We start from the raw sequence: 72,089 nt of genomic DNA on the forward strand, positions 1-72,089 counted from the left end.
TCTCCAAAGAAGCTTCATTAACAGGACTTTATTATTGTCCTTAGCTTGCCTTATACCAAGACCCCCCCTGCTCTTAGGCTGGCAGGCTTCCTTCCAAGGGACCAGGTGAATCTTCCTCCCATCCCCAGACTCTCCCCACAGAAAACGCCGATTAATTTTATCAAGGTCGTTGAGGACCGGCTCAGGGAGCTTACAGGCTTGCATGATGTGATTTGGAGCAGCGCAGTTGATAGACTGGATTAAAGTAAGGCGACCTGCAAGGGAAAGAGAATTAGCTTTCCAGCTAGCACACAAACCGTTAGATTTGTCCAAAATGTCTTTAAAAGAGGCTTTGGACACCCTGTCACTATGAAGAGGGACCCCAAGGTATTTCCCAAACGATTGAGTCAGGGGAATGCCAGACATCTCACTCAGTCTTCTACACAAGCTATTATCCATATTCTTGGAACAAAGCATACGGGATTTATGGATGTTAATCTTCTGGCCAGAAGCCTCACAAAAGCAGTCGAGGATATCCATCACAGCCTTAATTTGTTCCTCATTACCCTCCACAAAAAGCATGACATCATCAGCAAAGAGTAAATGGGTAACAGGGGGCAATGTCTGTTGATGGAAACAGGGTGGAGAGTCCCTTTGCTCACCGCCTCTTGGATCAGGTGAGACAATCTTTCCATGGCAATAACAAAAAAGGAAGGGGCTCATAGGATCCCCTTGACGAATACCCCTGGATGGAGAGAACTCATCCGATATATCCCCATTGATCATAACCTGGAAAACAGGAGAGGAGATACACTTTCCAATCAAATTCCTCCAGTTCTCCGGGATACCAGCTTTGGCTAAACTATCCAGAAGAAAGCTCCAGTTCAACCTATCATAGGCTTTCTCCAGATCCAGCTTGAGAGCCACGATCCCTTTCTTGCCTTTCTTAATCTTCATAGAATGGACAACCTCCTGGGCAATAACAACATTATCCATCAATTGTCTTTCAGGAACAAAGCTCCCTTGATTTTGGCTGATAATATCCGGAAGGATCTTCCGGATTCTACTAGCCACAATCTTAGTAATAGCTTTATACAAGACATTACAAAGACTGATGGGTCTCATCTGGAGAAAGGAAGAAGGCTTGGCAACCTTAGGAATCAAGACAAGGAGGGTTTTATTAACCAAACTGATATCGTTCGAACCACCAAAGACACCTAACACAAAGCTGTATATACCCTCTTTAACAGTGTCCCAGTGTTTATGATAGAAACTAGCGGGGATACCATCAATACCAGGAGCCTTAGTGGAACCGATGCTGGAGAAGGCCAGATCAATCTCTTTAAGCTCAATGGGATGGAAAGCATTATTAATAGCATCCTCCCCCAAACGAGGAAAGGAAATGCCAGAGTGGGCACTCTCTAGGTCCACAGCTTCCTCTCTGAACAGGTCCTTGTAGAAATCAAGGGCAAGGCGTCGAATGTCCTCCTCCTCAAAAATCCACTCACCACTGGCGTCTTTAATAGCCTCGATCCTATTTCGCTGTCTCCTAATGATCGTTGAGAGGTGGAAAAACCTGGTATTCCGGTCCCCGTCTTGAATCCAAGCCTTCCTAGATTTCTGGAACCACAGAAGCTCTTCCTGTCTAAGCACAGCTTCCAACTCGTTCTGAAGAGCTCTTAGGTGACCATTCAGGCTATGATCAAAACGAACCTCCAAGCAACACTGAACACCTTCCATTCTCCTCAAGAGTTTGTTCTTCCTCCTGATAATATGACCAAAAGTATTTTTATTCCAAACAGCCACATTCCTCCTGAATTCCTCAGTAGCGAGGAGAACATCAGAGTGGGGATGCCAATTGCTTTTAACGAAATCCTTAAACTCGGGGTGAGACTCCCAAGCCACCAGATACCTAAAAGGTCTATTACCTTTCAGCCGATTTCCTTTGACCAAATTAATGAGGATAGGGCAATGGTCTGAGTGACGGAAAGGGAGATTAAGTACCTTGACCTCAAGAAACCTATAAATCGCTGCAACATTAGCGTACACCTTATCCAACCTAACAAACACACTATTCCTTTTCCAGGTAAATTTGTGGCCAGCAGCACCCAGGTCCGAAAGCCCGCACATATCCATACTTTGCTTATGATTAAGACACCAGTTCACATAATGATTACCCCCTCCTCTCTGATCACTCAAGAGGGCAATGTCATTAAAATCCCCAGCAACCAACCACGCCTCCACCATGTTAGAGCTAAAAGAATGAAGGATCTCCCACAGCCTTCTTCGGTTAGTCGAAACAGGATCAGCATAGACGAAGGTAATAAAGAAGGATTTATTACCCGGGTAACACACCTTACTATGGATGAATTGACTATCCATAGTAACAATATCAATATTGACTTGACCTGGCTTCCAAAAGAGCCAAATCCCCCCTGCCCGGCCAGTAGCCTCCGACCTGACGCAATTGTGATTTAATTTGTTGTGATTATGATAAGTAAAGGTTCAATTGAGTGAAAAAAAGGGAAATAAACCACAAAAAAGAGACTTCAATTTGATTATTTAAACTAAAGAGTTTTTTAGAGATTCTTAATGTAAATAAAAAGGTTTTTCGTCGTTTTAAATCGCTTTCTAAAAATATCACGTTTTAAAACCTTAATTCGTTCCAATGACGGATTAAGCGAACCTTGTAATTAAAATCGTTTTCATTATAAATAATGAAGTTTTGAATCGTTTTCCTAACTAAACAGTTTTATACAAAATGAATGAACTTGTATGCTTAATCACGTTTTTGGTTAAAACTTCTTGTTCAAACGTTTTCAAACGCTCGAGTCGTTCCAACGGCGATTCGAGTCGATGTCATGTAAATTAACGGGGTTTTGAAACGTACCTAAATCGTTCCAACGGCGATTAAGGTACGAACCATGTAAATAAACTCGTTTTTTCGGGGAGTGAGACTAGCTTAGAGTTAGTTTATAGTCTAAAGCATAAAATCACACTGTGAATAAATCAATTCTCTCTTCTCCCCCCCCCCCCTCTCTCCTGTATACTTTAAATTTATGCAAAATGGGTGATTCTTTACTAAAATGGCTTCAATAACATGCTCAAAACGGTTTTCAAAGCGAGAAAGAAAAGGTTTCAAATGAATTTTAAACTTAAAGAAATATGCGATTAGTCCGTTATCGCCTAACACGCTGAGTAGGAGGCCGGTGGTTCATAACCGGGCGATGTCGGGGTGCCTAGTAGCCTTTCTCCGGAAAGGAGCTAGCCTTCTCGGCTCGTACCTAAGTTTTCCGAACCCTCACCGGTCTCCCGCAAGGGATCGGTGTTCATTTTCCCATTCGTGGGTGGCGACTCTTCCATACTCTGAGCTCCGGTCCTGCCGAGCAGCTTGATTCCACGATTGGTTGCTTTCGGCGCCAATCACCGCTTACGTTGCCATGAAGTGTCCACCCCCCGGTCCGCCCGGGCGAGGCCGTTCGGCACCTTGTCTAACAAGTGGCGACTCTGCTAGGGAAGCGAGAAATTTGATTCCGGAAGGCGTGTATTAAGCCTTAACGGGGACGGATCGTATTATTTCTTTTCGTATGCATTCATAAGCATTATTGCAAACCTTTTGGGTAATTTCCGCAAAACCTCTAGCGAGAGTCCATTCGTCGCTCGAAAGAGGCTAGCGTAAGTTTCCCCTTAGAGTAAGGCGCCAAAGGGTCCCCATCCATTCGTTAGGGGCGAATTTGTGCGGTCCTGTGAGGTCCCGTGATCAGCCGTGTCTGCATATAGTAGCCTTAGAAGTTGCCATAGGATTACCCGTTACCATTTTTGATGTGATAAATGAATCAGTTCGTGTTTTCAAATTGCCATGATACGTGTCTTATCCTAAAATATGTAAAGAAAATGAAACGATACGTTAATATATACTCTTAAACCGATATATAAACTACCCCAAAACATCGAAACAATTCGAACTAAAGACGACTTAGTCATCTCGTATGAATGAACTTGTGCGACCCGCCTGGTCCCTTTCCGTGTCCCGAAGAAGGCACATGTTCAGGAAATGCGCTATGACGTAAGCACGTATTAGTATGAATTGGTTTGGTATTAAGGATAGTTATATCTCGATTCAAAAGACTATATTAACAGTAGCCGTTATTCACATTCTTTAAATAGGTTGGGATAAAACGAGATTATGACGAAACGAAAATGAAGAACATTTCTGTTTTGAACGACCCCGTTGTAACGTAAAGAGTTTTGCAAACATGGCCCATCCCTTCCGAATAAAAGATGAGCTCTTACGTTATGCCTTGCGTTGTTCTAAAGATAAATGGACGTATCCGCAAAAAGTGACTAAGAAAATAAAATAAAAGAAAATAAACAAACGACCAAAGTCATTCTGTATCTACGATGTATATCCATCCCGAGGGTAGTTAAGGAAAATGAACCAATGCCGTTAAATACGTGCCTCAAGCCGGTATATACGCCGTTTAAAATCATAAAGCCGAACTAAGCTAAACTGCATAATTGCGCCATATGGACGAGACTGTGGGTTTGACTAATGGCTCGATCATTTCAACCGTTACCAAAACCATAAGAAATATGGCCCGATTGGCGTGTTTGCTCAATTCGTGTCTAAATGAGGAGAGCGGTAATATCCCTGCTTCGAATAAGCATGCGATTCAACGAAACGTTGATTTTCTATAACCACGCTAGGATAGTATATCCCGTAAATTGGAAGAAATAAAGAGTTGTTAATAGCCGAAGGATTATCGTGCGCTCGAATAAGACTCGCCGTCTTTTTCACGTAGCCAAAACGAGCGAGCGGATCCTTGACGCTAAAAACAAACGCGTTACGCGATGAGTCCGTTCCCTAAGGAAAAAATCCGAAAAGTGATTTTATCACTAAATAAACACGTGGTAGCGTCTCTCGATAGATCCAAAAGATCCCGTCGTAATCCAAAAATCGAGACACGAACCCACGCGAATAAAAGGGAACGAGTCATTGTCAATAATGAATGATTGAACCAGAAGAATAACTTGTACCACGTCTAAAATCCGAGATGCGCTCAAAGGGAGTCAAAACCCAAACTAATGCGTCTCGCAAAATGACAAAAGACGAGTTATTCCGAAAGGACAATCCAACTTGGTCGATATTTTAGTCACTAAACGTTGATATGTCAAAACGAGCTGTATTGTCTGATGAATGATTTACTTTTCCACAATAATCGACGGCATCACGCGTCCCCTGGATCGCAATGTGGGCCCCAAACCAAAGTCCTAAGAAAGAGACTTGGACCAACGAGTGTGTGGAGGAATAAGGGTGGAAGAGAGATGTTGTGATACGTGTAATTAGACTAACGTTTGTTGTTCTTATCTTATATATCCGTAAATAATAAACGCACACACCACGAATCATGCATACATACTAATGGATACCGTTCGCGCAGACTTCATGATTAAGCGGTTGTGGTTTCGCGAGAGTAACCGGCTAGTCAGGCAGTTTGATCAGCTACAAATTGACAATTCCGAATCGGAAGTTGTGGCTTCTGAATCATCTTCGTCCGAGTATACTCAGTCTTCTGCCAGTATGTCTGCGACCGACGAAAAGGTGGCCGAATTGGAAAACTCTGTGAATAACATTAATGATCAGTTGGCCGCAATTTTGGCCCAGCTCGCTGAGCTAGCATTGAAGGATAACAAAAGTGGTAGCAAACGCGCTGAGAATGAAGTGAACACCGGTCCCCGCTTCGGGAACGAGGATGACTATCAGGATTATATCCAGAAACAGCTTGAGAAAGAGAAGACTAAGGAAGAGGAGTGGAAGCAGCACATCACTCAGGAAGTGCGGGATCTGCATGGGGGAAGTTCCGGGAGTTAAGACTTTTATAATTTGAAGAACTGCTTGTCGGTAATGGCTTTGCCCTTGAAATTCCGGCTCCCGGACATGAAGAAGTTCGATGGAACCGGGGATCCCACGGCTCACATGAATCAGTATGTCGCAGTAATGAAGCACACGATCCTAACTGAGGATAAAGTCCTGGGACTATTCAATACCTATCTGGAGGGAGCGGCCCTCGTATGGTTTCATGCGTTGCCGCTGGTGACGAAGAGAGATTGGAAGGAGTTGGCAAAGTCATTCATCGCCCAATATAGTTTCAACACTATGCTTGAGGTTACTCTGAAGGAGCTGGAGAGTACTAAGCAACAAACTGGTGAGTCTTTTTTCGATTTTGTGAGGAGGTGGAGAGCCAAGGCGGCAATCATGAAGCAGAAGCCGCTTGAGCAGGATCAGATCCGAATGGTAGTTGGTAACACGTTGCCGTATATTAAGAATGAGCTGTGGTATATGCCTTTTACCGATTTCAATCAGATGTATAGTTGTGCCTTGACAGTAAAGGGGGATGGAGAGCCGAAGAAAGCTTACACTAAGTGGACGAAGTCTGGATATAGTGCCGAAGGGCCAAGTGCGAGTACAGAATCAGCCGCAGTGAAAGTGCTTGAACTTAACGCTATCGAGAAGAGGCAGTTCGCCAAGTTTGATCAAAGCTACGCAAAAGTTTTCGAACGATTGCAGAAAAGGGGATTGTTGAAAGCTCTCACTCCTAATGGCAAAGCACCGTCTACTCTTCAGATGCAAGCTAGGGGGTACTGTGAGTTCCATAGCAACTACGGGCACACTATTGAGAACTGTGAGAGGTTGAAGCATGAGATTCAAAATTTGATTAAGGAGAAAAAGATAGCTGATCCATTATCAGCAAACCCTTCCACTAGGCGCAATCCATTTCCTAATCATAGGGTAAGTATGATCGAATCCGGGCTCGAGGAGAGTACGGTGGTAGAATCCTTTGAGGAGGATGAAGAGGAGCTGTTGGACTCCGATGAGAAAATGACGATAGGAAGCGGATTGTATGTGTCTTTTCTGGGAGAGGAAACAGCGGGCGAGATGATAGATGAGGAATTAGGCGATGGAGCGCCATATGACGAAGATGACACCGAAGAGACCGGGCAGGGGTCATCTCGGAGAATTATTCTTGAGTTAAAGATATTCAGTGGGGTGGAGGACCCTGAGGTCCACTTGTATGAGTATATGTGTGCTATGTTTGTTGAACCGTTTGGGATTAATGAGATCGCTCAGTGGTTCCACCCTTCGTTGATAGGCGAGCCTTTGGAGTGGTTCCGATCCTTGCCTGATTCCATCAAGGGTGATTGGTCACAATTGGCAAGTTTATTCTTGGAAAAGTATAAGAAGGCTAAAGAGAGAGCGGTAGAAAGTAGCGCAAACAAAGACCCTATGGAGCATTTGCACTTCTACTTGTCAGTGATGGGGCCGTTGGGCTTCAAAGGGGAGGAAATCACGAGTTTGTTTTGCAACTCGTTGGCAGGAGAATCGCTGGTGTGGTATATGTCTCTTCCGATGAATGTTAAGGTGAACTGGGCTGAAATGACTAAGAGATTCATCAAGAAATGCACCGCATGGGGACATCCAGAGGAAATGCCTGAGTCACTCGATGAGGAGACACCTGAGGCAGTATTAACCATGGCTAAGTACAAGGGAGATGAGAACCCCATCGATCATGTAAACCGTTTCCGTGCCTACATGTTTGACGCGGGACTCTATCGAAGTGAGTTGGTTCAGCATTTTCCAAAGACACTCATAGGAGAAGCTTTGATGTGGCACCGAATGCTCTCGGCAAAGACAAAAGGGGACTGGGGGTCCCTCATGGAGGCCTTTGTGCAAAGGTATGAGATGTACATTCCGTGGATGGGGTCGTTGGAAGATTTAGAAAGGATCAAGCAATTTCCCGAAGAAACATTTGTGGATTACGCAAGAAGGTGGAGGTTCAAGTATGCTTCACGTCAGGTCACCTTGAGCGATCAGGAGCAACTCATGTGCATCCGAAAGGGTGCTATTCCACTTGTGGAAAAGAGGTTGAGTAGGGTGTTCTTGAAGGATTATGATGAGGTTATAGGATGGGCTCGGTATGGATCATCGGACCCTTCCTACGTAAATCCGAACGTCCCTCACGTGATGGATCTGATTATTGTGGATATCTGGGGAAGTTCCTCGGAAGAGGAAGGTATCAATCAGAAAGCTCCAATCCATATCTGGGATGAGTCTGATGACAATTGCCATAATGGTAGAGTCGGGCCAAGGCACCGAGGGAAAGAATCTGCCCGGATTTAAGATCTTCAACGATGTTACTGACTGGGGCAAAGGAAAGGCAAGCTGCTTCATAGAGGGGATCATGATGCTTGACCTGAATGTTGAGGAGCAGGTGATCACTATTGAGGCCACTGTGGGAGCGGTGGATGAGCCCAGTACCTCTAAGACTTATGAGAAACTCGAGAACCCTGTTGATGATAACTAGATTACCGCTTTGTTTGAATCTGATGATGTACTCACCAATACTATCAATGAAATGAATTCTGATTTTGCTTACTTGCTTGATGTTGATTCTGATCATTCCATGCATTCTCATTCATATAACATGCCTACATTTGAAATCAATACAATAGAAATGTCAACTTTCAATCTTGGCACGGATGAAAATCCTAAACTTATACAAATTGCTCAAGAATTAACTGAATTTGAGAGAATAATTAAAAAAAATACGAAATAGTGTTTGCTTGGACATACGAAGACATGCCTGAAACCGATAAATCCATCGTAGCTCACCGTATTCCAAAATACCCCGATGCTAAACCCGTAAAGCAAAAGCTCCGACGCATGAGGCCGGAATGGGCGGATAAGATCAGAGAGGAAGTGAAGAAACAGTTAGAAGCAGGGTTCATCGAAGTAATCGACTATCCCCCTTGGGTGGAAAATGTAGTGCCAGTCGCAAAGAAGGACGGTAAGGTGCGCATGTGCGTCGACTATAGAGATCTCAACAAGGCTTGAAGATGAATTCGCATTGCCTCACATCGATGTATTGATCGACAGTGCAGCATCAAGCGTCTTGCACACGAATGTGGATGGCTTCATGGCTACATGCAGGTTCAGATGGCCGAGAAGCACAAAGCAAAGACCTCGTTCACTACTTAGTGGGGGACATGTTGCTATAAGGTAGTGCCATTTGGTAAAAAAAACGCCGGGGCAACTTATCAGCAAATGGCTACGGCACTGTTCCACAACATGATACATAAAGAGGTGGAAGTCTATGTGGATGACATGATGGTCAATTCGGATACAAGAGAAGGGCACTTCGTAGCACTTGAGAAGTTTTGGGCCCGAATCACAGAATTCAAGCTAAGGTTGAACCCGAAGAAGTGCTTCTTTGACGTTTCGTCGGGGAAAATCCTAGGCTACGTAATCAGTAACAAGGGGATTGAGGTGGATCCCGTTAAAGTGAAAGCCATACAGGAAATGCCGGCACCGAAGAATGAGAAAGAAGTGAGAGGATTCCTGGGGTAGGTTCAGTATATCAGTCGATTCATAACATGACTCACCACAATCTGCGAACCAATCTTTAAGCTGCTACGGAAATATCAACCCACGGTTTGGAACGATAAGTGCCAGCAAGCGTTGGAAAGTGTCCGGACCTATTTGACTAATCCACCGATTTTGAGGCTGCCTAAACTCGGAAAACCACTTCTCCTCTTTGTAGCGATCAAGGAGCGATCCATTGGAGCAATGTTGGCCCAGGAAGGGGACACTGGTGTGGAGCATGCGGTGTATTATCTGAGTAAGAAGTTCCTGGAATACGAGCTTAAGTATAATATGATCGAAAAGACATGCGTGGCAGTAGTATGCCTAACGAAGAAGCTGCGACACTATTTTCAGTCTTACAAAGTGATCATTATTTCCCGGATGGATCCTGTGAAGTATCTGTACCGAACTCCGTCTCTAACAGGGAAGCTAGCCCGATGGTTGTTGCTCTTGTCCGAATTTGACATCGAATATGTAACGAAAAAGGTTATTAAGAGGAGAGCCGTAGCAGAATTTCTGGCCAATCAGCCTCTAAATGCGGAAGAGGAAGAGATAAACTATGATTTCCCCGATGAGCACTTGAACGCAATCGAAGTGATACCGTGGAAAATGTTCTTTGATGGAGCGGTTAACTTAAATGGAGCCGGGGTAGGAGTGCTATTATCTCACCAGAAGGAGAAAGGGTCCCAATGGCAAAGAAGTTATCCTTCCCTCTCACCAATAATATGGCCGAGTATGAAGCGTGCATCTACGGGTTAGAGTCGTTAGCAGCACTGGGAGCATCATATGTTGAAATCTGGGGCGACTCAAAACTGATTATCGAACAAGCACAGGGAAACTGGGAAGTAAGGGAAGAAAGGTTGCGTCCATACCTAGACCAATTGGAGGGACTGGCGCAGAGATTCAGCGAGTGTCGTTTTTATCACATTCCTCGAGCACAGAATCAGGCAGCGGATGCTTTGGCCACTTTGGTATGGGATAATCCCCGGAACCTTGCCTCAAAGCCTTTGGTATTGAGGAGGTTTCACAAACCATGCTACGAAGATGTAATGCTGTTAGGGGCAGATGAAAGGCCTTGGTATTTCGATATCGTAAACTTCATGAAAAGTGGAACATACCCGGCAGAATCAGAACTTAGGGATCAGGCTGTGATCAGAAGGTTAGCTCAATAATTTGTCATCCATAATGACTTGCTTTACAAAAGACACGCCGATGATTTACAATTGAGGTGCTTGGACGAGGGAGAAGCCCGTGAAGCGATGGAGTCAGTGCACTCAAGAATTTGTGGAGCCCACATGGGAGGAGCAGTGCTAGCAAAGAAAATCGTAAGGCAAGGTTTCTATTGGCTCACCATGGAAAGAGATGGCAATGAATGTGTGAAGAAATGCCACGATTGTCAAATCCACGGCGATTATAATCACCTGCCAGCTATGGAACTGCACGTGTTGGCACCCATTTGGCCGTTTGCAGCTTGGGGCATTGATATCATCGTTAAGGTGAGGCCTAATGCATCAAATAGACACAAGTTCATCACAGTTGCCATTGATTACTTCACCAAGTGGGTAGAGGCAGAATCATTTAGTAAGCTGGGATCGAAGCAGATGAGGAAGTTTATTGAAAAGCATCTAATCACCAGGTTTGGGGTGCCTCACCATATGATCACAGATAATGGGATCCAGTTTCAAGGGGAAGTGAAAAGTCTCTTCCAAGAGTACGGTATTGAGCATCATAGATCGTCTCCATATCGCCCACAAGCTAACGGGGCAGTAGAAGCAGCCAATAAGAACCTTAAGAGGATTCTCGTAAAGACAGTAGCATCGCATCGGAATTGGCACGAGCAGCTTCCGCTCACTTTATGGGCTTATCGCACGATGGTTAGAACGTCAACTGGGGCAACGCCGTTCTCCTTAGTGTATGGGGCAGAAGCAGTTCTGCCCGTTGAGATTGAGAAGCGATCACTGAGAATCGCGGTAGAAGTAGATATTCCCGAGATAGAATGGGTGAAGAACCGATATGAACGGTTGGCGTTGGTGGACGAGAAAAGGATGGAGGCTCTTTACCATGTGCAGTTATATCAAAGAAGGATGGCCCGGGCCTTCAACAAAAAGGTCAAGGCCAGCCCTATCAAAGAAGGGGATATGGTGCTGAAACAGATCCGAATGACGCACACTAACCCTAGGGGCAAGTTTAGGCCAAACTGGGAAGGACCGTTCTTTGTGAAGAAGATCCTGAGCAAGGGGGCGGTGAAGCTTGCTACTATGGACGACATGGAGTTCTCCGAACCTACCAATCTGGATAGGCTCAAGAAATACTTTTCGTAAAAAAAAAAAAAAAAAAGAAATAAAAATTCCCGATAGGTTGAAAACCCGCAAAGGGCGATCTATGCAACAATAAGGGACATCCCAATCAGTGAAAACCCAAGAGGGCGCTCATTTGAAAATTCCGGGATAATAAAAGGAGAGTTGAAAAATCGCTGGGACCTGAAAACCGAAAAAAGGCGGGTCCTGGTAACAGTAGTTATATCTTGAGCAATTATGGAAATAATGTGTAAGTGGCTAAGTATTTCTGTTGCGTGTAAATAAATAAAGGCATGAATATATTCGAAGAGAATGTTTGAAATGATTATGATCGACTGAATGCATGGTATTACAAGTCATGAGTTATACATTTCTTTTCCCCACCACCAAATAAAAAGCCTACACAAACATCTTTTTCACATATACCCACTATACATCACAGTAGTACTAATAAAGTCGTAAACCAAAACAACGACGGGACTATCAAGGAGGAGGAACCCCAAAGTCCCAAAAGCCCTCAAGTGAATCAAAGCCTCTGAGGTAAGGTGCCCACTCCTCGGCTAAGGCCTCCTCGGCAACCCGATGACCCTTTATCGCAATCCGCAAACTCTCCTCAGCAGCTCGTTGGACCTCTATATCCACACGGCTCCTCTCCTCGGTTGCCCGGCCTCGCTCCTCCTAGCTGGAGCACTCATCCTCCATCTCTCGATAACGATGTACGATCTGAGCGTCATCATTCCATAGTGACTCTCCTCGCCCGGCCGCCACGCCCTCCTGTACTCTTCGGTCCATAGAATGGAGGCCTCCCTGTAAAGAAAAATAGGAGGGAAGCAATGTAAAAAAGGAGAAAGAAGAAAAAAAAAGAGAAAATATACATACATTCATTCATAATCATGTGCATACATATCACTACACTAGGTTATACGATACTCACCAGATGATGGGCGTGACTTAAGTCAAGCCGCGCGCAGAAATACTTGGATAGCTCCACGAAATTTGTGCAAGTCTAGGCAGGCTTCGATAGGCAAATTAGGATTCGATCTATGGGCACAGGCCCCGCTACAGACTGCGGTCTATGGCATTATCAATGGGCACAAACCCCGCTATGGACTCCAGTCTACGGCATGAAGTGACTACGGTCAAAAACTCTCGGACGAGTGATAAAGCCCAAATATCAAAGCTACTGCGGTCACAAACTCTCGGACGGGTGATAAAGCCCAAATATCAAAGCGACTGCGGTCAAAACCTCTTGGACGATGTCTCAATTCCAACTCTCGGACGAGTGATAAAGCCCAGCTATCATCAACGAAGAAAACGCCTGCGATCAATGTAGAGATTAAGGTCGAACGGTTGATTTGGAGATATGCGAAACAAGAAAACGCCTTCGATCGATGTATAGATTAGGGTCAGATGTTCGATTTGGAGATCTGCAATACAAGGAAACACCTGCGATTGATGTAGAGATTAGGGTCGAACGATGGATTTGGAGATATGCAAACGAAAGGACGCCTGCGATCGATGTATAGATTAGGGTCGGATGTTCGATTTGGAGGTCTGCAATACATGAAAACGCCTGCGATCGATGTAGAGATTAGGGTCGAACGATGGATGTGGAGATACACAAACGAAAGGACGCCTGCGATCGAGGTGGAGATTAGGGTTGAATGATTAATTTCAAGACGAAAGAGTATATGCGATCGAGATAAAGACTAGGGTCGCTAGAAAAAGCAACTTTACCTGCGGTCGAAATAAAGACTAGGGTCGCTAAAAAGCAACTTTACCTGCGGTCGAGATAAAGACTAGGGTCGTTAAAAAAGAAACTTTACCTGCGATCGAGATAAAGACTAGGGTCGCTAGAAAAAGCAACTTTACCTGTGGTTGAGATAAAGACTAGGGTCGCTAGAAAAAGCAACTTTACCTACGGTCGAGATAAAGACTAGGGTCGCTAGAAAAAGCAACTTTACCTGTGGTCGAGATAAAGACTAGGGTCGCTAGAAAAAGCAACTTTACCTGCGGTCGAGATAAAGACTAGGGTCGCTAGAAAAAGCAACTTTACCTACGGTCGAGATAAAGACTAGGGTCGCTAGAAAAAGCAACTTTACCTGCGGTCGAGATAAAGACTAGGGTCGCTAGAAAAAGCAACTTTACCTGCGGTCGATGTGAAGACTAGGGTCGCTAGAAAAAGCCATTTACCTGCGGTCGATTTAGACTAGGGTCGCTAGAAAAAGTTATTTACCTGCGGTCGATTTAGACTAGGGTCGCTAGAAAAAGCCATTTACATGCGGTCGATTTAGACTAGGGTTGCTAGAAAGAGCCATTTTACCTGTGATCGATTTAGAGACTAGGGGCCCCAGAAGGAGCGTTCGCCGGCAACCGATTCAGAGGCAAGGATGGGACAGCCAAAGTGAAGATTGAAGACAAGATAGGAACTTGCGACATGGAGATCAGGTATTTCTCCTCCCACTCTATAGGTGTCTTTTACTTTAATATATTTCGCATTGCATGTGTTGAATTTACGAAAATGGTTTTCGAAAAAGCACACACGTCACTGTCAAAAATAGAAAAGTAGGGGCAACTGTAGACACCGGAGTCGGAGGATCGATGAAGAAAAATTATAAAAAGGGATCCAAATCAGTCGATTGAAATAAATGATGATTCAATAAAAATAATAATGAAAAAAACGTTGTTCGAAGGAACCGTGGAGACCAGTTTGATCGAATTCGGAAATCGAATCGAGATGACGGGCGAATCGGTTCCGCGAGTGAAATCTTAAATCATCTCACCGAGTTCGGGGTATTTCACACCCTTTTCTTACTAATTTTATTATTAATAAAATCTCGGGATGATAGAGGGTTTTATTTTGGTATTCGAGCAATCCAAAGAATATATATATATATATATATATGGTTTTGTAAAAGGATCAATTTTATAAAAGCTAATAAAATCGGTTTTGACGAAAATCAATCGTTATTGATTTTGGTTGTTTTTAGATGTATTTTATTTAGTTAAACTTATTTATTTTTTTTAGTATATATAAACGCGGCCCCGTCGGGGCCGGTATTTACGTCACGGGCCGTTGGACGGCCCGTGACGAGGGCTGGGCCGCCCAGGCCCAGCCCTCCCTGCACTTGGCATTCGGCCAAGTGCAGCAAATGCACTTGGCCGAATGCCAAGTGCATTTGTTAGCTTTTATTTAAAAAATAAATAAATAAATAAATAACAAATGAAATAACAAATAATAATTATAATGATAATAATAATAATAATCATAACAATAAAGCCATCTAGCTTACCTTTGGCTCCAAGTTGGCTTGGAGCCAAAAATAAATTATGTTTGGGGCTCCATATGCCTATAAATAGGATGGAGTCCCAAGGCATTAGGGGAAAAAGAAAAAACCCGAACCCCTGGAGAAATTCGACGAGATCCGAATTCGCCCAAAAATCCAAAAAACCGACTCAAAACACTAGCAATCGACTTGATTTGGCATCTCCATTACCGATTGAGAGGTAATAATCCGAGGAACTAGACCCGTTTACTCTTTCATTTCATTCTTTATTACGTTTTTATTGTTTAGATCTACTCCTTTACTCTTTTATTTGCACTTTTATTGCTTAAACTTGTCAAATTAATTTTCTTCTTTCATTCTACAAACACTTGAGTTTGGATCTAAAATAAAAACCTCGTTTTATGTCCCAATACGAACCGTGACCCCATTTAGGGGTAGTTCGGGACTAAAACGTTGTAGATCTAGATTTAGAAAATGTTTTAATTAACGTTTTAAAATAAAACATCGTTTTGGGAGTATCTGTTATAGACTATGACCCGATTCGGGTAGTTCGGAGGCCAAAAATGATAGAATAGATTAGATCTAAAGCTTTTGAATAAATCTGGAAACTGTTAAGAGCTGTTTCTGTAATTTCACTTTTTCTGTCTGTAAAGGCGGTTTACTGACGGATTTTCCGTCGGTAAAGCTGCTGGAATTCGGAAAAAATGCCTTTTTAACCCTTTTTTCTTAACTTTTTGATATTTGGTCCCTAATATATGTATATATAATTATGTAATTATTTTATTAAAATCATTTTGGGGTATATAACTAATAATTATCTATTATATATTTACTCATTTTGTGTTTGGGTATTATTTATATTAATCTAACTTTGTAAAAATATATATATGTATATATAGGTTTTCTTTAAGCCCATTTAAGCTATATCTAATTATTATTTTTGTGGATCATTTGCTTGGCCCATTTGGGATGATTTATAAATGCTTTTGGGTTATTAGATATTATTTTGGGTATTGATATTGGGATGTACTTTTAGGTGGGTTAATTTCCATATAGCTATTGTGTAAAAACTAATTTGTGGTTAAATGTTATTTTCTCATTCATGAACTTTACTCATTATTTTTACATATTTTGAATTAGAATAAAAAGTATACTATACTTAGTGTTATTTTCCTTTTTATTAGCATATATCAATAACTATAGTACATATTATGTTTTTACCTTATTTTTAATCTATAATCTATAGGTGTAATCACCATCTTTTACTAAAAAGGTATATATATGTATATATTCCTTTTTTATTCTTTAGACATTTATATGTATATTTTAAATGGGTTTTGTTTGGTAATTGTGATTTAATTTGTTGTGATTATGATAAGTAAAGGTTCAATTGAGTGAAAAAAAGGGAAATAAACCACAAAAAAGAGACTTTAATTTGATTATTTAAACTAAAGAGTTTTTTAGAGATTCTTAATGTAAATAAAAAGGTTTTTCGTCGTTTTAAATCGCTTTCTAAAAATATCACGTTTTAAAACCTTAATTCGTTCCAATGACGGATGCGAACCTTGTAATTAAAATCGTTTTCATTGTAAATAATGAAGTTTTGAATCGTTTTCCTAACTAAACAGTTTTATACAAAATGAATGAACTTGTATGCTTAATCACGTTTTTGGTTAAAACTTCTTGTTCAAACGTTTTCAAACGCTCGAGTCGTTCCAACGGCGATTCGAGTCGATGTCATGTAAATTAACGGGGTTTTGAAATGTACCTAAATCGTTCCAACGGCGATTAAGGTACGAACCATGTAAATAAACTCGTTTTTTCGGGGAGTGAGATTAGCTTAGAGTTAGTGTATAGTCTAAAGCATAAAATCACACTGTGAATAAATCAATTCTCTCTTCTCCCCCTCTCTCTCCTGTATACTTTAAATTTATGCAAAATGGGTGATTCTTTACTAAAATGGCTTCAATAACATGCTCAAAACGGTTTTCAAAGCGAGAAAGAAATGGTTTCAAATGAATTTTAAACTTAAAGAAATATGCGATTAGTCCGTTATCGCCTAACACGCTGAGTAGGAGGCCGGTGGTTCATAACCGGGCGATGTCGGGGTGCCTAGTAGCCTTTCTCCGGAAAGGAGCTAGCCTTCTTGGCTCGTACCTAAGTTTCCCGAACCCTCACCGGTCTCCCGCAAGGGATCGGTGTTCATTTTCCCATTCGTGGGTGGCGACTCTTCCATACTCCGAGCTCCGGTCCTGCCGAGCAGCTTGATTCCACGATTGGTTGCTTTCGGCGCCAATCGCCGCTTACGTCGCCATGAGGTGTCCACCCCCCGGTTCGCCCGGGCGAGGCCGTTCGGCACCTTGTCTAACACCTGTGGTTTTTTTTTTGCAAACAGGTCCTCGTGGTTGACACCGTTACCAAAATCGCGGAAACGGTAAAATTTTCGTCAAGGGTGATGACGTGGCCGAGGGTACTTTTGTCATTAAAAAAAATTGAAAATATAAAAAGACACTGATCGATTTTAAAACTCCCAAATCCAGGAAATCCCCAAAATCCATTCGAAACCTAATTCCCAAATCCAGGAAATCCCCAAAATTCTTAAACCTAAATCGCCAATCGCAGCTATAATTCTTCGTTTTCGTTCGCAAGAAGAAAAAGTGACCCTCAAAAGTTCAGGAAAACAAGGTAATTCTTCATCGCCATGAGCTCATCATCTTCTTCGTCGAGCTTAAACGCACCAAACACGCACTGGAATGGAGTTCACTGTTTTTGCGGGCATAGAGCTCGGGCAAGAACGGCTTTGTCTTCGATTAACATGGGTCGGAGGTACATAGGTTGTTCTAGATACCCCAGTAAACATGCGTGTCATTTTTTCGACTGGATTGATCCACCTGTATGTGCTAGAGGAAGAGACGTTGTGAAAGAGATGAAACTGACAATCAACAAATACGAAGATGAAATCGAGAAATGCCATGGTCGTGAGGTTGAACTGCAATACGAAATTAGAAAATTATCATAGAAGAATAGGGAGTTGGAGGAGCTTAATGCTTGCAAAAATGCAGAAATGGTCTACCTGTAAGGCATTTTGGACCAGTACAAGAACTCAAAATACCATTTCACAAAGGGTTGGGTAGTAGTTGTGATATTGTGTTTTGTTGCTTTGTTGTGGTTTAGTTGACAAATGTTAGGGAAAAGGATGAGCTAGCCAAAATTGGCTTGATGCCTTGATGTAATTGTTGATTGAATGAATGAAAATGGGGTTTTTTTGTGTTCATCGTGTGTTAATTGTCACTTGATTTTGATCATTTTGGGTTTTAATTCTTGTGTAATTGTTGTTTCAATGTGATAAAGTCACGTGTAATTGTTTTGTGTTCATTAACAGATGGTCATTTTGTGTTCATTAGCAGATGGTCATTTTGTGTTCATTACCAGATGGTCATTTTGTGGTAATTGTGAAGCAGTTTGTGCATTGTAATTGCCACAGATGTAATCATAAAAAACTGCCACAGATGTGATCCTATCAAAAGTCAATAATATGTGTAAACCATTTTGTCATTCATGTACCTGATAAATACACAAAGATCTTATCCAAAATACACAAAAACATGTCCAACATTGAAGGACACAAAAACCTAGTAGCCATATACATGTCCAAAGTTTGAAGGACACAAAAACCTATTAGCCATATACATGACACAAAAACATGTCCAACTTTGATAATCACAAAAACCATGTCCAAAGTTGACAATAACAAAAACATGACCAAACACAAACCCTAATATTTGTCAAACATTTACATGACACAAAGAACATGTCACTTGTCATTAACTGGTGCCCCCGCACCCAATCTTGTTGCCATTCCTTCTAGGCATGATGTCCTCTTAGAGTGCATAATCCTGATTGTCCCTGCCTGTTCAAAATCATTACTTCGTGGTGGTCTAAATTGATATGTAGGCACTGATGTGGTACCAACTTGGACATGGTTTGGCCTTCCTCTACCACGATCCCTACTTGTACCTCATCCTCTGCCCCTGCCTCTACTTGATGTCGGTTGACTTTGTGCAGTTCTTGCTCCTGCATTTGAATCCACCTGCTGATGTGGGGTTGGTTGACTAGCACTTCCACTATGTGCCATCCTCAGTCTGCCACTCCTATCTGGACTCAACTGTAACAACCAATGCATATAAGTAAACAAAATTAATTGGGAAACATAAGAAATCAGAATACAACAATTACCTGTGCTCCAGTTCTTCTAGCATTCTCTCTTTGCATCCTCCTCTACCATGGACTCTCACCAGTTACACCCGCTTTACAACCTCTAGCATTATGCCCAACTTGGTTACATTTACCACACTTAACAACACATCCAGCTCTAGACACCTTAAATGGATTTCTTGGCTCATTAACCCCTCTAATTCTTCTCTTTCTAGGCCTGCCAGGGGGTTTTTGCACTATCCATGGATGGATATCAGGGTAATTGGTCCTAACCCATTCTTTGTTTGATGGAACTGGCCTGAATGGATGATTGTACACTGCTATATATGTTGACTTCAAGAAATATTTGTCAACATATTTTTCCGGTTGCTCCCTGTGCATGTAAATGGCAACAATAGCATGCTGACATGGAATACCAGACAATTCCCATCTTCTACAAGTTCATGTACGAAGATTCAGATCAACAGCAACTGTCCTATCAAAAGCGGTCACCTCATACAGTTCATCCCCATCAGCAGTGCAGAAGCAATTCCTACTTGCAACTTTCAGTTTCTCCAAATGCTCTTGATATCTTGGACAAATGTCCCCTTTATATTTCAGCATTCCACACAATTTGATGTAATGTTTCTTCATACATGCTTTCCTAATGGTTTCCAAACATGAGACTATTGGCAAACACCTAGCTCCTTTGATAAATGCATTGAATGATTCAGCCATGTTGTTTTGAAGGATATCAGACTTGGTTCTTGTGCTGAAATGGCATCTAGCCCACGTTTTCGGATCATGTCCCATCACCCAGTTATACGCATTCTCATCAAAGTCCTTCAGCTTCTTCATGTGATATTCCCACAGCTTAACTGGGCCAGCCCCAGCAGCCTCCCATAGCATATCTTTGTACTCTACCCCTTTGAAGCGCAATGTCATGTTTTCATGCATATGTTTGAGGCAGAACCTATGCTCCACATTTGGCATAAGCTCTTTGAATGCTTCAACAAGTCCCTATAAATGAATTAACCACAAAACCAAAATCACAAAAACATTAACCATAAACCAAAATCACAAAAACATTAACCACAAACACAAATGTATATTAAATAACAGAATAAAGTAAACTAACCTTTTGCTGATCAGACATAAACACCCATCCAGTTTCTGTCACACTCCCAAAATCATCTTGTAATGCTTGTAAAAACCATGACCATGATTCCTTGCATTCTGAGTCAACCACAGCAATTGCAAGAGGGAACATGTTTTCATTTTTATCCCTTGCAATTGCAGATAGTATGTGGCCTCACATACAACTCTTTAAGTGGCAACCATCCAAGCAAATTAATGGTCTAAGGCCTGCGAAGTACCCTTGCTTTTGTGCAGTCAGCCTGTAGTATATGTACTTGAACACCACTAGCTCTCTAGGCGTGCTTCTGATATCATATGAGTCTGTATTCTCATCTTGAACTAGTGTCAAGTTTGTCCTCAGTACCACCTTGCTGTCTGGGTTGGATGTTTTGATTGTCTGTGCATAATCGTATAGACGACGATATTGTTCTTTGACCTCACCCTGGATAATATCACTTGCAATCTTCTTTGCTCTGTAACACTTGGCCATAGTCACATTGAAACCCAAGTCTCTTTTAATCTTCCTCTGAACAACCTGAACTTTCCATTCTTCATCATCCCTAAAATCTTCTAGGTACTTCTCAGCAATGAATTTGCTTATGATCAAGTGGTTATCATACTCCCTCGGACAACTATGAATTGGTTTAAATGCTTTTATCCTAAAGGTAAGGCTATCACCAACCTTAGATGCCCTTATGTGAAATTCACAAGCTGGGAACTTGCATCCAACTACCACAAAATCCTTGCCATTCTTCTTGAAGTAATATGAATACCCTTTAATAACAGCCCATGATCTTAAAGCTTTCCTAAACTGGTCAGCAGAAACTATCTCATACCAAGACTTAACTCAACATTCCTGTTCTCCCTGTATTGAGCATTTGGCTCAGGCCTCTGATTGTCTGAGCCATGGAGACTTTCCAATTCATCGTCCAAATCAAGAGCTGATTCATTAAATTCTCTTAGAAGCTCTTCGTCCAGCTCTTCTCCTGCTGTAGATTGTGGCTCAATCGTTGGTCCAGATTGTGGCTCACTTGTTGGTGCATTTGCAGGTTGTGGCTCAGTCATTGATGCAGGTGGAGGTTGTGGCTCATTTGTAGGTGGATTTTGTGGCTCATTTGCAGGTTGTGGCTCACTCATTGGTGCAGATTGTGGCTCATCAGTTTGATGCACATATTGTGGCTCATCAACAAACAACGAGCAATCCTCAAAGTCAAGTGACACATCATCACCTAGACTAACAACATCATTCTCTGAACCCTCCATATAATCAATGTCATCGTCATCCTCAACATCTTCTCCAAAATCCATTGTTGTCCCCATATACATATCACCACTAACGAATTCATCTTGATCAGCATCACTAACAGAACCATTGTCCTGCATCATATCAGCCCCTACATTACCCTGCATCATCTCAGCCCATTCCTCATCATCCCCTTCACCAGCCCCTTCCTCACCAGCCCCTTCCACAACTTGTGGTGCCGCATCAGTCATATCCACATTAAGTGGTGGGCTAAGGGCTTCAAAATATATATCCCATTCTGGATAATCCTTGTTTTCTATACACATGAAGGATACGTTCTTATCATCCACAATCTCTTCATATGAGACCTCACCAGTTAACCCAATAACATGATACCATATACGACATCCATGTCTAAACCCCAAGTCACTGTAATACCATAAAAGCTGAAAAAACGACAACAAATCTTTATCCACATCAACCTCTGCCACATCCCCTCCAACATACTCCATAGAATCATCATACGATGACCATTTCCCCCCGTAATGAAGTACCAGGGTTATAAAATCCGTCATAGTCTGATACAAATAACATGTACACACATTCAGTAATCATACTAATAATGTACACACAAAAATCACAACATGCATAAATGACATGCAAACAACTAAAAGGGAGGAAAAAAACAGAAGGCTGCTCAACAAATCAACAAATACGATAACTTTATCCAACACAAACGAAAACCCTAAATCGAACAATAAAAGCAAGAACGATAAGTTGTAGATGGAAGAATTTTCATACCTTGTCTGACACGTCAACCCAAGTAAGCCCGCTTAACTTCCCTACTTGCGATGCATATACGAAGTAAGAACCATGCCCTTTAACACGAAATTACGGTGTAAATCCTTCGACTTGATGCTTTATTACTCGTTCATAGTATTTTAATTGAAAAACGAGTTGTGATTCATGTCTGTACTAGGGCTTAAGTTAGTAATGTTTACTGGTTTTGTGGAGAAGATGAAGAGGAGTTAGAATATCAAAGGTCTGGGTTTTAAATCAATCAGTGTCTTTTTATATTTTCGATTTTTTTAATGACAAAAGTACCCTCGGCCACGTCATCACCCTTGACGGAAATTCTACCGTTGCCGCGATTTTGGTAACGATGTCAACCACGAGGACCTGTTTGCAAAAAAAAAAAAAAAATCACAGGTACCACATCGCAAATCGGCGAAACCGCAAGGTAGTTATTTGTAATTAACCCTTAATTAATCAACAATGCAATAAATATCATCCAAAATTTAAAGTGTTTTAATATTAGATAAGTTAATTGAGTACGAATCTATCTCTAATGGGTGAAATAGTTTGGCACGCATCTACTATATCGATTTTTCCGGTTTATTAGATCCGGATGTGGCGACTCTAGACTTTTCAACTATCATATTTTTCATAATCACATTTTCAGCATCATGAAATCTCGCTACATTATTTCAAAAAAAAAAAAAAAAGTCTCGCTGCGACGATGCATTTCTTTTTTGACCCGTTAATATTAATGATTAACATCCATAGTAGATTATATTGATAGGCTTAATGCACAATTTTACCTTTCAATTTGTCAATTTCTAATGTTTTGACATCCTAAATTTTTGGTTAAACCTATCACACAACTTGTATGTCTTATAACTTCCACACACCACTTTGCCGAGTTGGCAATCTTAAAAACTGATATGTATTAGAATCCAACTTTCAAGAAATTCATTACATAAAAAACTAAATCAAGGAACTGTCCTGTTTGTGTACTCTTTATTTGTTCATTCTTTATATTTCTGAATTTTTTTAAATTTCGTTTAAAAAAGTTTTTAACATTAAAAATCTGCAGTTTTTATTGCATAGACTCTTCTTGATTTTGATGCTAAGATCTTTGATATAATTGAGACGTAAACATACGATTTCACCAAATATCTGTTCAATTTCATCAATAAATACGATGATATATACAAATTACAACAAAACAAACAGTAAAGCAACCTTAATTCCTAAGTTCGCAACTTTCTTTGATTTGCTTTGAGAGTGTCTTGCTACAGTTTATCACCAAAGAAATTACTAATCTATTTGATAAAAGAAAAGGAATAATTGTACTCAAAGGGAGGAGCAATTACACATCACAGTTGATTAGGTAAGAATTAATGGACTTTCTTTCTATTGAACAGTTGGTACTTTAAACTTCTTTTACATGATATGACAAAACTGAACCTAATCTTTAGCTCTTTACTTTCCAAAAATACATGACAAGAGGTGCAGCAAAAAAAGCAACTTCCCTACTAAACCAAACCAATAAAAAAAATGAAAAAACAAGCAAACAACAAGATGAGAGCTCAATGATACATTGGTGGCACTACCTCTATACTTCCTCACTCACCCTTGACAAATCTTAGTGAGTACAAAATTGAGATGTATCCAAGAGAAAAGAAAATAAATTGTCTAAGGACACTATGACACCGGCTAGTAGATAGTTAGCTAGCTCATTTCTCTTTTCTGGCTAAGGACTCTCCCTTTGACTCACTACCAGCACTTACCACATAACCTGCTCCAACCTGAAACGAACCATAAGACAATGATCAATAATCAATCAAATGAACTTCTGCCCGTCTGCAGCTTTTAGGGGTAGACAATACAGAGAGAGATTACCTGACAATCTTTCAATACAACTCGTTCTTGGAGCTGTACATTGCTGCAAATCACAGAACCTTGGATTGAACACCCATCTCCAACCGTAACATGGTTCATGATAACTGAATTAACAACCTGATACAATAGGCATATAAATAACAACGCTGAAACATGTCGAATTGCCTTGCCTTTCTGGGCTCACCAAAGATAGGCCAGTAAAAAATAAAAGTCATACCTTCACATTGGAACCTATCCGGCAGTGACGACCTATAACAGATCGTTTCACACTACACTTGTCACCCATTTGTGAACCTTCTCCCAGCATACAATGAGGTCCCACCTACAACAATCAAACTGCTTGAGCTATATTTCTTTTGTTCCAATTTACACACTTTTTTTTCAACAACAGACAAACTTGTTGCAGTGAATTCTATTCCCAGGTCACTGTAACACAATCTTCTCCAATATCTTCTGCATGAGTGAAGAATATTATATGAGATGGTAGACTTACAGTTGTTTTTGATCCATACTGTGCTGAAGGATGGATAATATTGTTATGAGCCGAGAATGAATAGCCAGACAGATGATTTGCTTCACCTATGACCTGATTCAGAAAAAAAAATTAAATAAATAAATAAATGCTCAATCTTTTTAATATAAGAAACCAAGAAGAGCCTCAGCCATTTAAACTTACATCTCGATTTATATCACAGAATGCTTGAATTGAATCTAGGCGTGCACAATATTTGCTGCTGCTTGCAATATAAGCACAACATTTATGATTTTTTCGAACAGAAGCAGAATCATTATGACCAGCTGCACAAAGTTTATGGAAGCTTGGTGTAGATGCATTGGCCAGTATTTCAGATACCACTTCTTGGTTGTTCGGCGAACTGATCTTGTCATTTCCGTTTTCTTCTGATTGAGGTGTACCATTCAACAAAACCTCAGACATCTGATACCCAGTAAATAATTTAATAACTTTCAGTTTTATATAAAAAAAAAAAAGGGCGGCCCGGTCGCATTACGCGTCCCCGCTGAGCGAGGGTCCGGGGAGGGGTCCCACCACAAGGGTGTATTGGGGGCAAGCCTTCCCTTGCCAATTTAATTGGCAAGAGGCCGCTCCTAAGACTCGAACCCGTGACCTCTGGTCACACGGCAACAACGTTTTATATAAATGATATAATTACCCAAAAGAAGAAAAAGAAAAGAGTAAAACAGAAGCTAGACTAACAAGCTGGCTGCGGACAAGGTAAGGCAGTAAATCCTGTTTTAAGCTTTGGAATCTATCCTTCTCATCTAAAACTTCTTGTAGAACAGACCTGAAGAACATAAACACGGAGGCATGATCTTAACAGACGCCTCAGGAAACGAACTTTCTGAAACCCAAGAAATGTTAAAAACACAAACCTCTTGAATGCATACATATGAGCATCCATAAGATCAGAACGTATTTCCATCTATTTACAAGGTAAAAGCAAATATCAGATAACCAAGCGAAATTTCTTAATCTAATCGCATCTAGTTTGGCATTGAAATTTCTGCATATATTAGCGCACTACCTTTGGAAAAAGATAACTGCTGAAAAAGGGAAAGGAAAGAAGTATCTTAGACCCGGATCTTTTAATTTTACACATAAAGCCCCAGATATTCGATTTGACACATTGAGGCCCTAATCAATTATAATCATTGTACATGTTGAGCCTTAGATGTGAATATTAAACTTGATTAAAAGTGCATAACCCATTTCATTTGCATTTGACATGTCATATTTTACAGTAAGAAAGCAAATTTTTATATATTTGAAGGGAGAGACAATGGATCTCTCTTCTAATGGTAGGATGATCTGTCAACAATGCAATATCAAATGCAAATGAAATGAGTCACACTCTTTTATTTGAGTTTCTTTTTGGTCGTGTTAATTAGGAGCTCAATGTGTGTGCTTATAAGTGATGGAGAGCTAAGTGTGTCAAATTGAAAGATTAGGAGCTTAGTGCATAAAATTAAAAAACGATCAGGATCTATAGCAATGCTAGGGTGAGGAGTCATAAACCATACATGGCAATGGAAAGCAAAGGCCACTTGGAGAAGAGAAACAATGGCAATGCAATTAACATTACATGAATCAACTATATTCCCATTAGTTGCCAAATAGTGGAAAAGGTTTGTTGGACATAATGAGACAGATGACCTTCTATTACCTGTCCAACTGCACGAAGGATACTCTTGTGAATTCGAATATCTTTCTCAACTTCAGCCCCTGCAAGAAAAATCAAGTTAAGGAAATAAACAATAAACAAATATATCTAAAACTGCAAACATTATACACTCTAAATATCCTACCTGTTGCTATATGTAATAGAAACTGTTTTGTGGGGTCCAGCCCAATGATATTGTATCGTCTTGGTTTCTTTACTTTTTCTTTTCCAGCAGTGGACCCTAAATCAGCAGATCCACCAACAGGAACAGAGCAAAGCATTGTAGTTACAACAGCATCATGTCGTCTGTGTGCAGCGGCAACAGCACCAGGAGGAACATCAGAAACAAGATCACCACTCACAACCTGAAGAAAAGAAATATAAACCGCAAACGTCAGCTATCAAACAATTGTTGATACCAGATACACGAACACCAAAAAGAATTAAATGCTAACCAGAATATCCTTTGCAGTCAAGTGGTGAGCAATGGCCTGAATAGCACCTGCAGTTCCAACATCCTCCGGAACAGCAGCAACCTGAAGTGTTGTTATTTAGCATTTCTAGTTTCTAGTTTCTTTCAATAGAATACTAATTAATATAAGAGCAGTATAATGAAGCTGCATGATTCAAAATTATCATTGCATACTGCCTTATCCTGCTAACAAAATGCATTAAATCAGCAGAAGACAAAAAAGAACAGTTTCTATACTTCAAGTTGCACAAAAAAAAAATGAAGCGTGTTCTTGATAATAACAGTTATAGGCTTTACAAGAAACACTGTTGCTGATCAATAGTAATAAGACGGCCCAGCTCATCATTCAAATAAATAAATAAATAAAAGCAAATTGGCTGAATCTTTCTATCACTAACAAAATATCCATGTGTGCTTAGATGAAAATGAAAAACGTTTATAGTATGGCATAGCTTGGGTCAGAAAATAGATATAAATTTGTCAAACTTGACATTGGGTAGATAGTTGACCAAATACAATGAACAACCAGGACCCAGAAGAAACACTTTCCAAAGAACTACATAACCCTGGCACCAACAGTTACTAATAGGGTTATAGATTAAGACTTGCAAAGTCAGATTGCAATTTAGAATCTTTATTGAAAAACTCATGATATAAGAGCTCCTATCAAAACAGTGTTTAGGCAAGTGTCAAAAGTCAACAGTTAATATTTGTTCTTCCAAATACCAACTTATAGAACTTGGAGAGTTATTTGAAATCCAGCAGTTGGCTGATCAGAACTGTAATCAAATAATAAGCTGACATTTGTTGCTATTAGCAGTTAGACTTGTAGCCACTAAGTCAAGCCATTTCTAACATCTAACCTGTAACTCCTAGCGCTATATACATATAGCAACCTGGCAATCCAAACAGACCTTCATCTTTCATGATATTTGAAAATGTGTAACACACACCATTACGACCAGAGACAAAGGAACAGTTATCATCATATCAATAAGAATAGACCATGAAAAGTACACTCAAGAAGAACTAGGTATTCCATGGAAACTGTTGAACCAAAAAGGACCCAACTAAAATAGATAATTTGATATGGTAAGAGTCTTAATAGTTCATGTCAGGTTAAAAATTATCAAACCAGATCAAAAGAGTTTGATTTGGTTTGATGACCAAACCAAACAGTACATTTTATTACTCCTTTTTTTGTATGCACGATTGTATCATTTATGTAATGCAATGTTTATTCATCATCATAAAAAAGTACAATATAAGTTAAAAAAAAAATAGAACACACGCACACAAACATATATATTGGCATTTAAAAGAACATAAGTTAACATGTAGTTTAATTTTATCAGTATAGCTTACGTCCATCAGACTTGATACAACAATAAGCACAAAATCTCATATCTATACTTCAATGTTTTAATTACACATATTTATATTTCTTTTTAATCAGTATTGCCGGTGTTCTCAACAAATATTCTTCTTTTTACTTAATTATATAATCCTACTTCTAAACCTTTCTGCCTCAATCCATCTAAAAACCAAGCAAAACAGTATATTTCAATTTAGTTCGGTTTACAATTTTACATATATTACATGAGAACCACTATTTCACTCTCAGTTTTCCCTGCATTGACCGGGACAGTTTACAGCGCCAATAAAGCACCATGCAATTCATGGCTGCATCTAATGCAAATCTTCAGAGTAAAATACTCACTATATGACCCCCAGTTAAAGAAGTGATTTACTGGTCACTTTATTCAAAAATTCAGTCATAAACAAATTGTTAGCTATGCAATCATAAACACAAAATACAAGCAGCTCAAGTCAAGGTTCTAGGATTGTGAGAAATTTGACATTTCTCAAGTCATTCATTTGATTACCATGCCATCAATTGGAGGTCAAGATTTTGTGATTTCTAAGATGGATACTCAGCTAATCAAAGTCAACAAATTTCATGCAAATAATAGGAATTAGTTGAACTCAAAGACTTCCTAAGCCATCAAAAGGTTTTATTTCTCACAAACTCATTCCTTTTTTGTCTTTTGAGAGTGTTTACCAATTATTACTTTACAGCTTGAATCACTGAAGAGAGTGTTATTGCAAACGTCAGTTTAATCACCTTCTTCCTCTTCATGTTGATGTATTGCATTTCAATTCTTCCAATTCCAGGAATTTTGACATCTTCAATAAGACATGGATGACTATTAAGGCAACTAATATTTTATTTACCATATCCTGTACTGACATCTACCCTTCCCACCCCCAATTATTCCACATGCTAAAACTCATCCCCAAAACCCTTTGATTGTCCTTTTTCTCCACCAAGACTTACCACCGCCAAATTAGGGGTTATACATCAAGCTAAAGACAATAATGTTGAGCATGGAATCTTTGGTTAACCAGATTCAAAATAATAATAATTGCGCAGAGAAAGAGGGGCCGAAAAGGAATGGGCAATGAATCATTGTCTTTTTCTTTTCTTTTTTCTCCCCACTGTGAGCTTTAAATTCCATAAGTTTTAACTTGAAGCATGTTTGTTAATCTTCAAAAAGAGATTTTCTGATGTTGAGTAGGAACCTATAGAACAAGGAAAAGGAAAAGTTCTAATACTTAAACCACACAAAACAACAATAATGGAAGTTAAATAATTAAAAAAAGGGTACAGCCACAGGCATCTGTATGCAAGCAGAAAAGGTAACACATTTCAGCTTCTCATAGCCAAACTTTCAGTTTCTTTTTCCAAGTCTCAAATGTTTTCCATCACGAAGACAGAAACCAAGAAGTATCTAAAAATATGCTAAATTAAAGCTTTATAGGGCGGCCCGGTCGCATTACGCGTCCCCGCTGAGCGAGGGTCCGGGGAGGGGTCCCACCACAAGGGTGTATTGGGGGCAAGCCTTCCCTTGCCAATTTAATTGACAAGAGGCTGCCCCTAAGACTCGAACCCGTGACCTCTGGTCACACGACAACAACGTTTTACCGTTGCGCCAAGGCTCGCCCTCTAAATTAAAGCTTTATACGAAGAAAATATAACCATTAAATCTGCAGCTTCCTAATATTCCTATTTTCTCTTTACAGAACGATGTTGCAGCATTTTTCCATGAATAAGGGCATGGTTTCCAGCACAAGGAGGAAAAATCCTCTGAACACTGTTGAGTTCAACAATCCAACAGTATCCATAACTAGACAGCAGTACATAGTTCATATGACATGAGTTTTATATGTATAGTTCATATAACATGAGTTGTATATGTAATAAATGTGAGTCATTCAAACGCATAAGGTAATAATACCATGGCAGAGGTTATCCAATCTTTCGTTCTGCCATAGACTAATTCATCCTTCCACAATAATTGCATATGATGTCTCTTCTCATTAATCTAGTGCCCAGAAGCAACAGTCTTATAGTACACTGTCAGGTTCCTCAATTAACAGGTTGCAAAGTTCCATGTCTTAAAATATCTCAACCTAATAATCACTTGATATGATTACCAATTTCCCCCTTTGCATGTTACAACTAATTTGTTATCAGCTAAGCAATAACACAACCTTTCTCACATTTCCAAACGAGAAGAAATCACACTCTTAAAAAGTTCATGGATAAAATCAAATGATTCACTGAACTATATAAAAAAGAAATTAATGTAAGTACCTCAACATGAAGACGATCAACATAAGCACCCGATATCCAAGCACCAACGCTAAGAGCAGCATCCTGCCCTTCAACAACCTATGCCACAACATATACAGAAAAACGAAATTATAAAGGTAGAAACCCTAAAACCCTACGAAACAGAATTTACTTTCATATCTTTAAGAATCGAACCTAAAATTAATTATTTTATTTGTGAATATCCCTTGATACGAAACTTTTGATTTACTTTTTCCTTTCATTCTATTCCACTACTAATTCCGCAGAAGTAACACAAAACACAACCGACAAAAAAAAGGATGATACCACAATAAGATCCTTGAGATTGGAGAGTTCCAATTGCTCCAAAACGTAAGAAAGAAGCGGTCGGTTTGCCACCGGAAGCAGAGCTTTTGGAACCTCCTGCATTGAAAAAGAAACAAAAAATTAGTTACTAATTCTCCTAGGAAAACCAATGGAGAGAAAATAAATGAAATAAGACCTTAGAAACCAGAGGAACCAATTTCTTCGAAGTGCCACCAGCAAGGATTACAACTTGGAAATCCATTATATTAATTTGATTCTTAGAGAGAGCAACAATATAACTGGGTCGGTTCTTTTCCACTTTGTTAAGGTGAAATTTTATGAATATTGGCCTGGTAATGGTAATGGTAATGGTAATGGTAATGAAAATGGGAAGAAGAAAGGGAAGGGGCAGATTGTCTTTATTGTTACAGTTGATTTGCGAACACTGAAGAAATGCTATTGCACTTGACTACCTCCACTTAGTTTCTGCCTCCGGTTTTTTATTATTATTTACTTTTTATCTATTCAAATTTGTGAAATTTCGATCATGTACTTGGTAAATTTATAAAACTGACCTAAAATTAGAGTTTTTTTACATATTTATACCTATTACAATACTTCCTACTAAACATTTTCAAAATTGATTTTTCCGAATACTCTCACTATATATATATATATATATTATCACTTAATATATTTTGTGCAAACATAATTTGGATGAAGATAACTTCGAAGCGATTTTAGTACCACTTTTACTGTGATTTTTTGTGCGATTTCTGCATTTTAGTACCATTTTTGCTACGATTTAAGGCAACGATTGAAAAAAGGGAAGTTTTAATTTTCATACATATTTATGGTTTAGTTTAGACTTTTGATGTGATTCGGAATTTACTAGTTTAGGATTTAGGGTTTAGGTTTAGTAGTTTTTCTAATGATTTATGAACTTATTAGGATTAGACTTTGTTCTTTTTTACTTAATTTCAGCATCAATAATTTAAATTCAATAATTTATCATTATTTATTATAATTATAATTATTTATATATAATTTATTATTATTTTTATAATTTATATATAATTTATAATTTAATATTATTTATATATAATTTATCATTATTTATTATCATTATAATTATTTATATATAATTTATTTAATTTATCATTTATCATTTTTAATTATAATTATAATTATTTATATATAATATATAATTTATCATTATATATACATTGATGACATTGAAATTAACTTCCAAAAATAATCTCAAAAGCACTATAGTAAAAAATATGAATGCAAACCTAATACCCATTCAGATTGATGTATTTATACTAGATTCTCTAACCATCTTTGTAATATACGAAGAGTCTAGGATTTAGTGTTCTTTAATGCATTTATTGCATATTCTTCAGGTTTGCCCGTTAGTGTCATTAATGAACCATTTAATAGTACTGATTATGGAGGTTCCTATAAAACGGCTCAGTGGTAATGATGGCGTATCAGCCATAAATAGCGTATCTATCCCCTTTTGGCGAGTCTGGTCTTCTCTTGGCGTATCTGGTCCATGTGGCGTATCTAGGCTTATCTGGTGTATGTTTTATCTTCGTATTTGTGATTTTTGCCATGTGGTCGTGCTTTGTACAAATAGGTCCTTTTATCTGTGGGTTTTACTATTTTGCCCCTGAGATAACATGCGGATGTTATCAGAACCCCCCCAATACCATTTAAGTCCTTTAGGGCTTTTCGCCTTCATGGCGTGCTTGTGCATTGGTTGCGCTGTTTGGGCATGTTTTTCTTTGTCATTCAGAGGAAGATATGTGGCATGTCTATACCCAGTTCCCTAGGCACCAACACACTTTCTTTTATAAGGGTGGACTTTTGCTTTTTTAGAATTCTTACTTCGTCTTCTTCTTTGCTTCTTGCTCCCAGAATTCCTTCTCTTTGATCTCAAACCTTCATCTTCGATTTTCTCTTTCCATGTAAGCGCCCCTTTCCTATTGACAACTTCTCGTACTTCATTCGTTTTGAATATGAGTATAGATTCTTCTATTGAGTCATCTAAGAGGGCTTTGAGTCTTGAGGAGGCCCAAAGGGTACCTCAGAACATCCATGCGCCTCCTCCAGCCACAACTCTGGTTGTTACGGTGGAGGCACCTAATCCCCTTTATAGGAAGAGGGAAGAAGCCAGTTCTTCGGCCCCCAAAAAGAAGAAGAAGGGAGCCAAGGCTCCTAAAATGGAAATTGCCGAGTCGAAAATTGACTTTGGGGTGATAGTTACTTTGAAGAGTCTGTACCATTGGCTGCAAGCAGCATAGTGCATAGTCTTAGGGCCTTATCACCGTCCTGCTCAGCCCCCAAAGAGGTGCTTCATGGTGTATCAGAGCCATGTAGAAAGGGGTTTTGAACACCCAGTCTCCAAGGTGGTAGGCAATATTTTAGATTTTTTTGGAATTCCAATCTACCAGCTTTATCCTAATAGGTGGTTGGATATCGTATGTGATTCGTACCTTGCGGCGAATCTAGGAATAGGTTTGATTCTGCGGGTCTTCCATTCTCTGCATACGCTAACCAAGCGTGAGGTGAAAGATCACCTCACCTTCCAACGGGTGAAGGGTTATTCCCCTTGTAACTGTAAAATGTCGAACGTCCGTAACTAGGGAAGCACATATTTTTTCATTAAGGAGGCGAAGGGTGTTTCTTTAGGGTTTTCCTGGTCTTGGAACTATAACCCTAAGGAACTGGTGAATAGAAATTTCACCCTGAACCCTGAGGAAGAGAGTGTCGTGAAACTGATGAGGTCCATCAAGGCAAATTTTTGGACATATGACCAAGTTTTAGAGTTCAATAAGGCAGTTGTCCCTCTAGTGGAGATTCGTGGGGCTGCTCTTTATTACCGTTCTTATAAAGAATTTATTGAAGGTATGTTTATTTCCCCTTCTGTATATCTAACACTTTTTCATCCATTGGCAGGGAATCGGCTAATGCAGATTCTCTGATTGCAGAACGTACGTATGAAACAAAGGAAAGCCCAGGTGGCTCTAGAGAAGGCTAAAGCGGCTTCAGATAAGAAGGAGGGAAAGCGTTCGGCGGCTGAGGCCGAGATCGTACCTTATGCCAAGAAGCTCAAACTTAGGCTTTATCCATTGGTGAGAAAACGCCTCTCCTCCATCCCGCGGCACGGGCGGCTCTTCTTCGGTGGATGGCTTTGTTTCCAAGTCTTCAAATGTGTCTATTTTGGCACCCACTTGTTATAAACTGGTAAGTGTTTTTATCATTCCACTTCATTTTTAGACTTCTTTTTTTATGCTTAACATTTTTCTTGTCTTTGTAGCTGGAGAAGCCAAATCTTGGCGAATACTGGTGTGCCAAATATGGTCAGTCTTTGACCTTGGAATCTGACATCGTGCTCAATAATATGGATGAGGAGATCCGTCAAATTCCAAACATTCATGTGAACTGGAGGAAGTATCCGCCATCCAGCCATCTAAAGCAGGTCAAGAGAAAAGCCATGGCTGCGCATCTTGTGAATCTTTAATTTTAGCTTTTCATTTTTCAACTCTTTAACCATATGCAATCTGTTGAGATGGGTCTGTTTGAAGGTGTAGCCCATGAGGCTCATGTTAAAGAGCTCGAATCAGAGTTGGCAAATCAGAAAACAAACAATGTCACTACCCGAGCTATAATGGATTCCTTGGAGGGAAAGATCCAGGCTAAGCTGGCACAAGAAAAGGCCAATTATGAGAAGGTTAAGGATGAGCTAGTATTGACAAATGTTTCCCTAGAGGCGGCTGGGAAGGGGCATGAGCAAGATAAAATCAATCTAGAGAGGGCATGTGGTCTTCACATATACTACTATGGCGAACGGATATGCGTCGTTGTCAAAAGAGACTATCCGGGGCTGGGCTTTGAGGATCCTGAAGTCAATTTCCCTTCCATCAAAGAAACTCTTTACTATGATACCTTGGCGAATACTTCTAAGGTCATATGAAGAAATTTTAGTGACTACATGTCTAAAAGCTTCGCTGGATGTGGAGGGCAAAACTTCAGAGCTTTCCACCAATAATGCTGAAGATGTCATAATCATTGACCCAGAAGTTGCGGATGCCAAGGATACACAAGATGCCATGTCACATCCGTGTCCTTAATTTTAATTATTATAGCCTAATATTATGTTACACTATATTTATTGATTGGAGAGTTAATTGGATATTATAGATATAGTTTGGAGACTAATTTCAAGTTTTAAGTGTAAAATTAAAAGTTCAGGGTAAGTTTTAAAGGAGACTAGATCTTAGAGTGACCAAAATGGATATTATCCACTATTGGGAACGCAAATTACATACATCAAGGCATGCATTTCGTGCCATTCTCCAATACTCTTTTTTTGGAAGAATTCACAAAGGTTGTGATCATCTCCATCTCACCCTCTCCATTCAAACTCTCAAATATACCCAACGGCAATGATTATTTGATTTTCGGAGATTGAACCGTCCGATTGAGCTGAACTTTTTACAGTAGCTTCTAGACATTCTAATACACATTGTGGTCGGTGTGATTTTGATTTGGATATTCCTACATGGGGTTCGACCTAGGCAGATTATGGTGGTGGATTTGAGGTTTTAATATGTTTTTCTCTCAATTAGTGCTAAAGTAAGTAACTATCAACTACCCTTTAAAGTTTTTATGTATATATATATATATGTATAAGTCACTCTATATTTTCCAGAAATTAAATTTTTATGGTGATTTTTGACATGTATTTGATTAATTGGAGTTTTTATGGTTTAGTTGTTAACATGAGCTTAAAGTTAAGTTTAAGTAATTATATATGTATTTGCATGTCAATTTCAATCTATAATATATGTTTATGTATATATGATTTAAGTTTGGTTTTGATGAACTTAGTATATTTGATTAATATTTGTGTAAGATTTGATATTTTGAAGAGTTAAAATTTAAAGAAAAGTGTGTTGAGAAACTTTATTGATAATTGATTTATGAACAATGTTATATTTATATATTAAGTGATTTTCTATAAATTTATTTCTCAAAGTAAATTTTAGTTTTAATTAAAGATTGTTAAAGTTGCAATTTTGATGAATTTATGATTTATTGAAATAAAGTATATTTTTAAATTATTTATTGATGATTTTAGTACAATAATGATTATGATGGAATATTTTAAAGAATTGATTGAGTAAAGGTGTTGATAAAACTTTATGATGTTTGTTTATGAGTTATATATATTTAGGTAAATAATTATAAAGTCCTTACGTTTTTTCTTAACATACTAGTAGGTCCATCATATTATTATAAGGTCCTTAAGTTTTATTTTAATCAACTCTTTAGTCATTCTATCTGTTTTTGTAGATGAAAGTCTAAATGGCCCCTAGTTATTTATATAAAAAAAGCTTATCTTTTTAATGCCAAAATTTAATCTAAATAGTTTTAATAAAGTTTATAAAGTATGTATACACCACAATTTATATAATGTCTTTAAACTAATATTAAATACTAATAAAAAAAATTAAAAATCATATTTTTTTCTTCATTTATAAAATTTATTAGAGATAAATAAAGATTACTTTTTACAAAATTTATATAGTTTTGCTCATATTTTAATAATTTTTGAAATACTTTTCATTTATTTTTTAGTCAATAAATTTTTAGACAAATTATATAAAATTCAATAAATTAATTAGTCAATATTATAGAGATTATATAGGAAAAAAGAAGAAAAAAACATAAAATAGGAAAAATAGATGTTTTATTATTAAAACATAAAGTAAAGGGTAATTTTGGTATTTTGAAATTTATTTTGTATAATTTGACCATTGACTCAAACATAAGGACTAAGGAGTTGATGAACACAAAAACTGAAGGACTATATAATTATTTCTAAAAACAAATGGACTGACTAGTGTATTAAGTAAAAACTCATGGACCTTATAATTATTTACCCTATATATTTTGAGATATATATATATATATATTTCTGATTTTAAATTATATTATGAAATTATAATATTTTCAGTATCCATCAAGAGTAATCCGGGTAGGTGGTTTTTATTAAAGTCCGTATTTAGTGAGAAATACGGCCTGTGTACACAGTTGAAAGACCTATCGGGTATGGCAAAGAAGTGTTGAGTAAGACCACGGGGCTAGGCAAATTATGAGATATCTCGATTCTATTATATTGTGGGGATTGATACATACGGGGATTATCTCTCAGATGGATACGGTCTATAAAGTATTTTATTGAGATACAGTTTATGCAGTATTTTATTGAGATACAGTTTATAAAATATTTATTGAGATACAGTTTATGAAGTATTTATCGAATACGATTTATGAAGTACTCATCGAAATACGGTTTATGAAGTAGTTATTGATTTACGGTTGATTTGAGTAAATGGTTAATCGCAAACCTATTTATTATGTATAGTTGAGATTTTAAACAAATAAAATATATATAACTATTTTGGATATGAGTTTTATATTAAGTGTTTTGATACAGTGATTTACGTTTTGACTATGTGTGGTATTTTGAGAAATGATAGCTATTTTAAATTGCATATTTAGTTAAAGATACTATTTTGAGTATTTTATTATGGTTTAATCCATAAAAAGATCATTTTTAAGAATATAAATTTTATGTGATGCATTTTGAGAATTTAATATATATATATATATATATATATGGGGTTGGTTTTAATGGTGAGCACTAAATTATCTCCATGTGTGGTGAGCAATTAATATCCATTGGATCAAGATCTAATGGTCCATAATTTAAGTTGGCATTTAATATTAAAAAGGTTTTACCTGCTGACATGTAGGTTGTAATTTAAAACCTTGTGCATTTTAAAAACCGAATTCTCTCTCATCAATTAATATCATCTTCTCTTTCTCTTTCTAAATTAATGCATAACGTTGAATTGTGCAACCAAAGGAATACGATTTCTCTCTCATGGCAGCCATTGACGATGCTAAATCAACCTTAGGCAAACTTTTTTCGACCGGAATCAATCTCAGGCAGTGTCAAAATGATCGGAATTAATCTCAGGCAGTCTCAAAGTGATCGGAATTAATCTCAGGCAGCCTCTATTCGACCAGAACTAATCTTAGTTTTAGATTAATCGTTTACCACTCTATTTCAATCCTCATTGATAAATAAATGGATTGAAAATGCAATGTAAAAAAATGTTGTTTCGATATCATATTAGAGAATATACATAAGAGGTTGTCTTATTATCAATCAAATATGAAGCATAGCCGAAATTCCAGTCATCTGTGTCATTTGGATATGAGTAAATATTTGTGATAAGTAAACAATGTAAAACAAAATTGATGTATTATAATTTGGTGTTACCTTTTAGCGTATAGAATATATTGTCAAACGAAGATGTCTTCTTATGTGTTAAATACTAAAAAGAAGATGTCTTCTATAGAATAATTCATATATACAAACTGTTATAAATTTGTGTTTAACACAGCCTGTGGAAATTGACACAACCAAATGATAATTAAACAAACATAAATTTGTAACACAGATTGATCGCCGAAACAATTGTTTTCACATAGTATGCCAAAAATATCTAGTTACTGTTTGTCAAAATATATATTTACATTTGACAAAGTATTTTTTGCCATCTTCCATATGCCATAGCATAATCTATAGCTTGTTGCAGTTTAGCCATTCGCCCATCATCCTCTCGAATGGGATCTTGACCGATTCGTTCCCTCTGGATGAATTCTGCAACGTGTTGTGCGCGTGATAGTCTTTCCAAATAGGTTACAAAACCTCCATTTGGCTCTGCAAATTGCATTATTTTAGTTAGATGAACATTTTGGTAAATAAAGTACATAGATATTGACAGAAAGCTTTACCTAGATAATTGTCCAATCTGTTCTTTGAATCAAATGTTGTGGGGTAGATGAAATTGTTTGGCTACAGAATCCAACAAATGAAATTATAATGCATCATAATACAGGGTAATTGTAATAAAGATGGTACACTTACAGAATTCAGTAGTGACTTGTATGGTGAATCATCTATCAACACATTATTTGAAGCATTGAATTATGGATAGCTATCCCAAACATGCTTCAAATCTTTAAACATTATACATTTTTTATCACGGGGGCCAAATGTGACATTTGTTACAACACAATGCTCTTGACCCTGAAAATCAAACAGTGTAGTAAACTATTATATAGGAAACATGAATATTTCAATAGTTGATGTTGGAACGGAAAAGAATCCTAAAAGTTGGAAACAATTGTCTAACCCAAACAAACAACATTTGAACTTCATCAGCCAATGACATTCTAATTTTTGGAAGAATCTTGTCAATGTTTTTCCTGGAAAACACATAAAAAGACACTATAATTATAAAGTATTCAATGAACTTAAGAAGAATGTAAAAAGAGGATCAAATGTTTAGAATTCAATGAACCTTATAAGAATGTGAAAAATACCTCATCTTTGATGACCAAATTGCAACCGTAAAATTATCAAAACAGAATTTCATGAATGGAGTGATATGTGGGCGATGGCGACCGGTTCGCGAGCATATAAGTACCCCATTCAAGTCTAAAATCAGAAGCTTCTTCATTGTACAAGAGGGTGTCGGTAGTTCAGCTTCAGGATAAGTTAACAGCATCAGAACATTGCTGTCATCATCAACTTTTTCCTCCATTGTTTTCTCCTTTTCTGGCTGCTCCACCGTCCGGAATACAATCCCATACTCATCCTCCTCTTCTTCGTCAGACTCTTCGGGTCTTGGCTCATCAGCCTCTAACGTATCCTCTGAACCCTCCATCTCCACACCACCCATCCCAACATCTTCATCTTCAAAATCAAAACAATCCATCCCAACATCCAGACTTTCTATGTCATCATCCACAGGCCCATCGCCTTCCAGCTCAACCTCAACATCCTCGTCATTCCCCACGTTCCTTAAATATGTTTTTTTTATCAAACACAATTTCATCTTCAGCTCTGACAAATTTGGAAAGGACCCAGCCTCTATTACTCGTCATAGTTGCCATACTTAACAAGTATAGAGCATCCATGAGATTTGTATTGACTGACCGGTTATCCCTCACAGTCACAAGAACATTGTAATGTTCAAAGACTACCGTCAAAAGATTACCATAAGGTAGATGGATTTTCCTTTGACGGTCTTCTTAACCGCTATGAACCTGTTCAGTATGTGATAGATAATCTGTTGAGCAAAATTCATCTGTTTCCCCTTTAACAGATGCCACAAAATAATCCTTTCGGCTAATGGGCATTTTTCCCTGCTACCATACTTAGGTAGCAGTGTTTTTATCACCACTTGACGTAAAAATTGGGCATGAGCCGTCATGTTTATCGTGGCAATGGGTAAACCAGACTCGTGTAGGACTTCCTTTATGAAATGGGTATCATTATACCCCTCCCATTCTATTTTTTTATCAGCTGGGTTTTTAATGCAAAACCCATCCTCAACCGAAGGCATATCAAAAAGTTCATTTAACAAAGCAGTGTCTATTTTGATCTTAACGTTTTTTACACTAGAAGATATCTCTGTTCCCCTGTTATTCCTATGAAGGTTTCTATAGAATTCCTTAACCAATTCATCGTATGTGTTGACTTTAAGAGTCAACAATTTCCTCAATTTTAAATGCTCAATGTAAGGAGAAACATCAAAATCGATTTTTTTCAGGGATTCAATATCAACGGGCATACCTTTGAGCACAGGCATACTATCCAGCTTCGCCACTCTATCTCTGGTACTAGATGTTCCGGCATTGCAAGTTCTATGCCTTTTTACAGCCTTGTTCTTCCTCTTAGGTTGCAATGTCTGCTTCCCCTTGCTTCGTGAACCAGCTGTACTCTGTCTTGTCTTAACCATTGGAGCTTGAAATTGGAGCTTGAAATTTGAAGATTTAGAAATGAAGGATGATAAGAAAATCTGTGTAGTGGTAAGGAAAAATCGATGCCGTCGGTGATGAAGTTAGGTTTCGGTATTGGGAATTTGTCGAGGATTTTGATCGGAAACAATGGCGTTCCTATTTCTCCAGGATTAAACAAACCCCATATAACACGTGTTACAATTTAATTCGAGAGAAGTATCACTAAGACGGTCTACTGTAGCGGTAAGTTTGGTGATCTAAACAAGCCGACCCGTTTTCGACCCCAACGTCGCGCTCCTTTTTGTATTTTTTCGCAGATTATTATATAAACACGTTAAAACATATTAATTAGCAATCGCATTAGTAAATGTTCGTAGATCAATTGGTTAGCAACTACCATAAAAATCATTTGGTCCTGTGTTCGAAACCGGCCAGTGGTATTTTTTTTAATTGGTTTTAAAAATTATTTTAAATGCATTTTTAAAAAGAAATAACAATTAGAAGACGTCTTCTTATTTGTACTTATTTATAATGCATCCAAATTAGCTACTTTTTGAAAATTATCACTTTTAATCGTTCGAATTGGGTATTTATATTCAAATTATTTTGTTAATTAATTAAACGTCTTGTTTATATACATTTTATTTTAATGCATTAATTTATAATTCATTCAACTCAGGTATTACTTGCAAATTATAGTTTGATAATTAAGGTAAAGTCTATTGTTACTTTGTTTTTAACAAGGTAACTCTTGCTTTGTGTGTTTTCACTATTGGATTAATTTTCTAATCCATCATCCAATGGTGAAAACACACCAAGTAATGGTACTTTGTCAAAAACAAAGTAACCATAGAAGGCACCTTGATATTAAATGTATTTTTTTATGAATTAATATTTGGTATTATATGAATGGTTAATTTTTTGTAAAAATTAGCAATTGTTATCATTATAATACAAATTGAAATATATGTAACCTAGGTATTACTTGAAAACTAAGTTATCATCCAATAATGAAACTAAGAAATAAAATATTGAAAATCAATGTTTCATATATATTATTGAAATTTAATGTCTTACAGTAAGTCAAGACACACATAATTAAGAATATGAAACTTATTAAAGCATTTTTCACAATCAAATGCTTTTGTGGATCTACATCTTCTTGTCTTTCCCTTTATCCAGCTTCTCGTCATTAGTTTCCATCTCCTGATAATCTGACTCCAAACAAAGACGCATTGAATCATGCAAAATATCTAAGGATACGACGATGGACTTGATGCATGTTAAGAATTCAGCTGTATATTGACGCATATGTTTCTTGACACACTTTTGAACAGCATCTTCAATTTGATTTATCGGAAATGGAGTAGCACCCAACGGATTAACACCGTCATCAGTCTTCCCAATAATAAGCTTCCTGGATGTATTCCCTTCCTTCACACCCAACTTTTGCTGACCCTTTTTCTTCTTTTGCGACGAAGGCCCCACTGATTCTTTTTTAGACTTTTCTACTTTTATTTTTTTGAGTGGAGAAATTCCTTCATTAGGATCATCTTCAAATAGGCATGGATGGAAATTGTCTTAATTTTTGGAAGGCTCTTTGGAAGGCTCTGCTGAATCGTCCAGTATTACCAAGTCCATATTTTAAGAGCGAGTATAACATTTCGAGAGCCTTACATACTCCTATTTATATAGAAAATTTCGAAATTAATGTACTTAATTTATAAAGTCTATTCATAATCACACTTAAATACAGAGACGTCTTTTCATTAGATGTATCCGTTTTGTATTCAATGTATTAATATTTTTTTTAAATGCCATTATGTTGGTATGGTAAATGTAACTGAATACAGATCGTATTGGATTCAATGTATTCGTGAAATAAAAGCAGTTTTCAGTTACATGTAGTGTGCATTTGAAAAGGTGTGTTAATCTATATAAATAGTCTCTTACCATGCATACCATTTCACATATCACTATCAAAGTGTTGTAATCACTGATAAATATGTCAGGAGAGAATCTTGGTAACGTGGCAGGTGAGTCCTCAGGTAAAAAGAGAAAGACGTGCGAAGATAGTGAGGGTAGTGATGATACTCAATTGGGAGTTTATTATGAAAGTGTTCTAAATGGAGTACAAGTTGCACTCAAGCGCGGAGACAAGGATGAAATCCTAAAATTCATGAAAGTTGTTTCATCTGCATTAGTGTTTCTCTCTGATTCAATGGCTGATTATTTTGAGTCAAAAATGGAGGAGAATGAGAAATTGGTGAAGAAGCTGGAAGATCTGAAGGCAAAAATTAATGCTGCACATAATGTGAATGTGGATTTAAGAATAGATAAACTGTGATGTTTTTGTCTTTTACTTTATTTTATTGTTTTTTTATGGATCTTTTTTGTTGTTGTTTTACTTATGTTTACACAGTTCTTTTTCATTTTCAATAATAGTACTATGATTTTCTCTATCATCACAATCTCACTAATATTGAAATATTATGTTTTTTTTATATTTATTAAGTGTAAATTATTGATGTCAAAATTAAGGTTTATATTATGTTAAATCAATCAAATATAATTAAACTTTTCATGTTAAACCAATTATATAACGAATTGTAATATGAAGAAACAGATGTTTTAGGTATTTCCAAATTATATTTGAGTAGAATAATATTTTGACAACCCAAAAAAAAAAATTGAGCTACGGAAAAAAATTAGTTCATAAAATTACACCTACGATATCCTTTATTAAATATTAATTATTACAAATCTTAATTAAATATAATTAAACTTTTCATGTTAAACCGACTATATCACGAGATTATAATGTACTTCAAAATTACAAGTTTTTAGATGTAATATGAAGTAACAGATGTTTTAGGTATTTCCAAATTATACTTGTTTCACTACACAATTAATTTAACAATTTAAGCACCAACACATTTTCATTATCCATATGCAAATCGTACTTTAAAATTACAAGTTTTTAGATGTAATATGAAAAAACGGATATTTTAAGTATTTACAAATTTTATTGCCTCACTACACATAAAATAGAGAAAAGCTATCCGGATAGAATTTATCCGGATAGAAGGGATAGAAAAAAAATCCTACCAAAATGCCCTTTTGAAATATTTTTATTTTGTTTATTTTTATATTCTATTAATGATTCAATACTACTAGTACATTAAATACTATTTTAGTTTGTGAGTTCCCATGACTACAAATATATAAACGAAAATATAATTTTATTTTATGAAGGGTAATTATGATATTTTAACTCATTCTATCCATTCTCTCCCCATTTTTTCTATCCATTTAGCAGTGTCCCATAAAATATACTCAAATCAAATATACTCTTAAATGCAATTATTAATATAAACTTCAGTAGATAAGAAATTATTTTGCATTAAAATAAAAACTGTGTTTACGGTATCTCACAAAACAACAATATTAAACAAAGCAAACATAACATGTGTAGTTGACTATTCCAACCTATCCAATACTTTGTTCATCTTGTTAAAAGCCTTCAACGTCTCCTTCGCCTCCTCAACTTCATCCTTCAACTCCTCAATCTCTTCCAATTCGGATTTTATATATTTAGCCGCTGACTCATACATCAATTTTGTGGCAGATGCAATCACCTGCATGAAGTCTATTATTGAATCTGCATCTCCTTCCACGAATGAATCATTAAAACTTGTAATCATGTTTGAAAAATCAGCCAATGCTTTTGTGGCATCGGTATCAGTAACATCATCCTTCTCTCCCATAATGTTTCCAATCTGCTTTTCAAACTTATCCATATAATATGAATTATATTTGAAGATGAAATGATAAATGATTGATAAACTTTGATAGCCAATGTTATACTTTAAATGATTTCCATCGATTCAAGCTTATTTATACTACTACTAAAAATTCTTTTCAAATTTCTTGCATACAATAATAAATGCAATGTCGATTTTATGCCATTAATATGACAGTATAATAAATGCATGATAAGTTAAAAATTTGAAACGAAAGAATACTGGAAGACGTCTTTTAATTATTTTCTGTCTTTATATGATGCATCTGTCTGAATTATTGAATATAGATTCATTATGGATATCGTGTAATCATATCTTCTAGTTAAATTATTATTACTATATTACTTGTTTAAGTTATTACTAGTATATTCAATAATGGAGAATGGGAGATGACTGATGTAACTGGTCATCCTCAATTATTTTACCACTTTTATACGTAAAGAGTTGCAGCCTTTTTTTGATATTCCTTTCATTGATGATGGGAAACTGAAGAGTCTCCAACTGCATTGACATTTACATATAAATAACTGAAATGAAACTCTTTTCTGTGTTATGTATTCTAAAAAAAACTATTAAACTACTTGTGGAGAATCCACAAATTAGGCGAGACATATATACCTTCAAGAGAAGAAAAAATGTTTGAAGAACTAATGTCTAAACTTTCTGGGCTGCAATAATTACTCATTTGTATAATTGTACCCCAGGGAGCTTTGACATCAGTTGAGCAAACATTTATGTATTGGTTGATTTCATCAGGGAGCTTTGACATCAGTTGATTTCATCTTTTCTTTTCTTTTAATTTGCTTATTTTCTTATTTGGGTGATTGATTATTTATTCATTTGGGTTTTGTTTCGGGTTATTGATTATTTATTCATTTGGGTTTTGTTTATCTGGTCGAAAGGGGTGCCGACGTATTCTGGACGTCTTCTTCCACTTTGATTCCATGTTAGCATTTAAACATGTTTTCTTTTAATTTGCTTATGTTCTTATTTGGGTGATTGATTATTTATTCATTTGGGTTTTGTTTCGGGTTATTGATTATTTATTCATTTGGGTTTTGTTTATCTGGTCGAAAGGGGTGCCGACGTATTCTGGATGTCTTCTACCACTTTGATTCCATGTTAGCAGTTGAACATGCTACTTCAATTCCCCTCATAACCAAGGTTCCCATTTTAGGCATTTTTATATACAACACAATAATCTCAAATAATTTGTTGTTAATCTTAGTAGTAATAGCCCCTTGTCCAGTTGGTAAAACAAATTCCCCTTGAAATAAATGATCATGTGTTCGAATCACCTTATTTTGGCAAGTATTATTTTAATTCGAACAAGTATGTATTTATTATTATTATTATTATTGAAACCTTAATTATAGTTGAATCAATATATGAGAAGACGTCTTCCTATGTCCGTAAATATACACGTTTGATATGAATGAGTTCCGAATTGCATTTAATGTATTTGTGAAGTCAATGCATTCGAAAATAGAGCTATTAATTACTACTAAACTAATTGATTAACAAACCAATAATATAACAAAATCTAACTAATTTACTACTATTATTATTAGTTTAGGCTAAGGTTACGTGAGGTAAAAAAATAATTATTAAATAAATTATTGATTAAATATGACAACCATATTGTCATGTTCCCCTTGAATCTTATGGTCATGTGTTCGATTCCCATTTTCAGCAAATTTCTTTGTTTATTGATTTTGATTAAATTTGGACAACCATATTGTCAAAGTTGTATGCAACTTTTTTAATATAAGATACTCTGAAATAATAATATTAGTAATATAATAAAAAAGGAACATTAATTGTAATTGAATTAATGTAATATATTTAGAAGGCAATAAAACCTTTTTTTTATATAGAAGGCAATAAGACCTTAATTGCACATGAAATACAGAAAATATTATTAAAACAAAAGAATTAAAAAGTCGCCTTAGATAAATCGGTGTAAACATAAACAGAAATAGCTCATTGTTCTGATGGTATAGTGACTCCCCTTGAATCTTAAGGTCATGTGTTTGATTCTCCTTTTCAACAAATTTTATAAATTTTTATTTTAATTAAATTTGAACAACCATAATGTCAAAATGTATGCAACTTTTTTCCATATGCCGAAATAATAAATATTAATAGAAAAAAAAAAAATTTGAACATTAATTGCAATTGAAACAATCTAATATATTTGTGTGTGTACGTATGAAGGTTTTCCTTATTATATACCGCGCTATTTTTTATGACAGTCATTAATCGTAGATCTGTTGGTATAACACGTCCTCATGAATCCTTGAGTCACTGTTTCGAGTCCCCTTGTTGGCAATTTTTTTCTCATAAGTTCACTTATATTATTTTACTCTTTAGTATAAGACGTCTTCCTTTATGAATTAATGAACACGTTTCATATGGATGCGTTCTGATTTGCATTTAATGTATTTGTGAAATTAATGCATTCGAATTTTGAGGTAAGGGAGCAATTAATTAATAGTAACACCAATTGATTAACAAACCAAGCTAAGAAAACCTAAATAAAATACTACTACTATAATATTTTTAGATTTATTTTTTTAACTTCGAATATGAAAAGGGGACAATACACATTTGATTATTTTTTACATTCACAGTGATTAAATTCTAATTAAATTTTTTTTATAAATAATGATACAAAAAAATGTTTGATAAATGTAGAATATAGAACACAATCGTTCAATTAACGAGCTGAGAAACCCTAGGGAATTTTGTATGGAGATCATGAGTATTAGTTAATTATTCAAACAAAGATACGTTAAGTACGACGGTGTTAGGTTACGATAAGGTTTCATGACCTCAAAATTTTAAAAAAATATATATTATTAGATAAATGATTGATAAAATAAATATAGAACACAATCGTCTGAATAACGAGCTGAGAAACCCTAGGGACTTTTGTATGGATATCATGATTATTACTTAATTATTCACACAAAGATACGTTAAGTACGATGGTGTTAGGTTACGATAAGGTTTCATGACCTCAAAATTAAAAAAAATATAAATATTATTAGATAAATGATTGATAAAATAAATATAGAACACAATCGTCCGAAAAACGAGCTGAGAAACCCTAGAGACTTTTGTATGGATATCGTGATTATTACTTAATTAGTCAGACCAAGATATGTCAAGCCCGATGGTTTTAGGTTACGATTGTCACACCCGACCCAAAACGGCATCGGGTATGAATGGAAGATAGAATAATGAACGTCTATCAGTCTAAAAGCCATCGGACTACCTAAGGTTTTATCTATTATTTGGCTTGGACTTGATAATTATATCAAGCTTCTTACGTATCCCGAATATCTTGGAATCTTTAAATAGGGAATCAAAGCCACGTAGTTCTAACAATTTTAGAGTAAACTATTTTTATATATATATATATATAATATATACTCGTATCTTCATAACTTAAATCAATTGACAAAATTATTAGTGCAATTAATTCGAATACACATTTCACTACGTAATGCCATATATTTATGTTCACCCGTGTATATATAAATAATCACATGATATTCATCTTCACTCAAACATTTTTATTTAACTAGTAATATCAAATAAATAATTTATTTTAGACAATTATAACCATATTTGTTAAAGGTTTAAATTCCTGAAGAGAAGAACTTACTAAGACGCCTCACTCATATATTATAGAGATGACCTAAACTTATAAATCCTAACTTAATAATTATTCAAAAGATCATAAAAGTATTTCAATATTCTTTATTTTAATGAAACATTTCCTTTCTCCTTATTATTAAGAGAGAAACCTTTTTATTGTACGAATTCAATTCAAGTTCAAAAGTCTTTTTAACCCCAAACCCAAATTTTAAGTCTAAAACTACTCATTTTACCGGACAAACCTAATTCAAAATCGTCTTACGTCTTAAGACGATTGGTAAACGAATCAAACTAGTATAAGTCTAACCTAACTATTATTATCACTGGAATAGTTTTTACCAATGAATAAACCAAAGTTTTACACGAGTCTTTTACCAAACGAACCAATTTAAATATCTAACACAACAATCAATCCATCTTCTTCAATTTTATCAAATGAAATCAAGTATCAGAGGACTCATACTCAAAACCCGCTCAAAGTCTACGACTGAAACGATTCTCTCTACCGAACAAATTAGATTCAAAACTCGCTGACTAGTTCTACTAAAGAGAACCAAAAAGAATATCTTTAAAACCACACCACCACACCCGGCGAACCGTATAGGAGTCGTCTTCCTCCTTCCTATTCGATTCGAACCCCAAACGGAAAAAAATTCACAAACCTGTGCTCTCAAGTAAAAATTTCAGAGAATAACAACACACATATGCAACTGTAAACAGAAATTCGTAAAAAAGGAAAAATGTATAGACAAAGACTATTCACCGTAAAAGAAGTAGAATCCGAATAACTAGAATGATTTACCCCTCACCTGCATGTCAAGATCCAGCCAAGGGGAGACCGAAAAAGAGGTCTTAGAATACCGATCGGTGTCCGATTTCACCGAGACAACATAAAAATCGAAGGAACAGTTCATCTCGTAGGTGGCTATCTCAGAGAGATACTGATCTTATGGAGGGTACTGTTTTTTTTTAATCGAGAGTGAGAGAGCAAGGTGTTGCAGAAGATTAAATTCAAAATTAAATTAAATATATATAAGATCATTAAAATGTTAATGTCATCATCTATGTTAAGTGTCATCATATGCATTGTAGTAAGTGTTTCTCAACCTCCTAAAATCATGCCACGAATATATCTTTATTTTTTTTTTATATAATTTTTTTTTATTATTATTTGTATAAAATAATATGTAATTAAATTATAAAATACCGCTCTCATTCACGTGTATATGGTTAAGATAATTGGGAAAAACATTATTTTGATCCTCTTAATTGATAGCTTTTATAAGACGTACCCACAAATTTTAATTTACACCTAAAAATATTAAATTAAACCCAATAATATACTTAAATTCAAATTGTAGTTAACACTCTAAAAGATGTATATTATAATCTAGTTCAAAAACATATAGATTCGAAATTTTTAAACACGGATGTTACAACGATAAGGTTTCGTGACTTCAAAATTAAAATAAAAATATTATTAGATGAATATAGAACATAATCGTTTAATTAACGAGCTGAGAAACCCTAGGGAGTTTTTTATGGAGCTAGTGATTATTACTTAATTATTACTTGATTATTACGATAAGGTTTCATGACTTCAAATAAAAGTTAAAAAAACTATATTATTATATGGATATCGTGATTATTACTTAATTATTCACGTTATGGTACGTTATTTAAGCCTACGCAAGGCAATAAAACCTTTTTTTTATATAGAAGGCAATAAAACCTTAATTGCACATGAAATAAAGAAAATATTATTAAAACAAAAGGAATTAAAAAGTCACTTTAGATAAATCGGTGTAAGCATAAACAAAAATAGCTGATTGTCCTGATGGTATAGTGACTCCCCTTGAATCTTAATATAACATCTGGGCTCTTAATGTAAATAAATAAAAATTAAGGGTAAAAAAAAAAATAATATAAAGAGAGGACAGCTCCTACACCTCACTTTCCTCCCCATTTTATCATTTCCCATTTCTCTTCCACTCACCATTCTTCTAGCTCTTTCTTTCCTCTCTTCCATCACCACCATCATATTTCATCCTTATCTCCATCAATCTTCCTCACAATCAGTTTATTCTTCACTTTGCACTTACTAATTCCTCCCAAACAAGCCAAAACATCTATCAATTTCTGAAATTTAGAGCTAAATTTCAAGTTTTGGGTATTATGGATTTCAACCTTCAAAGGCTCGATTCGGACAAACCGTAAGGAGTTAAGCTACAAAACCACCACCATTGAACTCGTGTCGGCGAGGAGAGTTTCCAGCAGTCACCGGATTCACGCCGGCGACACCCCGGCGACCGGCGAGTTTCTCCGGCGAAGGTATTTCCGGCCGAAATTATTTTTACCACACTCTATATATTATTTTGAGAAAGATTAATTCTTGACTTTTTGTCAGATTCTCAACAGATTAATTACTATGAATTTTTCAAGTTTAGAGCTTAGGAATTTAACATAGAAATTCACATTTAGGTAAGCTTTGGACTAGATGAAGTTAGATATTATATGAGGTTAAGAAAATTAGGAGCATAAGCATATATTGTAGCATTTTTGTGGTGAATTAGAATTATTAAATACATAAAGTTGATTGTGGTTATTCTAGGTGAGAATCTAGCACCTATGGAGACATAATAAGGTGCTTGTAAGGTTAAAGGAAGTGGTTCTTTTTGGACAATAAGGTGAGTGGGTAATTATATAACAATGTTGTTTTCATTATATTTATAGTATGTCTTTCTAATTATGCTAAATAAAATGTTTCAAGCAAAGTATATTGTGATAAATAAAATTGGGAACAATTCATGGTAGTTTGTGTTTTAATTACATATATATGTATATCTATTGTGTATGTAGATATATGCTATGAGTTTGGTGTTGGATTTTGAAATGTATTTGATGAGGAAGCTGGATATATGACATTATACACTCAAATTATGGGCCTTTAGATCATGCCTTTGATGACGGGTATTCCATAGTGTTGATGGATATTGGCTCTGCGCATGCGTATGACAGAATTGATTGATGAGATATGAAATACCGGGATCCCACCCACTTGTTCAGTTATGAGATACGTGAAATATGTATATTTCACGTGGATGGTTTATGGTTGCTTCCGGGGGCTGGTTTGTCATCCCTCCGTGGTTCGCCCCTTGAAGTTGATCTTTAGGATACGTATTTGGGTGTATGATGATATTTTGAGATGATAATGTTTTGATATGATATATTTATTTTTATGACATAAATTATTCAGAAAACGAGACATCTTAGAAAAGTTGTTTGAATCGTTTTTACAAACTTTATTATCCAGCTATGATTTTTAACATGTACACATTATGTATGAAAAACATGTATTGTTCCCCCTTTGTTATATATTTATCCATTCACTGAGTATGTGTTATACTCACCCCTCTTATTTAAACATTTCAGATAAGCTGATAAGAGGTAGCTAGAACATAGCAGATAGCTGTTTTTGGATCTTCAGTAAGTCATAGAAGAGGTTGGGCCAACTTAGATTTCTCTTTTGTTGAGGATTACCTCCAATTTTGCGTTTGTACTTATTAACATGAAATGATAGTTGTATTGTTACTAGAGGGAGATGATATTTTGGACATAAGAATATATTGTGTGATTGTTGTTGAAGAGGATGGTATTAGATATATATATATATATATATATGGGTAGCTTGGTGACTTCTTTTGGCAGGTATAAAAAAAAATTGGGTATTCATATTCTAGAGGAAATGCTGCCGGATTTTAGGTTGATTTTGTATAGTAAATTTTAGAGTTCGGGCGTGACACTTAAGGTCACGTGTTCGATTCCCCTTTTCAGCAAATTTTATAAATTTTTATTTTAATTAAATTTGAACAACCATAATGTCAAAATGTATGCAACTTTTTCCATATGCCGAAATAATAAATAATAATAGAAAAAAAAAGATTTGAACATTAATTGCAATTGAAACAATCTAATATATTTGTGAGTGTACGTATGAAGGTTTTCCTTGTTATATACCGCGCTATTTATGAATGTCATTAATGTGGCGTTAAAATAAATGAATTGCTAATTTAATATGGTAAGCATTCGCCAATTAGAAGACGCCTTCATATGTGTTTTAGTTTTCCAGTTATAAATATAAATGCGATCCATGTTGCATTAAATGTATTTCTGAAATCCAAGCAGTATATTTTTATATATAATGTGAATTCAAAATTGAGGTAAGGGAGCAATTATTCACACCAATTAATTTATATTAATAAGTTAAAAAAAACCCTTATGATTTATAAATTGTTATTATAATTATTATGTTAAATAAAATATTATTAAACAAAAGGATTGAGAAAATAATTACAGAACATAATCATTCAAATAACGAGCTGAGAAACCATAATGACTTTTGTATGTAGATCATGATTATTAATTAATTACGTCAGACGGTTTTAGGTTACGATAAGGTTTCGTGACCTCAAAATTAAAATTAAAATATTATTAGATGAATATAGAACATAATCGTTCGAATAACGATCTGAGAAACCATAGGGAGTTTTGTATGGATATCGTGATTATTACTTAATTAGTCAGATCAAGATATGTCAAGCCCGATGGTGTTAGGTTACGATAAGGTTTCATGACCTCAAAATTAAAATAAAAATATTATTAGATGAATATAGAACATAATCGTTTAATTAACGAGCTGAGAAACCATAGGGAGTTTTTTTATGGAGCTAGTGATTATTACTTAATTATTACTTGATTATTATGATAAGGTTTCATGACTTCAAATAAAAGTTAAAAAAACTATATTATTATATGGATATAGAACACAATCGTTCGAATAATGAGCTGAGAAACCCTAGGGACTTTTGTATGTAGATCGTGATTATTACTTAATTATTCAAACAAAGATACGTTAAGTACGACGGTGTTAGGTTACGATAAGGTTTCATGACCTCGATATTAAAAAAATATATTATTAGATAAATGATTAATAAAATAAATATAGAACACAATCGTTCGAATAACGATCTGAGAAACCCTAGGGAGTTTTGTATGGATATCGTGATTATTACTTAATTAGTCAGACCAAGATATGTCAAGCCCGATGGTGTTAGGTTACGATAAGGTTTCATGACCTCAAAATTAAAATAAAAATATTATTAGATGAATATAGAACATAATCGTTTAATTAACGAGCTGAGAAACCATAGGGAGTTTTTTTATGGAGCTAGTGATTATTACTTGATTATTACGATAAGGTTTCATGACTTCAAATAAAAGTTAAAAAAACTATATTATTATATGGATATAGAACACAATCGTTCGAATAATGAGCTGAGAAACCCTAGGGACTTTTGTATGTAGATCGTGATTATTACTTAATTATTCAAACAAAGATACGTTAAGTACGATGGTGTTAGGTTACGATAAGGTTTCATGACCTCGATATTAAAAAAATATATTATTAGATAAATGATTGATAAAATAAATATAGAACACAATCGTTCGAATAACGATCTGAGAAACCCTAGGGAGTTTTGTATGGATATCGTGATTATTACTTAATTAGTCAGACCAAGATATGTCAAGCCCGATGGTGTTAGGTTACGATAAGGTTTCATGACCTCAAAATTAAAATAAAAATATTGTTAGATGAATATAGAACATAATCGTTTAATTAATGAGCTGAGAAACCCTATGGAGTTTTTTTATGGAGATAGTGATTATTACTTAATTATTACTTGATTATTACGATAAGGTTTCATGACTTCAAATAAAAGTTAAAAAAAACTATATTATTATATGGATATAGAACACAATCGTTCGAATAATGAGCTGAGAAACCCTAGGGACTTTTGTATGTAGATCGTGATTATTACTTAATTATTCAAACAAAGATACGTTAAGTACGACGGTATTAGGTTACGATAAGGTTTCATGACCTCGATATTAAAAAAAATATTATTAGATAAATGATTGATAAAATAAATATAGAACACAATCATTCGAATAACGATATGAGAAACCCTAGGGAGTTTTGTATGGATATCGTGATTATTACTTAATTAGTCAGACCAAGATATGTCAAGCCCGATGGTGTTAGGTTACGATAAGGTTTCATGACCTCAAAATTAAAATAAAAATATTATTAGATAAATATAGAACATAATCGTTTAATTAACGAGCTGAGAAACCATAGGGAGTTTTTTATGGAGCTAGTGATTATTACTTAATTATTACTTGATTATTACGATAAGGTTTCATGACTTCAAATAAAAGTTAAAAAAACTATATTATTATATGGATATAGAACACAATCGTTCGAATAATGAGCTGAGAAACCCTAGGGACTTTTGTATGAAGATCGTGATTATTACTTAATTATTCAAACAAAGATACGTTAAGTACGACGGTGTTAGGTTATGATAAGGTTTCATGACCTCGATATTAAAAAAAATATATTATTAGATAAATGATTGATAAAATAAATATAGAACACAATCGTTCGAATAACGATCTGAGAAACCCTAGGGAGTTTTGTATGGATATCGTGATTATTACTTAATTAGTCAGACCAAGATATGTCAAGCCCGATGGTGTTAGGTTACGATAAGGTTTCATGACCTCAAAATTAAAATAAAAATATTGTTAGATGAATATAGAACATAATCGTTTAATTAACGAGCTGAGAAACCCTAGGGAGTTTTTTATGGAGCTAGTGATTATTACTTAATTATTACTTGATTATTACGATAAGGTTTCATGACTTCAAATAAAAGTTTAAAAAAACTATATTATTATATGGATATAGAACACAATCGTTCGAATAATGAGCGGAGAAACCCTAGGGACTTTTGTATGTAGATCGTGATTATTACTTAATTATTCAAACAAAGATACGTTAAGTACGACGGTGTTAGGTTACGATAAGGTTTCATGACCTCGATATTAAAAAAAAATATTATTAGATAAATGATTAATAAAATAAATATAGAACACAATCGTTCGAATAACGATCTGAGAAACCCTAGGGAGTTTTGTATGGATATCGTGATTATTACTTAATTAGTCAGACCAAGATATGTCAAGCCCGATGGTGTTAGGTTACGATAAGGTTTCATGACCTCAAAATAAAAATAAAAATATTGTTAGATGAATATAGAACATAATCGTTTAATTAACGAGCTGAGAAACCATAGGGAGTTTTTTATGGAGCTAGTGATTATTACTTAATTATTACTTGATTATTACGATAAGGTTTCATGATTCAAATAAAAGTTAAAAAAAACTATATTATTATATGGATATCGTTATTATTACTTAATTATTCACGTTATGGTACGTTATTTAAGCCTACGCAAGGCAATAAAACCTTTTTTTAATATAGAAGGCAATAAGACCTTAATTGCACATGAAATAAAGAAAATATTATTAAAACAAAAGGAATTAAAAAGTCGTCTTAGATAAATCGGTGTAAGCATAAATAGAAATAGCTCATTGTCATGATGGTATAGTGACTCCCCTTGAATCTTAAGGTCATGTGTTTGATTCCATTTTTCAGCAAATTTTATAAATTTTTATTTTAATTAAATTTGAACAATCATAATGTCAAAATGTATGCAACTTTTTCCATATGCCGAAATAATAAATATTAATAGAAAAAAAAGATTTGAACATTAATTGCAATTGAAACAATCTCCATATATTTGTGAGTGTACGTATGAAGGTTTTCCTTGTTATATACCGCGCTATTTTTTACGACAGTCATTAATCGTAGATCTGTTGGTATAACACGTCCTCATGAATCCTTGGGTCACTGTTTCGAGTCCCCTTGTTGGCAATTTTTTTCTCCTAAGTTCACTTATATTATTTTACTCTTTAGTATAAGACGTCTTCCTTTATGAATTAATGAACACGTTTCATATGGATGCGTTCTGATTTGCATTTAATGTATTTGTGAAATTAATGCATTCGAATTTTGAAGTAAGGGAGCAATTAATTAATAATAACACCAATTGATTAACAAACCAAGCTAAAAAAACCTAAATAAAATACTACTACTATAATTATGTTTTCCTCCAACTATGCTAGCTCTTTAGCTTAATATTTTTTAGATTTATTTTTTTAACTTTGAATATGAGGAGGGGACAATATACATTTGATTATTTTTTACATTCACAGTGATTAAATTTCAATTAATTTTTTTTTATAAATCATGATACAAAAAATGTTTGATAAATGTAGAATATAGAACACAATCGTTCAATTAACGAGCTGAGAAATCCTAGAGACTTTTGTATTGAGATCATGATTATTACTTAATTATTCACAGAAATATACGTTAAGTACGACGGTGTTAGGTTACGATACGGTTTCATGACCTCAAAATCAAAATAAAATATATATTATTAGATAAATGATTGATAAAATAAATATAGAACACAATCGTCCGAATAACGAGCTGAGAAACCCTAGGGACTTTTGTATGGAGATCATGACTATTACTTAATTATTCACACAAAGATACGTTAAGTACGACGGTGTTAGGTTACGATAAGGTTTCATGACCTCAAAATTAAAAAAAATATATATTATCTTAAACTTAATTCCATTATTTTGTTGTAATTCTGTTTTAGATGTACTCGTGTATCTTATGTTATACTTCTTAAATGCAACCTAGACAATAATTGTTCCCAGTTCAGCTTAATACATACCAATTCTAAGCGTCAGATCACATGTTCGAGTCGCTTGTTTATCAAATCTTTTTTTCCTAATATTATCTTTTAATTTGACCGGACATACTTTTATGAGTGCAGTTTTTTTATGTGGTGCCATAAATATAAATTCGAAGACGCCTTCTTATTGGTAAATGTGAAAATTTATAAAGATGTACTCCATTTATCATAATTGTGAAATTAACCACCAACTTTCAAATACTATTCGATTTTTTGCCTAAATGTAACCAAGAAAAACGAAGAGTCACATTAAAAAAAAGGCTGTAAATAACTCATATATAGGAAGTTGTGCATTTTTTTATTCAATCAATACTTTAGCAATTAAAACTTTCTTATTTTTAAAATAACAAGGAATCAAACCATATACAATACCAAAACATATAGATACATACCTATTCATCCACATAATCCATACATACCTATTTGTAAGAATTCGAAAATGGCTAATGACAAGAAATGGCAAAGTTCAGTTGAAAGGAGGGTGTCACCTTTGAGTAGGCGAATCAAAGCAACAGTTAACCGTAAAAGATGTGATTCTCAAATAGATGGAGTTACTAATGAAGCTGTAAACAACAAACTTCAGACAGAAGTTCCTAGAGTTGTGACATTTTCAGATTTTAATTTAAAACACAAAACACCTCCTAAAGAAATACCTTTATTGGAATACATCTTCTCAAATGCAAGTTCCAGGTATAATTTTAAAACTCTTTTTGCAATTTCTTTTTACATTAATCATTGGAGTTGTTATGGTTTTCTAAAAAAGGTTTAATTTCATCTAATACAGTGAAATTATAGATCAAACCGATATTTGTTCACTAAGTCGGTTTGATTTTCGTTTTTTCGGACCAAATGAAGAATTGGAAGTTGAGGTATTATTTGTAAATAAATATCTAAAATATTGCATACAAGATATGATGCTGATCTTTTTACATATTAACAGGTTGTTACAATGGTGTCATCAATATTGACAGAACATGCAAGGTCAACCTCAAAAAATGGTGGTAAAATAAACTGGTATCTACCAGCAAGAATTATGGTAGGCTTTTTTTATTATTATTTTTATTGTGATACACTTACATGTCATTGTTGGTACCAACCTTTTATATTTCTCCAAACACAGAAAGAGCACTTGCCTCAACATAATCTACCATTGTCCAAATCTTGGGAACGTATGAGATATTTCGAGCGCTACATGGGTCTACTTGACGAGTGCAATGAAGTAAGCACCTACATAGATATAAGTTCAAATTTTGTATATAATTCTTATATAAATTCTAATGTAGAAGACGTCTATCAGATTTATATCCCTATTTTACATAAAAATCACTTCATTCTATCCCGGATTATGATTGACAAGGGAGTAGTAGAAGTTTGGGACTCGTTTGCTCGTCCTGACACACCAATATATCATAAGACATTGATTGTTGGAATTGTAAGTTTTATTTGATTTTTAATACTACTTCAGTTCAAAAAACAATTATTATCTTCTTATGAAATAATGTATATTAATAAATGTAGTTACGCGCGTTAGACATGGGCTTCAAGGAACAACTAAAAAGCAAACCTGCAAATTACAACTTCGCTAGCTTTGCAATTGTCCGTGGAAGAAATGTTCCTAGACAAGCAAATAATTTCGACTGTGGAGTTTTTGTGATTTTATTTATGATCAAGCATTGTCAGGTTGATTCAAGTACTTTTCAGGTAATATTTATAATAGTCATTGAGAATTCATTTTTTTTAAATACACTACACTTTATTAATTCTATTTTTCTTCCGTTTGTTTTGTAGTTCAACTCCAATAAAGAAAGATGTCGAATAGCTTGGTGGATTGCGAAGTCGGACTATAATAAGAGGAAAACCGAACTATTAGAAAAAGCACAATCGTTTATTTAAATTACAATTGTTATTGTGTTTTTTTGTAAGCTATTGTGCATGAATTACAACGTGCGAATTAATTGGTAGTATGTATAATTGGAATCGTTTTGATATATGTTTTTTTTTTACTATTTATTCTTAATGCATCACAAATTGCCGAGTCTTATTTCCCCACTACTTAAATAATTCAATTATGTTAAAATAAATACACTTATTTGAAAATAAAAAATATTTAACATAAACATTGTAACGACTCGCTCCGTTCTTTTTAATATGTTAATTAAATATTAGTGAGACTAATAACATTAATAATTTACCCACATCAATTTGTATGTCTTAATTTAGTTTATTTGCATAAATAGGAGGCAAATTAGAGAAACCGTTCTAAAAAGTCGTCTTTATATAAAAGCACAATTTAACATTTCATATTCTTTTTAAAAATATACGTTCAAATATATATAAATGACTCAAAAAATAAAATGAGATTCAGGGGGTTCGAAACCCCAACCTCTCTCTTGTAATTGAAACAACTCAAACCAACCCATCCAATTCAAATTATTGAAATTGTTCTACATATACTAATATTAGAGGTGTTTTGGGGGGGTTACAATATGTAATTAATGTCGACACAACTGTCCATTAATAACGTTGGGGCTCGCGAAAATTTGAATTTAAAATAAACACAAACGGTAAATTGGATTACTGTAAACATTTTATCAACAAATTTCATTTCAAATACAATTGTTGAAAGGATATGGAGAGCTCAAAACAGCATGCTGATTGTGAAGACCGCAATGTCCAAAATAGTAATGATGGAAGACATGAGGAAGAGACGACTGATGTCAACGAAGATGAGTTGGTTGTAGAAACAGGGGCGGACGGAAAATGGATCGAACCAGATATTGAAGAGTGGAATAGCCTGCTCGATTTTCTGGAAATCAACAAAGATCCAATGGATATACAGTTATCGGACTTCGATAACAAGAGACTTGTAAGTGTTGAACAAGCTGAGTCTTTTTATATGTTATATGCAAAGCTGGTGGGGTTTAGTGTTAGGAAAAAGTTAAAAAGGAAAGACAAAAACAATGATATAGTTGTTAGAAGTTGGGTTTGCTCGTGCGAAGGTAAACGAGAACCAAAATATTATAATACAGAAAATAGGATTCGGGAAGTACGTCCTGTAACAAGATTGATGTGTGCAGCGGAATTCAGAATTAATATCGATAAGGTAAATAAAAATTGGATAGTTAAATGCTTCAATACCAGCCATACACACAAACTAGCAGTATCGAGCGAAAAAATATTTCTGAGGTCTCACAGAAAAATAGATGATCCTACTAAGGAGCAAGCATTTTCAATGAAGAGAGCTGGAATTAATACATTTCAATGTTACAATTACTTTGTAGAAGTAAATGGTAATTGGAAAGATTTAGGATTCCTGAAAAAAGACCTGTACAGGGCAATTGCAAAAGATAATTCAAATTTGGATGATACCGACACAAAAAGAGCGATGTGTTTACTTGAATCGAAAAAAGGAGCAGATGATAAGTTTTTCTACAAGTATGAGGTAGATGAGGATAGACGACTAAGAAATTTATTCTGGTCTGACGGGAGTTGCCAAATTGATTACAAATTGTTTGGCGATTGTTTGTCTTTTGATGCTACTTACAAGACTAACAGGTATGTTTTCATAAACCCCTTCTTAGTTACAATAAAATCTAATAAGTTTTTACTATTGGATCTCTTCTTTGTATCTGATTCATAATACTCCTTACAGGTACGGAAAACCATTGGTTATTCTACTTGGATCAAACAATCATGACAAGACATGTGTGTTTGGATCTGCACTCCTCCAAGATGAGACAGCATAAAATTATGTTTGGCTATTGGAAACATTTTTAGAGTGTATGGATGGCAAGATGCCGAAAACAGTACTAACGGACGGTTGCAGATCAATGAGTAAAGCACTAGAAGCTATAATGCCGGGAATTCCACGTCGTATTTGCTCGTGGCACATATTGAAAAATGCAGTTGCACATATTAAAGCCTCAGGTTTCAATACAGATTTTAGAAAGTTTATTTTCAGGTAAAAAAAATTATATTTATGGTTTTAATTTACGATCCATTTGATACTAATTTCATTACTGGTTTCAATACTGATAACGCGGTTTATATTTTTTTTGTAACACACTAGATACTACGAAGAGGCCGAATGGGAGATTAAATGGAATGGGATGGTAAAAGAATACAATTTGGAAGCCAATGCATGGATAGAGGCACATTATGCAACTAGAAAGTAGTGGGCAGACACTTTTCTTCGTAGTCATTATTTTGGCGGTGCAAAAGCTACGGGCCGATGCGAGTCAATGAATTCTTTGTTGAAAAAAGACTTGGATAACAAAGTATCATTGTGGAAGTTTTTCAAACACTTTGAGTTTTCTCTGTCAATGTTACACTTCAACGAGATAGAAGAGCACTATAGAACCAATATGACCGAAACATTGCCCAACCAAACTTCGATGCCAAGTGTAGAGGATGATGTTTCTTCAATTTTCACCAGGGAAATTTATAAAAGGATAAAGCGGGAGATGCAACGCTCGGAAAAATATGTTACCATCATAGACCGTGAGGAGAATCAAGCTGTTTGTAATGTAAAACCATTCGGGGGTAAAGTGGCAAAGCGCATGGTTACGATTTCCGATGATCGAGCAACAATTCAATGCGATTGCTATTCATTTGAGATGAAAGGAATTCCATGCAGACATATTTTTGCATCTATGAAGAGTTTGGAGATACTGAATTTCCCTGATTGTTTGGTCAATCGTCGTTGGCTGAAAGATGCTAAACATTTTGATTATTTAACCAACCATGAGGAAAGAAAGTACCCTCATCCAGAATCAGCTAGAAATTTGAGGTACGGATCACTTTCAAAGAATTGTGCTATAACTTCATACCTTGCTTCAAAATCAGACAAATCTTTTCAAAGGGCTATGCAAGTTGTATCTGCATTGAATGTGGAATTGTCCAAATACCCCACAGAGGACGAGACCCAACATTGTCAAAATGCTGAAGGAATGTTTCATGATCCTGTTTTGGACTCCACTGTTAGCAAACCAAGGGGTCGACCTACCGTGGCTACTACGCTGAAATCAAAGCAGGTTGCTTCTTCATCAAAACCCCAAAACAAAGGCCAGACCAAAAGAAAAAGAAATACTCCTAACCATTGTAAAACGTGTGGTCGGACTGGTCATGATTCAAGGAATTGTCATAAATTTAAGGATGACGATTTGGAAGAGAACTCTGATAGCAATATTGATTAGTTCATCGAATGTCAATCTTTACTTGTTGTACCTTTTCATTGCTCATTTAATATTAGCTACAACATAATTTAGCAATGTTATATCTCATGGTTGTTATTTTTTTTAGTAACTTAAAAAAATAATACAAAAAAAAAGGATATCTTTCATTTAATTAAACAATTTGCAACTCATACTCAAATCAGAAACAATTGTGAACAATTGAGTGAGACATATTACATAAAGAGATTACATCGTTAAAATAGTATATAGATTTTATTGATAGTTATATGATTCTGATATATATGGCATAAGAAGACATCTTCTTCATACTTATGTTTCAAATTTCTGCAAAATATGTATGCGTCTTCTTGATCATATTCCTCGTTACAAATTGTTGCAGTTTTCATAATTGAAGCATCAACACCTTTATATACCCATAGTTTTATCACTTCCATGTAGACATCTTCTTGATCATACTCCAATCCCAAATTTCCAATTCTAATTGTATATCCCAAATCAGAAATTAACCGAATACATAATTATATAAATCAACTTAAATCCATAAGCTTATCTTCAACTTCATGAACTTAATGAAGTTACTAATAAAAATGGTGGTCGTAATCAGAAACCAAAATCGATTTATGAATCAAAGGAAATCGAAATACCTTCCATGTATTATATTTCGAATCAGAGGTGTTAACGATATATATTTCGAATCAGCCAGAAAAAAATTAACAAGAATGATATGTATTTATTATAACGATATGGATCTCGAATCAATCAGAAAAATTAACATAAAAAGACCGTAAAGAAAGATATGGATTTAGTATCCATGAGTAAGATTAATACAAAAATTATTATAGAACCAGACACCAGAGGTATAGCGATGGTGAAGAAGAAGAATTTAATGTGGTGAGAGAAACCTTTTTAAAAAAAACGTAATAACCTTTATTAAAAAACGTAATGGTATTTATCATGGAGAGAGAAATATGTATTTAGGTAACTTGGTAACCTGCTATAGCAGGTCACCTATTGACTCACCATGGATGGAGACTCACCATTGAAAACTCCTCCATATATATATATATATATATAGTTATTTTGAGTATAAGTATTTTATGTAGTTGATAATTACTTACTGAGATTTTTGTCTCACCTTTTTAAATGTTTTAATGTTTTTAGGTGAGAACGTACAGGATAGAGAGAAGGTTACCGACCGAGTAGGCGAGAATCGGAAGTTGTTGCTTATTGTTAGAATTATTATTAGAACTTTAGTATTTAACTGTAATATGATGAAGTTGGTAAATACGTTAAGGTTTTAATGTAATAGGAATATAGATTTGTCTAGAATATACATTTAAGAGGAATACTTTGAAAAATTTGAAATTTATGATATTTGGATAATTTGGAGACTACTAAGTGTTGATTGTGAGATTTTTATTTCACGTCTGGTGCCGATTGAGGTCGTTTAGAATCGGGTGTGACATACCATGTCTTCTCAGGTTGAAGCTGAGAAAGCTAAGGAAGACTCGACCGCTTCTTAGGAGTTTTTATTTTAAATGTAAACATTTTTGTTTAAGGAAATATTGTTTCCTTTTATTTGTAATGGTACAATGAGATTTATGTCTAGGAGGGTGGGTCTCAGGTCTATCTAGCATTAATGTGCCTGCAGCTTCTGCCGAATCCATTCAAGGGGCGAAGGAGACTATCATGCGTTGCTTGTCCCTGGAATTAACAACATTGGACTCTGCTCAGGTGTCTGCTTTGAAATTAGCCATTAGGATTTTTTTCCCCCTCTTTATCATCAAAAGATAGCAGGGATCTTCTTACATCCTTAGCTTAGAAAGCATCTTATTTCTATGAAGAGCTACAGTCAGATAACAATAGGCTGCTTCAGTTAGAAGAAAAAATCCAGGCTTACTCCTTTCTGCTGCACTCCATCAGAGTTAAATTCCAAATTTTCCGGATTAACCCCTATATTCCGCTTCAACATCACTAAGGTATAATCGCCAAACATCCATGGCCCTCCTGCCACCACCCGATCAAAATCCACTTTGTGGAAGAATTATAAAGAGTAAATTGAACCTGGTTTCTTGAATATTCACCCTTCTACCCGGCCTATATAATGTTTGCCATTCGATTTTTCATAACTAAGAAATTAATTGTTTTGTCCGTAATAAACTTAACGATCATTCCCAGTCCTTTGTCGTTAGCTCGTTGTTCCTGTATATTAATCCCTAAATCTGGGTAAATTACATACGTGGTGTACAATCTTTACCTGTTATCACACTTTGGTGTACAACCTTTAATTTTGCATACTAAAGTGTACAACCTTTTGGTGACCTCCCACTAAAGTGTACAGCCGGTATTTGTGACCGGTCAACGCAAGTCAACGTTGCCACGTCAGCATTTTGACCACTTTAAAAGTCAAAAATCACCTCCCTAATATAAATTTACTAAAATACCCTCATCCCTTCAAAATTGAAAAAAAAAGTAAAACCCCCTTCCTCTCTCCCTTCCATTTCTCTCTCTAACTCTTCTCTCTCTAGAAGCTTTCAATCTCTCTATCTTTCCCTTTCCCTCTCTAAGAGCTTTCAATCTCTCTTCCTTTCCATTCCTCTCTCTAAATTTTCTCTCTATCTATCTATTCTTATAACAAGTTACAAAATTAAAAGGCATAAAGCCTATTTCAGCCCTTAACCTCATTCTGGATTTTGATGGTGAAGATTTGAGACCTCATTGGGAATGGTTTTGATGGTAAAGATTTTGATGTGAAGGAGCAGTTGAACTGGAAATGTCAACAAATTTCCCTCCAATTTGTCGAGAAGCAAACAGAAAACCAAATTGACCGTACGCAGACACACACCTTCATCGTTGAGCGACCAACAAAGAATCAAGTTCTGATGAAGCAAAAACAGCAATAGAACTCTGAATCGACTAAATTTCCAGTTCCTCTTATCCATCGTAACTCCTTAGCTTGTATCGAAACCAAACTACTCAGAAGCTAAGTTGAAAAGGCAAGAATGAGAGCTTAATCCAAATCAATAATTGAATTCTAGAAAGCAGAAATTTGAAAAACTCAGAGAGTAGAAGGAAGAGTAGTATTTACTGTAATAAGATGAGAATAATCAGAGAGAGAAAAAAACAAGCATTCTCAACTTCCACATTTTTCTTTAAATTCTTCTGTTTCTGCGTAAAGAGTATTTTATACTGTGCAATTGATTTTTTATATATATTTTTTGGAAATTATTGTAACGGTGGAATTTTAATTTTAGAAAAGAATATGGTTAATGGCTGAAATAGATTTTATGTCTATTAATTTTGTAAGTTGTTGTAAGAATCAGATAGATAGAGAGAAAAATTAGAGAGAGAAATGGAAAGGGAGAGAGATTGAAAGCTTTTAGAGGGAGAAAACAGTTAGAGAGAGAAGAGAAAGATAGAGAGATTGAAAGCTTTTAGAGAGAGAGAAGAGTTAGAGAGAGAAATGGAAGGGAGAGAGGGAGTGAGTTATACTTTTTTTCAATTTGGAAGGGATGAGGGTATTTTAGTAAATCCATGTTAGGGAGATGAATTTTTGACTTTTAAAGTGGTCAAAATGCTGACGTGACAACGTTGACTTGCGTTGACCGGTCACAAATATCGGCTGTACACTTTAGTGGGAGGTCACCAGAAGGTTGTACACTTTAGTGTGCAAAATTAAAGGTTGTACACCAAAGTGTGATAGCAGGTAAATGTTGTACACCACGTATGTAATTTACCCCCCTAAATCTAGAATCTTGATCTCGTCCTCCTCAATCGACAGGTTGTTCAAACGATCCTCCATAGCCCTTGCTCCAAGTACAACCACGACTCTCACCACTCACAAAACACGACTTAAACAAGTTGAGACACTCTCACTGTTGGAGAGTACTCACCAGGAACCCTAGAGTTTCACGAGCCCCACGAGCGACATTTTCATACTTTTCAATAATGATATTTTGTTTGGTTTGTAGATCATCTTTTAATTATATATTTTTCTAAATCGCGTAAATGCCTTTTAATTAATGGTGCCCGCTATGGTTACTTTGTTTTTTACAAAGTACCGTTACTTGGTGTGGTTTTCACCATTGGATGATAGAGCATAAAATTAATCCAATGGTGAAAACCACACCAAGTAACGGTACTTTGTAAAAAATAAAGTAACCATAGCGAACACCTTAATTATTATATTTTTCTAAATCACTTTTAATGTTACTGGTTTAATGTGTATATAATATATATATATATATATATTTGTGACATATTTATGTTATTATTCATGATATCAGTTTATGATTTTATTTAAACAATTATATTTTTCTTTGAACTATCAAGAAACATTTTATATACATTATTGGTTAAAAACCAAAATTGATCGAAACAATTAGTTAACCGAATATGATGGACTAATACATGTTTAGCGTTTTTCAAAATCCGAAAAAATATAATGGATCAAATTTAATTTAATGAAATGGTTAACCAAATGTACACCCCCCTAATTATCCGTTATATATATCAGTTTATGATTTTATTTAAACAATTATATAATTATTGTAAAGTATTATTGAGAGACTGAGAGAATCCAATAAAAAATTCCTAACCCAATTAAACACATTTAAAAAACGAATATTCGTTGAATATTCGTTTAAACGAATATTCGTTACGAATATTCGTTTTAGGGTTTTTAAGGAAATCCATAGTACTTTGCTAACCTTTTTTTATGATGGGAAATTTCTTTGACATTCCTTCAAATGGTGCTAATCTTAACAGCTCTGGTTCTTATGCAGCAAATCAATTGTTTACAACTCCGAATAATCTCTTATTCCATAAAAGGAATGACTTTATTATTATATTTCTCTAAATAGCTGAAAATATATATTTTAAATTTTTAATCTATTATTCTATTTGACATTTTAACACATTAAGTTTCAATCTTACATGAGAAAAGTGACCCACAAATTCCATAATAAAATGTAGGAGATAAGTGACTCAAGTTTTACGGTAAAAATGAGAGGTAATTAATTTTAATATAAAAAAATTTATAAATTTAATCTATGTCTGTTCGATTAATTAATAATCATATCTATTTATAACATTGAATAATTAATATTATTACCTATTACTGAACAGTGTTGAGCATTTGGAGCTATTACTAATTCAAATTTTATGTTTGAAAGCATGATGTGCAATGCTTATAATTTCCGCCGTTAGATACAAAAGATATTTTGTTTGCATCTCGTGAAATGTTCATCTAGAACAAATCAAACCTATCTAGGATCCCAAAACTTAAAAAACCTAATGTCGTAGTCATCATGAAACCAACCATCAAATTTGGTTTTTTGTTTGTTCATATTTTCGTTTTTTTTTTGCGTTTTTCTGTTTCTTCGTGCTGTTGAAGTTTTCACGTTTGTGTTTTTCGTTTTTTTTTGGGTTAATGCATTTCCGTTTTTTGCACGTTTTTGTATTTTTCTCATTTTGTCACTTTTTCGTGTTATTCACGTTTTCATGTTATTTTTTTACGTTTTTCACATTTTCATGTTAATCGCCTTTTTCACTTTTTTTTGTGTTTGCACTTTTTCATGTTTTTGTATTTTTCGTGTTTTTTATGTTTTCTTTTGTTTTTTCGTGTTTTTCACGTTTATTCATATTTTCGTGTTTTTGTGTTTTTTTTGTATTTCATTATTTTCATATTTTTGTGTTTTTGTGTTTTTTTTTATTTCATTATTTTATTATAAACTTATCTCTTCTCTCCCCTTGCCAATGCTTTGAAATGGTCCTCTAACTCCTGGAATTTTGATGCATTCCGCGTTAATTTTTATAGCATGAGAGGAGGCTTCCAATTGGTTGGTCTTTTAGGTAATATTAGGGTCAGCATACTCCTTGGAATAGAATCCCTGCAATTATATCATGTCCACAGGCACGGGATACGAAGTGGCTATAAAAAGGCTTCTTAATTCAGAGGGTCTAATTTCAAAATATTATTGTCCTAATGAGATATACATTTGTCAAACTCAAGATTGTGGAGGCAATTGGGTCTGTCGTGTCAACTCAATCTCGTTTTCAAAGGTATCATTGGTTTTGAAAGCTAATGGGGCCATTTGACACATGTTATTTTCTTAGTAAAGTGGGATCCAATCTAAAGCTTTCATTAAGGGTGTTAACGAGCCGGATCGATACCAAATTTAGACGAGCTCAGTATTGACTCGTAAATTTAGACTTGGTTAAAATTAATGACATTTTTTAATTAACGAAAGAAATATTAAAACTTTTAGTATAAAAGAAAGCTGAAAATCCAGCAGCAATAAAAAAGCTTGTAAAGTGGAATTTTCTTACTAGTAACGTCACCTTATTATATATATATAAAAAATAAACTAACCCTAATTTGACATGCGACACTTTTTTGGTGGACTCTTTCAATCTCAAATTACAAATTCAACTGTCCAACTGAATTCCATTTTAGATTGAATTGATCCTACCATAAGGGATTCATCAATAAAAAATAAATTGATCAGGACCAAATACATCACATTTTAGTTTTTTTCGGATGCTTTTTTCATTTTTTGGGCACTATTAAGTGAATTTGAGTTCTTTAAAAGTGAGCTTATTGTATTTCTTCAACTATTAATTATTTAATTAGGTCAAAAACTAAAATTAATGGTTGAAATTCATTAATTAGGTAAAAAGAGTTGCTCAAAATAATTCATAAAAAATGTTAAAAGCGCGTGAAAATTAATAAATCGCATTTTCGAGACCGAGAAATTATAGTATACGCATGGCATACCACATCAAATTCATATGTGGTATGCCATAACTAATAAAATTAAGACATGTGTTAAATTTTTTTTGATAAATAATAAAAAATAATTAATTAATTTCTCTGTTGTCCTTCTCCCACCAAACACATATCTACCCTTCCGATCGAGTCTGGCGCATCCGCAACCTCCGTCGCCGACCACCATCACTGGATGGAAGAGCCGCCTTCCTGCGTGAATGCCTTAAATCGATTGAGCAGAGACCTTGCTGTAACTATGAGATTCAAATTTCAATCGAACCTTTCTATTGCTGTAACTATGAGATCTAAATTTTTTATTGTGGCTAACGGAAAACTTGACTGCAGCCTTTCTTACCATTTTTGTTATCATTAAACTCCATTAATCCTTCTTATCCAATGTTTGTCATGTTGTATCTTGTTTTTATAATTTAGTTAATCATCATCTTCTTTTTATCTTGTTTATAAATTAGAAACAAATTGGAGGTCTGCTCCATGATTGACAGCAGCAAATGTTTGACAGCCGCTTTTCCATCACGGTGATGGTGTTCTACGACTGAGATGGCGGTGGTCGGTGACAGATATGGTGGTGGTCGGCCGAAAAGGGAACGATAGTTATATTCTGGGAGAGAGATGAGAAATCAGAAAAATTATTTATTTATTAATTAACACATGTCTTAATTTTATTGGTTACGGCATACCACATATGAATTTGATGTGGTATGTCAGGCGTATACTATAATTTCTCCTCTAAACGATGGACTTCAGCCGAAAAAGGCGGGACCCATGGCAAAGCCTTGAGATTTGACTGTTGGCCCTTTTGCAATCGAAATAGGGTTAAAAAAACAAACTTTGCAAATTACTTAAAATTTGCAGATTAACTAAACTACAAATCTTGTTTGATTATTTAATTGTAAATTTCACAAAACACAAAATTCGTGTTTGTAAACTTTTAAACCACATGCAATGCATTTGCAAATCGATCAAATTACAAGATTTATTTTTGTACTGTTCCCTGTTCAAAATGTATATTAACAATAAAACTTCATTCATTTCAAATTCTAACACAAAAAAAAATTACCAAAAAAAATTGATTTACTAATAATCTGCTTTATTATTTTATAAAAGAAAAACCGGAAGAAATTATAAACAACCGAAAAACAATAAAATAACATTAATTAGCAATATGCAGTTATTAGGTAATATTGGGAATGTGGACCCACCTTGTAGTATAGATATAAACCGATAGCTTGGTTTTCATATCTAAGTTTGTACTCAATCTCGTAATCATAACATTGAGCTTCGACTAGACTGGTAATTATTGGGAAAGGGTGAGAGAAAGTAGTAATAATAGTGTAGTGGGTCCATTGATTTACAATCGTATGAAATTTAATTGGGTATTACAGATTTTTCAGGCAAAATCTTTTGGCTATAATTTGATGGCATATTTGTGCATGTATGTATAGGGGAATAACCCCTAAAATGAAACCTAAACCCTAATTTTGAGACTTGACATTTTTTTTATCTAATTATTTTGATCTCGAATTAACTTTAATTAAAGTGTTCAACCAAATTTGATTTTGGATTGAATTGTTCCTACTATATATTTAGGAGATTAATCAATAAAGAATAAATTTATTCAAACCCAAATATATAACTACATGTTTTAAGGATTTTTGGACCCAAATAAATTTATTCCAGTCTGAATAGCTTCTTTTCTTTTGTTGATGGAAAAAAGGAGAGCATATGGTGAATACTGTGATTTGGCAAATCATTGATTCGATCTTATTTATTTTCACCATTTTGCTTTCAATTTCCTCAGATCGATATGATATGGAGATGAAATCGGTAGCAAATAAAATCTCGAGAAGAAAATCAAAAGAGAGCGGCGCAGACGGATTGGAAGAGATGGAAAAACCTAAAGGGAGCAGAAAGTTGAAGAAGATGGAATGGAATCTACGTCGTTTTCTTTGAGGGGTTGTAGACGCACGCTGGATTGAAACTGCATCCTTTTGCTGAGTGAGTGTGGACTGTAAAACAAAAGGGCATAATTGTCAATCCAAACTTTGGCAATCGGTGTGGACTTACCAATTTTGCATTGACTTCATTGCTTTTAGACTGGAATCAAAGGTCAACACGTTTTCTTTTTTTCTCGTTTGTTCACATTTTTATTTTTATTTTTATTTTTTATTTTTATTTTTGCGTTTTGTCACATTTTCGTATTATTCAAGTTTCTCTTTGCCAAACCAAATTGCTTCCCTCTTGTCCTTAAACCTTAGATACAAGAACAATCTCCTTCGGTCTCACCTCCTTTCTGCATCACTGTTGCATTCTTGATGTTCTTAGCATCACGTTTCATGTTGTCAAACAATAAACTTTTAAAGTACTGCGTTTCAATCTAGTTGGGATGTCCGGTTACTCTCTTCTCTGTTACTAAAAAAAACTACCGTTTCAACCACTACTAAACCACCATTTTTGGAATTGTTAATTCTTTTGCTCAATTAATCAATTTTATTCTTTAATTAACATTTTTTCTTCCAGTTGTATGTTCTATATTTTTTGGAAAAACACGCAGCGTGTAGGAATTGGCTGCGAAAAATAAGGGGACAACGGTTCCGATTAACGCACATTGTTAAAAGTTTACTTACTTAATAACCTTTTCTAATCCGTGATATTATAATGTACCAAATGAAAAAGTCAGCAGCTTAAAAATGCTAATGTTTTTTTTCCTTAATCTTCTTAAGAGGTTGTCAATTAATTAATTGTTGAATTAAATATGAGATAATTAATGTATTTCTAATTTGTAATTAGAAACACAAATTAATTATAATTATGTGATTAAGATGAATTTTGACAGGTAGGAATTGATAGCAGACAGGTCCAGGACGCAAATTAATTGGTATTTGTTCTTTCTTTTTACGGGTAATTAGTTGTAGTAGCTCTTTTTTAATCAGTATATCAGTGGATTTTGACTGTTGCTCCGTTTCTAATTAAAATAGGATCTAAAATCCTAAACCCTAATTTGTCACGTGTCACTTTTTTTATTTCGGCCCGGTCATTTTGAACTAATTTGATCTTAAATTACGCATTAAAAAAACCTAATAATCAAATTTGATTTTGGATTAAGTTGATCCTACTAGGAATAGTATTAAATTTTGACGGAGTTTAAAATTATTTACATAAATGACGTGT

General features: G+C 35.2%; 1 protein-coding gene and 1 long non-coding RNA gene across 2 annotated transcripts; one reads left to right on the forward strand and one right to left on the reverse strand.

The window, feature by feature from the left end:
- Positions 1 to 23,727: 23,727 nt before the first annotated feature.
- On the reverse strand, positions 23,728 to 31,301 carry LOC136232929 (uncharacterized). The gene is made up of 13 exons (XM_066022412.1): positions 31,035 to 31,301; positions 30,860 to 30,955; positions 30,554 to 30,631; positions 26,879 to 26,959; positions 26,569 to 26,788; positions 26,427 to 26,485; positions 25,636 to 25,685; positions 25,460 to 25,547; positions 24,920 to 25,180; positions 24,737 to 24,829; positions 24,461 to 24,565; positions 24,244 to 24,360; positions 23,728 to 24,149 (listed from the first exon to the last, which is right to left on the reverse strand). The coding sequence occupies exons 1-13, from the start codon at positions 31,098 to 31,100 to the stop codon at positions 24,078 to 24,080; spliced, it is 1,386 nt and encodes a 461-aa protein (XP_065878484.1). The 5' UTR covers positions 31,101 to 31,301; the 3' UTR covers positions 23,728 to 24,077.
- An 18,870-nt stretch (positions 31,302 to 50,171) lies between these two features.
- On the forward strand, positions 50,172 to 51,846 carry LOC136231934 (uncharacterized). Its single transcript, XR_010690192.1, has 3 exons — positions 50,172 to 50,532; positions 50,813 to 50,888; positions 51,634 to 51,846. It is a non-coding gene; the product is annotated as an uncharacterized lncRNA (long non-coding RNA).
- Positions 51,847 to 72,089: the final 20,243 nt, after the last annotated feature.

Source organism: Euphorbia lathyris, chromosome 6 (assembly GCF_963576675.1).
Source record: "Euphorbia lathyris chromosome 6, ddEupLath1.1, whole genome shotgun sequence".
Lineage (NCBI taxonomy): Eukaryota > Viridiplantae > Streptophyta > Magnoliopsida > Malpighiales > Euphorbiaceae > Euphorbia > Euphorbia lathyris.

What these genes read in the sequence shown, in the direction of transcription:
- LOC136232929 (XM_066022412.1), bottom strand. Translation starts at nt 31,100, where the DNA reads ATGGATTTCCAAGTTGTAATCCTTGCTGGTGGCACTTCGAAGAAATTG. An exon ending in TTGATCGTCTTCATGTTGAG is followed by an intron (nt 26,960 to 30,553) that starts GTACTTACATTA and finishes ACAACACTTCAG; the next exon opens with GTTGCTGCTGTTCCGGAGGA. An exon ending in TCTATTACATATAGCAACAG is followed by an intron (nt 26,486 to 26,568) that starts GTAGGATATTTA and finishes TTTTTCTTGCAG; the next exon opens with GGGCTGAAGTTGAGAAAGAT.